We start from the raw sequence: 72,089 nt of genomic DNA, 5'->3' as shown, positions 1-72,089 counted from the left end.
GGTGAAGAAAGAATTTAGCATGGTTAATAAACATATATTTAGATGCCTCATTTTAGTTTTATGTCAAATAGAGTTAACATCAATTATTGTTTTCTAATGATGCTTAATCGTTAAGAGTTGCACTCAGGAAAATACTTTCAAAAAATAGGGCTAAATTTTTTACATGGTATAGTTATAGTACTTGTTTGGTCAAAAGGAGTCTCCCTTTTAAGTAACTTGTTTATAATAATTGAATTCATTTGGTCATACAATTATAATTTATTTTGTTACAAAGTTTTAAAACTTCATTTGGTTGGTTGGCAATTCAGGTATCATTCTGATTGGTGAGATAGGTGGTACTGCAGAAGAAGATGCTGCTGCCCTCATAAAGGTTAGATATTTACTTTAATATCAGAATGAGATCAATTATATATTTCTATTAAATAATATAAGTTTCTCATAATTACATTTTAAAAAAAAAAAAATTTGGAAACAGGAAAGCGGGACTGACAAGCCTATTGTTGGGTTTATTGCTGGACTTACTGCTCCACCTGGGCGACGCATGGGCCATGCTGGAGGTATTCTTTTGCCACCTGTCACGTCAGTCTAGTTTTTACTGACATGACATGACAGAACAAGTTGTACTGTGTTTGGTCATGAGAATTGGAAAAGGACTAAGACCAATGTCAGTGGGACAAAAGTTGTAGTTCTTAGTCCCATCTAATAAATTAAAAATGGAACATGGACATCTCTCATCTGTGTAAAAGACGAGAATGCCCTTGCAACAACGATAAATAAAGTTATTATTATTATTATTATTTTTGGTGTGTGGGATGATTATTGATTAACTTAATAATTAAGGTTTGGTTTGAATTTGCAGCCATAGTATCAGGTGGAAAGGGTACAGCACAAGACAAAATCAGGACCCTAAGGGAAGCGGGTGTGACAGTGGTGGAATCACCAGCAAAGATTGGAGCTGCTATGCTTGAGGTTTTTAAACAGAGGGGTCTTGTTTGAGTGGAGACCATGTATTAAGAAGAAAAAGAAGAAACCATTTTCAGTTCAAAATAACGAAAGATAAAACACCCGGGCGAGTTTATATGGTTGGATTTTAACCTTGTTGAGTATTTTTAGCAATCTTTTTCTTTTTCTTTTTCTTTATGAATCCAAAGCCAAAGCCAAGTGCCACGGCATATTTTCTTAGTTTTGCAAATTTGGATAAACGTACAGGGATTTGGAATTGAGATAACTCAATTGTGGTTGATTGAGTTGAATGGAATTGGAATGGAACCTTTTTGTGCCTACTCAATACTCATGCGTGTTTTTACATTTTACCTATGTTTCAAAAAATTCCAAAAACTTGACAAGAAATGCCATCAAGTATGGTGACCTATTCTTAAAAAAGTTCTGACTTGAGATTGATTTTAAATAAGCTCGAGCTTAATATAGGCTTCTTTATTAAACAAGTTCAAGCTTGTGTTTGGCGTGTCAGAGCTAGCTGATAAGCTAACTTATTTTTCGAGTTTTTTTATGTTGTCGTGTTTGGTAAGCTAAAAAGTAGACTAGCTTTTTAAGAGGGTTTTTTTTTTTTTTTTTTTTTTTTTTTTTTTTTTTTTTTAATAATAATTACACCCTTTAATTAATTATAAAAATACATACTCTTACATATCCTTTTATGTAATTTCATATATTTCAGCTAGTTTTATCAAACGTTATTTTTTATCAGTCAGTTTTCAACTATCAGCTAGTTTTTTATTTAATAGCTAGCTTTTTAACTAACAACTAGCTTTTCAACTAATACGCCAAATATAGTCTAAGTTATTAGGCTTGTGAGCCTAAACGACCCTACATATATATAATAAAAAACTTATTTCTATTTTTATATCTTAAAATAAGTAATTATTTAGTAAAATACCATTAAATAAAAAGCTAGCATTTAGCTAACAACTAGCTTTTCCACTAATACGCCAAATATAGTCTAAGCTATTAGGCTTCGGAGCCTAAACGACCCTACATATATATAATAAAAAGCTTATTTCTATTTTTATATATTAAAATAAGTAATTATTTAGTAAAATACCATTTTAAAGAATTGTATATTGTATACGAGCTGAGAGTCTGTATAAATCTGTACAAGTTGATCTCCAGCTCTATGGCATAAGACTCAAAAGGAGCCGAACTCGAGCCCCAAACATTTTAAACGAGCCGAGCTCGAGCCTAGTCATGCTCGGGCTTGGCTCGGCTCTTTTGCACCTTTACCCTGAGAATTAGTAGTCATAAGAATCATATATGAAGGTACCCGTGTTTAATCTATTTGGGCAGTTTTGTAAAATCATAACCTGAATACATATCCGATATCCGGAAATTGTGAATAATTTTGTATTTTGGATTTAAATATTTTTTAGTACACCTAGAGACCTAGCTATTAGTGTACATATAACTTTGAAGTCGTTTTGTACATTTAAGGTAAAGAAGTAAAACAAAAAGAAATTTACAGCAGTCATATATTCTAGAAAATATAATTAAAGAAAAAGATGCAAGATCACAATTGCCGTAAGTTAATTAAAGATTGGTATTTTAAATAACTATTAGATATATCCTCAAATATTAGGGGTTTTATTTTTATGGGCGTTTCTGCAATAGTCAATACTGGATGTTTGTGGCAGTCGCGTTCAAACCGGCAAATATAGTCTTACAAGTTACAAACATTCAGCATACGTGGTCAACTTTTGTACTAATAACCTGACCAGTCACATTAGAAAGCTACGGTTACCCATTAGATTACGGCCTTAAGGCTTGGGCTTTTATTGAACTATTTGGATACAAAAATAAACACGAAACATATAACAAGTTGAACTTTAGCTTATAATTATTTGACCTAAAATCTTATCAAGCTTTCCAGTATGATCTATGATGTATGTTTTATTTTTTTTTGTGCCGAACTTGAATCAAACTTGCTTTATCGAACATATCCCTCGAATATTTTTGAGCTATATCAGCCAAGCTTGATTTATGATTTATCAAATACATTTGATAAATATTTTCAAGTAATTTAAAAGCTTTTGAATCGAGCTTATATCTTTATTGAATAGAGTTCAAGCCGTTCCTTGAGCACTTGAAACGAGTTTGAACTTAGCCTAATATTGTTAAGTCATGCTTGAGCTTTTGTCAGGTTCATTGCAACTCTAATTGTAGTTTACACTTTACATATATTATATATGTATTTCATATAAGTATTTTTGATATGTAAGTATAATTTATATATTTAATATTTGTGTTTAGTAATTTAAATTAGGTTAAGTGGTGGGGTTTATTCGGTTAAATTTTAAGAAAAGGCCTTAGTAGTCATTTTTGTAAGTCGAGGGGTTGATTTGTGATGGGAATACAAGGAAGAGAAATGTTGAAAATTATGTAAAAGATGTTTATTTATTTATTTTGTGAAATCAGTGAAATCTGATATTGTGCAACACCTATCAACTCAAGTAAGTACACTATTTATTTGAGTATTAACTTCTCAAATATTATGCATATTGACTTTAAAATAGGCTGTATGTATGGCTGTAGATTATAGAGTGCAATGACAATAACGTGAAGTTGTAAATAATATGTTATGCTGTACAATTTAAACTAGACTGTTCTTTAATTATTGGATTGGACCAATATTGTGAGAAGTGAGTCTAATTGGAATTTTCAAGGCATTATCGGTCTTTCAAAGGCCAAGGTGCAATTGTGGGTTATTAGTATTATGAGTTAATAATTACTAAAATTGGGAAATTAAATATGTATACAAATGTTATGAATAAACAAGAAAAAGTCACACACATACATAACGTTTAATGCGTTTCTTCAATATGACTCACATCACATGACATAAGAGAATATTTATATTCATGAGCTTGAAAATATTAGTATCAATTGAAACCTTAGCTATCAGTTATATTATATAAGTAAGATACAATATGTAACCTTAACTAGAAGACTATGATCTGAGCTGACTTTAGAAAACGGGTTTAAGATCAGAACAACAATAACATCTGCTTAACAATACCAAAAACCATCTTGATGAACTCATGTTTATAGGAATGTAAATGAATTACTTCAACTCTTGTATGGATAAAGAAATATTGTAATAGCCCGGAATCTCAGGTATTGTTAAAATTATGTTTTTGGGGTATTTTAAGAGGGGACTCGGCGAGTTGGAGCCTAGACTCGCCGAGTAGGACCGCAGACCTGGTCGCGGGTTCGCGACTGGACTCGACGAGTCCAGATATGGACTCGGCGAGTCGGCGCTGTTTAGCGAAAACCCTAACCGTTCAGGTTTGGGACGTATAAAAGGGACTTATTGGCCGTCATTGTTCATTTTAGCCTTCTGAGAAGAACCCTAAATCGATTGTGTGCATCTGGAGCAAGGTTAGAGGCCATTGTTGATTATAGAAGAGTTGTTGTGCAAGGAAGAGAAGGGCTTGGCTAAAGGAACAACAAGGGAGTCACGTTCTGAGGATTGGGGACACAGAGAGTATATCATCCAGGTAAGAATTCGAGTATACTCTGCTATGTTGATGTGTTTATGGAATTAGGGTTTATGAAACCCTTTTGTGATTAGATTGAATGTTACCCTAGTCCCCTAAACGATTGTAGCCCTGTATTGGGACCTTTGGAGGTCCAGAATGTCCCATGCCTGTGCATTTCGGGAATTGATGAAGGTTTTGGATTGGAATCCTTATGCCTTAGGTCAAAATGTGAATTATGAATCATGGGGTGTATCATGAGCACTGAAATGAGGACCTTACGTGATGGATCAGCCTAGGAAGGCCAGACCTAGGAGTGGTCGGAGCAGTTCTGACCTTAGGATGCAGTTTGAGCAGTTGCATGGCATGGACTCGCCGAGTTCGACGAACAGACTCGGCGAGTAGCTTGAAGATTAACTGGGACTCGTCGAGTTGTTCTTCAGACTCGGCGAGTTGAGTCGGGGTGGCCCCGCGATTCTTCCAGGAGTAACTCGTCGGGTCAAGGAGGATACTCGACGAGTAGAAAGGGAATCTTAGAGAATTGGAGGACGTCGAGACTCGCCGAGTCGCCATGGCACTCGCCGAGTCTGGTCGAGTTGACCGTTGACCGTTGACCAGAGTTGACCTAAGTCTGACTTCTTAGGGATAGTCAAACTTAGAAGATAAAAGTGTTAATAAGAGGTATATGATGTTATAGGGAGATTGTAGCTCGGCGGATTGTGCACGAGTGATTTCAGGATTTGCTAGCTTTCAGCATTCACGAGGTGAGTCTTCTCACTATACTGTACCCGGAAGGGTTTGACTGTGTGACCGGAAGGTCGGATACGATATGAGACATATGTGTTTTATGTGATAAGTTAATTGCTATATGTGCTATGTATGGTATGCTTGATATGGGCCGGAAGGCGAATATGTTATGGGCCGGAAGGCGTTGTGTTGTGGACCGTAAGGTTGGCGTGGGTAGGACCGGAAGGTTTACCCAGCAGGGACGGAAGTCCCCTGAGACACATGGACCGGAAGGTCAGGGCCTAGAAAGGCGTATGTGCGTAAGTAGTATATTGGGGAACTCACTAAGCATTTATGCTTACAGTTGTTATGTATGTGTTTCAGGTACTAGCGAGGACCGTGGGAAGGCGCCGGCGTGATCGGTACACACTGAAGGATGTTTTTATGATCTTGGGATTTAGACAATTTGTATTTGACATAACACTTGAATTATTTATGCCTTGTTTTGTATGAAAATACTTTATTTTTAAAATGAAAAATTGGTTTGAAAATTTGCGTTGTTACAATTGGTATCAGAGCCTTGGTTTGAGGGATTCGGGTGCACCTTCGGGAGTAACTGAACTCAAACCGAGGATTTGAGAAAAACTTTTTTTAAATAAAGGCATAGACTCTTGTAAATGGTTTTGTGGTAAGCAAGAAAGAAGCAGTGTGTACGATCAGTCAGCGCTCGAACGGTAAAGATCCCCAAAATACCTTACAATATTATATGATATGAATTGTTATGCATGCTAGAAGACTAGGTATTCATGATAGGACTAGAGTGGCCTGATTTGTGATGCCTTAGTCTAGGGAAGTTTTCCGATATGAGATGCTTTGCTAGTGTGCGGGTAGATAGTGCATAACAGAAGTAGAGTACTCACTATCTGGGGTTTGGGGAGGAAGACTTGGGATGAATGCTGATGCGGTGTGGTCGGTAGTATTGGGCCCGTACTACCGAAGACACCGGGTCAGTGGGAGACCCAAGTAAGAATCCCTGGATATCGGAGACTGAGTAGGGTTGCGTTATCGAGTGCGATTATACTCGATGGAGTCTCTGATAGTTTTATGTTGTATTTCAGAGACATCATGGTTAGACCACGCCACAGAGCGAGTTCGAGCGGTGTGAGTGACGAGGAGATTCGTCAGATGATTCACGAGGAGGTAGCTGCGGCGATCCGGGCTGAGATCCCGGAGATGTTTGGGTCTATTAAGACCACCCTGATGGAGACGTTTGAGGAGCGGTACGCCACATTGACTGAAGCTGCAGCCGCTGCAGCTACCGCAGCTGTGGTCGCTGCCAGGCCACAGGGGGGTGACTCGTTGCTGTTCCGGGAGTTCAGCAACACGAAGCCACCTGAGTTCGATGGGACGCAGGATCCGATTGCTGCGATGAGGTGGATCGCGGATATAGAGGGGTGCTTCTACACTTGTTCATGCCCGGAGCACCTGAGGGTACGGTTCGCTTTGAACCAGCTCCGTCTGGGAACGAAGGACTGGTGGAAGTTCGTGACGGCGAACTTCACTTTGGCAGAGATTACAGCAGTGACATGGGAGGGGTTTACTACTATGTTCAGGGACGAGTACGTTCCCCCGGTGGAGAGGGAACGATTGGTTCAGGAGTTCTTAACCCTCAAGCAGGGTACTGATTCTGTTGCGGTGATCACGCGGAAGTTTCATGAGAGGGCGATGTTCTGCCCCGAGCTGGTGTCCACTGATCAGGCTCGGATGAGCCGGTACTTGGGTGTGTTGAGGAGGGATATCCGGGAGTTTGTGTCAAACTCCACCTACCATACCTTTGCTGAGCTTCAGGCGAATGCCAGGAAGCGCGAGATCGAGTTGGAGACCCAGGCCAGGGAGGAGGCCGAGTCTCAGCGGGTGGACCGGCGACCGGCTCAGTCCCATCCGACAGACAAGCGGATAAAGTCCGCCAATTCGAGGACAGGAGGTTCGAAGGGCCGCACTTGCGGAAAGTGCGGCAAGGGTCATGATGGGGCGTGTCGATCTGGTGCTTGCTACAAGTGTGGCAAGGAGGGGCACATTGCTAGGGAGTGCCCCAAGGGGTTTACAGTTTGCTTTCATTGCAACCAGACAGGCCATCGGAAGGCCGAGTGCCCTCAGCTTCTTCAAGGATCTGCACCTGCTACCAGAGCTACTGCGACTCAACCGGTGAAGGCCGAGGCCCCGAGGGCTCGGGGGAGAGCCTTTCAACTGACTGCGGAGGAGGTCCGCGCTGCGCCCGATGTTGTGGCAGGTATGCTGTAATTCATGTATTTATTTTAATGTCGAGATGTTATGCTTATGTTATTATATGCGTAGGTACTTTCCTTGTGAACTCTGTGCCTGCCCTAGTGTTATTTGACTCGGGTGCGAGTAGGTCCTTTGTATCTTTAGCCTTTAGTCAGCATATCAGCGTTAGTCGTGAGTCGTTGAGTCGACCTTTGAGAGTTTCTATAGCTGACGAGAGAGTGATTTGTGCCACGGAGGTTCTTCGGGGGTGCGTGCTAGAGATTTTCGGGGTTGAGTTCCCGATTGACCTGATTCCTATTGCGATGGGTGACGTCTGTGTCATCGTGGGCATGGACTGGTTGAGCCGATTCGGCGCTGTCATCGACTGTGAGCGTCAGCTGGTGACTATACGAGACCATAGTGGGGGAGTCCTTTCGGTGTACGACGAGGGTACCCGTTCAGGATCAGCTTTTTGTTCGGCCGCTAGGGGGAGGCAATGTCTACAGCAGGGCTGTAAGGGTTTTGTGGCGTATGTGATGGATACGCGGGAGGTTTCCGAGAGACCGAGGTCAGTTGAGGAGGTCCCAGTGGTGCGTGAGTTTCCAGATGTTTTCCCCGAGGAGCTGCCGGGAGTACCTCCTGTGAGGCAAGTAGAGTTTGGTATCGATCTGGTTCCGGGGGCCGCGCCTATTGCTAAGGTGCCTTATCGTCTTGCACCTCCAGAGATGCAAGAGTTGTCCTCGCAGCTCCAGGAGTTGCTGGGGAAGGGATTCATTCGGCCGAGCAGCTCGCCGTGGGGAGCACCTATTCTGTTCGTCAAGAAGAAGGATGGTTCACACCGGATGTGCATTGATTACCGGGAGTTGAACAAGTTGACGGTCAAGAACCGTTACCCGTTACCGAGGATCGATGATTTATTCGATCAGTTGCAGGGAGCATCTTGGTTCTCCAAGATCGATCTGAGGTCAGGATACCATCAGGTGAGAGTGCTGGATGAGGACGTCCAGAAGACAGCGTTTAGGACGCGATATGGGCATTATGAGTTTGTGGTGATGCCTTTCGGGCTCACCAATGCCCCGGCTGTGTTCATGGATCTCATGAACAGGGTATGTAGACCGATGTTGGATCGGTCAGTGATTGTATTTATCGACGACATTCTAGTGTATTCGAGATCTAGAGAGCAGCATGAGGAGCATTTGAGGGAGGTCCTTGAGGTATTGAGGTCAGAGAAGCTTTATGCAAAATTCTCCAAATGTGACTTCTGGTTGCGGGAGGTCCAATTTCTAGGACACGTTGTTAATCAGGAAGGGATATTGGTCGATCCGGCCAAGGTTGAGGCGGTGATGAGTTGGGAGGTGCCGAAGTCACCCTCTGAGATCAGGAGTTTCCTTGGGTTGGCAGGGTACTATTGGAGATTTATTAAGGATTTCTCCAAGATCGCAGTGCCGCTCACCAGATTGACCCGGAAGGGTGTTGCATTCTCATGGGGACCCGAGCAGCAGACCTCCTTTGAGACACTTCGCCAGAGGTTGTGCGAAGCCCCGGTATTAGCTCTCCCGGAAGGGATGGAAGATTTTGTAGTATATTGCGACGCGTCGATTTCGGGACTGGGTGCAGTGTTGATGCAGAGGGGTCATGTGATAGCTTATGCGTCGAGGCAGCTGAAGCCTCATGAGGCGAGATATCCCACGCATGATTTAGAGTTGGGGGCAGTAGTGTTCGCTCTCAAGATTTGGCGTCACTACCTGTATGGGGTTCGATGTACGATATACACGTACCATAAGAGCTTGAAGTACTTGATGGATCAGCCCAACCTAAATATACGTCAGAGGAGGTGGTTGGATGTGGTCAAGGATTATGATTGTGAGATCCTGTACCACCCAGGCAAGGCTAATGTGGTAGCCGATGCATTGAGCCGCAGGGCGGAGAGTACTCCATTGCGAGATGTATGTTTGAGACTAACTGTGATGACTCCAGTATTGGATGCTATTCGTGGGGCACAGGCCGAGGCGGTGCGACCAGAGATGCAGAAGAAAGAGAGGGTCGTTGGGTTAATTTCAGAGTTCGTTAAGGACGGACGAGGGCTTCTGACGTTTCAGGGTCGGATCTGGGTACCGTTCGTGGGCGGTGCGCGTATTACTTTGATGGAAGAGGCTCATAGATCGAAATTCTCGATCCATCCCGGTGCTACGAAGATGTATTTGGATTTGAGAAAAGAGTATTGGTGGCCCTGTATGAAGAGGGACGTCGCATGGTTCGTTGAGAGGTGCTTGACCTGCCGTAGGGTTAAGGCCGAGCACCAGAGGCCGCATGGCAAGTTACAGCCATTGGAGATTCCCGAGTGGAAGTGGGAACAGATCACTATGGATTTCATCACCAAATTGCCGAGGACTGCCAGGGGAGTTGATGCAATTTGGGTGATTGTGGATAGGTTGACGAAGAGTGCACACTTCCTTGCCATCAGCGAGAGTTCTTCAGCGGAGAAGTTGGCGGAGATATATGTGAGAGAAGTGGTATCTCGGCATGGGGTGCCGATCTCGATTGTTTCAGACCGTGATGTACGCTTCACTTCCAGGTTCTGGAAGAAATTCCATGAGGAGCTGGGTACTAAATTGCATTTTAGTACCGCATACCATCCCCAGACAGACGGTCAGAGCGAGCGAACGATTCAGACGCTGGAGGACATGCTTCGAGCGTGTGTGTTAGATTTCGGGGGTAGCTGGGATGCGTATTTACCCTTGGCAGAGTTTTCCTACAACAACAGCCATCATTCGAGCATTGGTATGCCACCTTTGAGCTGTTGTATGGTAGGAGGTGTCGGACCCCCATTTGCTGGGGAGAGGTGGGACAGAGAGTGATGGGTAGCACAGAGATCGTGCTTCAGACGACAGAGCAGATTCAGCAAGTTACACAAAGGTTATTGACCGCCCAGAGCCGACAGAAGAGTTATGCAGATAGGCGCCGATCCGAGCTTGAGTTTCAAGTCGGCGACTTCGTTCTACTGAAGGTCTCTACTTGGAAAGGAGTGATTCGATTCAGGAAGAGGGGCAAGTTGGGGCCCCGGTATATTGGGCCATTTCGTGTGATTGCAAGGATAGGCCGGGTAGCCTATCGGTTGGAGTTGCCCGCGGAGTTAGGACAGATCCACGACACTTTTCATGTGTCGCAATTGAGGAAGTGCATAGCCGATGAGTCGGCAGTGGTTCCATTAGAGGATATTCAGGTGGATGCGAGCCTGAATTATGCCGAGAGACCAGTGGCCATCAGGGATCGGAAGATCAAGGTTCTGAGGAACAAGGAGGTACCTCTGGTTTTGGTTCAGCGGCAACACCGGAAGGAAAAAGTAGACTAGCTTTTTAAGAGGGTTTTTTTTTTTTTTTTTTTTTTTTTTTTAATAATAATTACACCCTTTAATTAATTATAAAAATACATACTCTTACATATCCTTTTATGTAATTTCATATATTTCAGCTAGTTTTATCAAACGTTATTTTTTATCAGTCAGTTTTCAACTATCAGCTAGTTTTTTATTTAATAGCTAGCTTTTTAACTAACAACTAGCTTTTCAACTAATACGCCAAATATAGTCTAAGTTATTAGGCTTGTGAGCCTAAACGACCCTACATATATATAATAAAAAACTTATTTCTATTTTTATATCTTAAAATAAGTAATTATTTAGTAAAATACCATTAAATAAAAAGCTAGCATTTAGCTAACAACTAGCTTTTCCACTAATACGCCAAATATAGTCTAAGCTATTAGGCTTCGGAGCCTAAACGACCCTACATATATATAATAAAAAGCTTATTTCTATTTTTATATATTAAAATAAGTAATTATTTAGTAAAATACCATTTTAAAGAATTGTATATTGTATACGAGCTGAGAGTCTGTATAAATCTGTACAAGTTGATCTCCAGCTCTATGGCATAAGACTCAAAAGGAGCCGAACTCGAGCCCCAAACATTTTAAACGAGCCGAGCTCGAGCCTAGTCATGCTCGGGCTTGGCTCGGCTCTTTTGCACCTTTACCCTGAGAATTAGTAGTCATAAGAATCATATATGAAGGTACCCGTGTTTAATCTATTTGGGCAGTTTTGTAAAATCATAACCTGAATACATATCCGATATCCGGAAATTGTGAATAATTTTGTATTTTGGATTTAAATATTTTTTAGTACACCTAGAGACCTAGCTATTAGTGTACATATAACTTTGAAGTCGTTTTGTACATTTAAGGTAAAGAAGTAAAACAAAAAGAAATTTACAGCAGTCATATATTCTAGAAAATATAATTAAAGAAAAAGATGCAAGATCACAATTGCCGTAAGTTAATTAAAGATTGGTATTTTAAATAACTATTAGATATATCCTCAAATATTAGGGGTTTTATTTTTATGGGCGTTTCTGCAATAGTCAATACTGGATGTTTGTGGCAGTCGCGTTCAAACCGGCAAATATAGTCTTACAAGTTACAAACATTCAGCATACGTGGTCAACTTTTGTACTAATAACCTGACCAGTCACATTAGAAAGCTACGGTTACCCATTAGATTACGGCCTTAAGGCTTGGGCTTTTATTGAACTATTTGGATACAAAAATAAACACGAAACATATAACAAGTTGAACTTTAGCTTATAATCATTTGACCTAAAATCTTATCAAGCTTTCCAGTATGATCTATGATGTATGTTTTATTTTTTTTTTGTGCCGAACTTGAATCAAACTTGCTTTATCGAACATATCCCTCGAATATTTTTGAGCTATATCAGCCAAGCTTGATTTATGATTTATCAAATACATTTGATAAATATTTTCAAGTAATTTAAAAGCTTTTGAATCGAGCTTATATCTTTATTGAATAGAGTTCAAGCCGTTCCTTGAGCACTTGAAACGAGTTTGAACTTAGCCTAATATTGTTAAGTCATGCTTGAGCTTTTGTCAGGTTCATTGCAACTCTAATTGTAGTTTACACTTTACATATATTATATATGTATTTCATATAAGTATTTTTGATATGTAAGTATAATTTATATATTTAATATTTGTGTTTAGTAATTTAAATTAGGTTAAGTGGTGGGGTTTATTCGGTTAAATTTTAAGAAAAGGCCTTAGTAGTCATTTTTGTAAGTCGAGGGGTTGATTTGTGATGGGAATACAAGGAAGAGAAATGTTGAAAATTATGTAAAAGATGTTTATTTATTTATTTTGTGAAATCAGTGAAATCTGATATTGTGCAACACCTATCAACTCAAGTAAGTACACTATTTATTTGAGTATTAACTTCTCAAATATTATGCATATTGACTTTAAAATAGGCTGTATGTATGGCTGTAGATTATAGAGTGCAATGACAATAACGTGAAGTTGTAAATAATATGTTATGCTGTACAATTTAAACTAGACTGTTCTTTAATTATTGGATTGGACCAATATTGTGAGAAGTGAGTCTAATTGGAATTTTCAAGGCATTATCGGTCTTTCAAAGGCCAAGGTGCAATTGTGGGTTATTAGTATTATGAGTTAATAATTACTAAAATTGGGAAATTAAATATGTATACAAATGTTATGAATAAACAAGAAAAAGTCACACACATACATAACGTTTAATGCGTTTCTTCAATATGACTCACATCACATGACATAAGAGAATATTTATATTCATGAGCTTGAAAATATTAGTATCAATTGAAACCTTAGCTATCAGTTATATTATATAAGTAAGATACAATATGTAACCTTAACTAGAAGACTATGATCTGAGCTGACTTTAGAAAACGGGTTTAAGATCAGAACAACAATAACATCTGCTTAACAATACCAAAAACCATCTTGATGAACTCATGTTTATAGGAATGTAAATGAATTACTTCAACTCTTGTATGGATAAAGAAATATTGTAATAGCCCGGAATCTCAGGTATTGTTAAAATTATGTTTTTGGGGTATTTTAAGAGGGGACTCGGCGAGTTGGAGCCTAGACTCGCCGAGTAGGACCGCAGACCTGGTCGCGGGTTCGCGACTGGACTCGACGAGTCCAGATATGGACTCGGCGAGTCGGCGCTGTTTAGCGAAAACCCTAACCGTTCAGGTTTGGGACGTATAAAAGGGACTTATTGGCCGTCATTGTTCATTTTAGCCTTCTGAGAAGAACCCTAAATCGATTGTGTGCATCTGGAGCAAGGTTAGAGGCCATTGTTGATTATAGAAGAGTTGTTGTGCAAGGAAGAGAAGGGCTTGGCTAAAGGAACAACAAGGGAGTCACGTTCTGAGGATTGGGGACACAGAGAGTATATCATCCAGGTAAGAATTCGAGTATACTCTGCTATGTTGATGTGTTTATGGAATTAGGGTTTATGAAACCCTTTTGTGATTAGATTGAATGTTACCCTAGTCCCCTAAACGATTGTAGCCCTGTATTGGGACCTTTGGAGGTCCAGAATGTCCCATGCCTGTGCATTTCGGGAATTGATGAAGGTTTTGGATTGGAATCCTTATGCCTTAGGTCAAAATGTGAATTATGAATCATGGGGTGTATCATGAGCACTGAAATGAGGACCTTACGTGATGGATCAGCCTAGGAAGGCCAGACCTAGGAGTGGTCGGAGCAGTTCTGACCTTAGGATGCAGTTTGAGCAGTTGCATGGCATGGACTCGCCGAGTTCGACGAACAGACTCGGCGAGTAGCTTGAAGATTAACTGGGACTCGTTGAGTTGTTCTTCAGACTCGGCGAGTTGAGTCGGGGTGGCCCCGCGATTCTTCCAGGAGTAACTCGTCGGGTCAAGGAGGATACTCGACGAGTAGAAAGGGAATCTTAGAGAATTGGAGGACGTCGAGACTCGCCGAGTCGCCATGGCACTCGCCGAGTCTGGTCGAGTTGACCGTTGACCGTTGACCGTTGACCAGAGTTGACCTAAGTCTGACTTCTTAGGGATAGTCAAACTTAGAAGATAAAAGTGTTAATAAGAGGTATATGATGTTATAGGGAGATTGTAGCTCGGCGGATTGTGCACGAGTGATTTCAGGATTTGCTAGCTTTCAGCATTCACGAGGTGAGTCTTCTCACTATACTGTACCCGGAAGGGTTTGACTGTGTGACCGGAAGGTCGGATACGATATGAGACATATGTGTTTTATGTGATAAGTTAATTGCTATATGTGCTATGTATGGTATGCTTGATATGGGCCGGAAGGCGAATATGTTATGGGCCGGAAGGCGTTGTGTTGTGGACCGTAAGGTTGGCGTGGGTAGGACCGGAAGGTTTACCCAGCAGGGACGGAAGTCCCCTGAGACACATGGACCGGAAGGTCAGGGCCTAGAAAGGCGTATGTGCGTAAGTAGTATATTGGGGAACTCACTAAGCATTTATGCTTACAGTTGTTATGTATGTGTTTCAGGTACTAGCGAGGACCGTGGGAAGGCGCCGGCGTGATCGGTACACACTGAAGGATGTTTTTATGATCTTGGGATTTAGACAATTTGTATTTGACATAACACTTGAATTATTTATGCCTTGTTTTGTATGAAAATACTTTATTTTTAAAATGAAAAATTGGTTTGAAAATTTGCGTTGTTACAAATATTATGGTTAACGTGTTTATATAGTGTTTGAATAAAGTGGTAAGTGAAAAATAAATATTGTTAGGTCATTCTACCGGAATGTACATATTGTTAGTTTAGAATGTACAAGATGAGTTTCAACCTTGAACAATGATCTTCATTTTCAACCCAACAACCTATTTAAAAGTTATATTTGAGCACTTAAATTGAATTATTTGTGTTTCCAAAATTTTTCCAACTTGAATAATTATCCGTATTTGTAATTTTTCTAAATTTTAACTGAATAGTTATTGGGTGTTTAACGTATTTAATTAGAATCAATAAAAGTTTTTTTTTCTTTTGTAAATTTAAATAAATTAACCCGTATTGAACCTATATATTATACATATTGGATTTGGGAGAAAGTGAATTAATAAATCAAAAAACCATTTATTAAAAACATGTTGAATAATTCAAGTGAATTATACATATTGGATTTGGGAGAAAGTAAATTAATAAATCAAAAAACCATTTATTCAAAACATGTTAAATAAATCAAGTGAATTATACGTATTGGATTTGGGAGAAAGTGAATTAATAAATCAAAAAACCATTTATTCAAAACATGTTAAATAAATCAAGTGAATTATACATATTGGATTTGGGAGAAAGTGAATTAAAAAATCAAAAAACCATTTATTCAAAACATGTTAAATAAATCAAGTGAATTATACATATTGGATTTGGGAGAAAGTGAATTAAAAAAATCAGAAAACCATTTATTCAAAACATGTTAAATAAATCAACTCAAAAAACCCATCATAAAACATATGATTATTCATATAAAAAAATCGAAATGATAATTATTTTGAGAAAACCCATCCCCTGTTTTAGCATTTTTGTGAATTTCTAAAATTGGTTTCATCAGGATAAATGGGTTAGTGGCAGGGGAAAAAAAGAGAAAACAAAAAAGGAAAAAGGAATAAAATATCTCTCACGGCTCAACTACAAAATTTCTTTCATCTCTGCGTCTCCTCCTGCCCCCACCTCTACTCCCATCCGATCGGAGCTCACCATGCATTCCATGATCTTTTCACCGTACACACTAACGCCATCAAGTTCATCGATCATACCACTAACATCTCTCAAATCCAAATCATTCATCACCGCATCTCCAAATTTTTGGAGAAAGTCTCGCTCTGATTCTGCTTCGGTGATATGTAATGTTTCAGGAACTTCATCTTCTTCTTCTATCACTGATTTCGATCTGTATGATCTGCTCGGCGTCGATAGTTCCTCCGACCATTTGGCGATAAAACAGGCGTACAGGTCACTGCAAAAGAAATGTCATCCGGATATAGCCGGAGCGGCGGGACACGACATGGCAATTATTCTCAATGAAGCCTATGCTGTTCTATCTGATCCTCTTTCACGTTTCTCTTATGACAAGGTTTGTTTCAATTGCTCTCTCTTCGTTCAATTTTGGTTATGGAAGTTTAACTTGTTTACTTTTCGAATTCAAGTTGATGTTCATACCGTTTGTTCTGAAATCGATCGTTTATATGTGGATTAATAAATTAATGCTTAGATCGTTAAGTACTGAAGTTGAATTATTGCTCCAGAAAATATTAGATGCTTAATTTGATTACAACATATTCAAGATTAATTGCAATGTTTCAAACATTTAAAGCTGAAATTGACTTGCCTTTTTAATCAGATCATGATAATTTTGATTTTGTTCGAAGGTTTACTTTGGGTTTGAAAGTTGAAACCTACAAGCTATTTCAAATCATTTTCCCTCCAAGCTTCGTATGATTAAAATATAATATAAAGCTTCAAATAATAATCAAAGATTTCATATGCATAATTGAGGTTTCTGATACAGGAGCAAGCTAAGGTTGCAGATTTCAAAGGTTATACAGGGAAACCAATATACTCCGTATGGTATGGATCCGAGAGTGAGCAGAGAGCTATCTTTGTTGATGAAGTCAAATGCATTGGCTGCTTAAAATGCGCCTTATTTGCCGAAAACACATTTGCAATTGAATCTGTTTATGGTAGAGCTCGAGTCATTGCTCAATGGGCTGACTCAGAAAACAAAATTCAAGAAGCCATTGACGCATGCCCTGTTGATTGCATCTCGTAAGCTTATGCATTTTGACAAACACCTACAGATGTTATACATAAAAATCAAATATTATGTTCTGAATTTTTAAAAACTTTTCTAGAATGGTGGAGAGGTCGAAACTTGCAGCATTAGAGTTCCTGATGTCAAAGCAGCCACGTGGCAATGTTAGAATTGGTGCAGGAAATACCGTCGGCACTCGTGTATCAAATATCTTCGTTGAGGTTGATAAATTCCAAGATCAATTTCATGCAGTCATGGAGAAACAATCTTCAAAGCATTCCAAGGTGCGTATATCTTGAAATAATATGATTCTAAAATCAAATTCAGGATATGTTTTTGCTTCATGTTTACCAAATTCTGTATATATATATATATATATATATATATATATATATATATATATATATATATATATATATATATATATATATATATATATATATATCAGGAACAAGACCTACATTGGGAAGCACGGATGTCTGCAATTCAAGTCATCAGATCATTCACAAACTGGTTATACTGGAAACCACCCATTCCAGGAATGCCTGCATCTCAAACATCTAGAAAATTATTACAAATTCCAGAAAACTGCACACAATCAAACTCACCAAACATCAACAAGCTCAAAGAAGCTGTTGCTGCTCGAAAACAATCACAAACAGCTACAAAACCAAAACCAAACGATTCACCAGAATACTGGACTCCATCGGCATTCATCCTCCCAGAATCAACAAAGAACAATTCCGACCCTAAAGCTTCACCTAATACGACAACTAGTAAGAAACCTAAGGGGGAATCATACAGTGATAAGTTTGTGGGTTCAAAGATTCGAAGGAGGAGTAATGGTTATGAAATTGGTGTTCCTGTTGGGATGGCTGTTGTTGCAGCAGTTGTAGTTAGGGTAAAACTTGGAGATGCTTCTGGTGGTGGAATTGAAACACATGTTGGTGGTTCGTTGTTACTGGATGTGGTTAATAGTTCGTGGCTGCAAGTCATTCTGGCTGGTGTTACGTGGTATCTTGTTGGTATGGCTGCGGTTGAACTCTTAGCAGTCTTTAGGATAAAATCGGATGATACTCTAGAATGAATAAAAAAAATAAAATAATACAGTACTATATGTTATAGGTTAAATTGGGTTAGTCTTAGGTTATGAATACATACTCCATGAATTTACTGAAATGGAACCTAGTGCTAGTGCTTATCACTTGAGATTTAAACACTAATATTACTATTAAATAATAGACTAAATAGAGTGAGTCTATGATCAAGCTTCAATTTAAAGATGGTCTTGGTCTGCCATTCAAAAGAACCGGTGTAACCTACATGATCTTCATACTTTACAAATTTTAGTAATTATATATTAAAGGGTTAATGTCACTCTTATGCTTCCAACTTTAGGTTTTCGATCTCTTTTGATCACTATTCCTTTTTAATATTCTAAGCGATTATTTAGAAGATAAAGAGGTCATCCGGTTGCAAAGCTTAGATGGTATGTATATGGCATGACATTTTGTTAATCAAAGATTACACATGTGGCGCCGTACACACATGTTTTTTTTTCTTATTTTAGTATATATTATTATTATTACAAAACCGATTATCATGATTAAATTCAAGAGTCAAGACATCAAAAATGATTCCGAATTGCAAAGCATCATTTCTCTTCCCGATTGTTAAATCTTGACCACCACCAACCTATTGATTACTATTCTCCACCACCGACCAACATCATCCACCATTGAATAGTGATCAACATCCTCCACCATCCATCATCATCTTTCGGAACAAAATAATCGAACAAAAAATAGCTAATCGAAAGATCTCTCCTTTAAATCGTCTAGAACCAATATAATCCTCCAAAATAGTCTCATGTGCAAATTACAACCTAATACATTATTATTAGGGCCGGTCCGTTGATTTTAGGGCCTTCTACCCAACTAAAAACTTGTCCAATAAATATAATTTTTTTACTTATAATCAAAATTCATTAATACTATCATAATTGTTATAACAAACTTATAACCTAATTATATATATATATATATATATATATATATATATATATATATATATATATATATATATATAGAGAGAGAGAGAGAGAGAGAGAGAGAGAGAGAGAGAGAGACTTAGGGGTTGTTTGATACCGTGTCTAACTGGGTCCAAAGAGGGACTGGGTCCATAAAATACCAATTGGCATGTTTGATAGAAATTATAGATGTTTGGATTCGGTCCAATATGTGGACTCGGTCCATAAAAAACAGCTAACTCGGTCCTTGTTTTTTATTTGATGGACCGAGAAAATAAACACAAATATCGACGTTGCCCTACCACACTTGCAATCGAGGATTGATTTCATCCTCTCCCTCCGATAACCTCCCATTACGAAGCAGCGAGAGTTCCAGTCACGATAAAAAAAAAGAGTAGCAATCGTGATCAACAGCAACAACATCAACATGTATGGGTTATATTTTTCTGTCCTTATTTTTCTCAATTCATCAACAACATGCATGTTCAGTTTCTATGTTCTTGATTCATCAACGTGTGATCGATGTTTTACTTTTTGATTCTTAAATTCTTGGCTTCAAGATTGAGGTTTTGCTTTTTGGATTCTTAAATTCTTGGCTTTAAGCTTTCATGGGAGCATGCATGTTGTTTTTGTCATTACCCCATTATAAACTTGTAAACTGACGCAATATCTTATGTATTTATGTATATAGTATGTAATGTATGCTTGTATATACGCTTATATGTTTTATAATATTTAGTGGTTTTAATGAAAAAAAATGACAACCTTATCATTGTAATTACAGTAAAATTTCTTTTTCAAAATATGGAGGTTTAAATGAAAAAACGCAAATATAAATGCTTAAACAACAAAACTAGGAAAATATAATGATTTCCATGTATTTTACCCATTTTGGTTCTTGAAAACAAGAAGTAAAAAAAAGCTGTCATAGAGCTTGTAATGTGAAGTTTTTTAAGCTGCTTTTATGTATTATAATATTTGGTTCATGAATTCTTGAAGCTTCAACGGGAAGGTTGTAATATGAAATTAATATGTAGAAAGTGAATGTTGGAATTGCAGGAAGAAATAGTAGAAAGGAATGATATTTTTGTTATCTAATTTTTGTTCACTGTTGTTGTTACTTTTAAAAATATATAAATTTTATTTATCTTTTAATGAATTATTTATTTATTGTTTTATCATTTTGTATCTTTCATCTTAATAACATCTTTTTATCTCTTAATAATTTTGTATATTTATAAATATGACATATTTACTAATTATATATATATATATATATATATATATATATATATATATATATATATATATATATATATATGCATGTATTTGTGTTAAAGTGTGTAAATATGTGTATATATTTGTGTAACATGTTTACCATTCATTTATTCCTTAGACATGGCAGAAAAGAGAAGTAGAGCTAGTTGGTCTTCAGATTTTGTGAACAAAACTTTTCTTGATGCATGTATAGAAGAACTAACAAATAACGGTAGTGATCTCAAAGGTACCTCATGGAATACAATAGCTGAAAAACTAAAAAAAGAACATGACTTTGTTGTTGACAAAAAAACAAATGAAATATCGTTATGACTACTTGAAAAGCAAGTATGCTGTTTGGTTGAAATTAAAAAACAAAACCGGTAATGTCTATAATCCTATCACAAACACGTTTCAAATGACGGATGAAGAGTGGAAAGCGGAGGCGAAGGTAATCTTTTAATTTAAAACACATTATTATTTTTTAAAAAGTTTAATAAAAAAATCATTTATTCAAACAGTTGAACAAGATGGTTGAGAAATTAAGAAACGCACCCTTCCTTTACCCTGATCTATGCACCCAATTGTTTGACGGTGCGACCTCGACTGGTGCCGCTAGTTGGGGACCATCTTCGACACTCCCTCACCCTACAGAAGTCTTTACTACACAAGATTATGAGGATATCGAGATGGTAGATACACCACCTCAAATGGATATCCCAACCTCAGCTTCAACTGTACCCCCTACAAGTGCATCACATGCAAGTGGAGATTCGTCTGGTCGGTCCAAAAACAAAAGAGGAAAACGAAATGCACCCATAGACTCAGTTGATGATGACATAAGAGAGGTTGGCAAGGAAATTATGAAGGCAGCTCAGGCGTTCGCGCAAACTAATAATCTTGACAAGGAGATGGATGAATGTATTGAAAAATTGAAAGGCTTGTTATGGGGAAATTCTGATTCGAAATACATCACTGCTCTTATGTTGTTCGCTGAAAATGCTGGTAACAGGAAAATTTGGTTACGCCTCGAGTCTTCGACTTGTGAGTTGTGGGTGAAAAGTGCGGGAAAGAATTTTGGATTACTTGGTTGACTTTAGTATGACTTTAGGATGTTTTTGGCTTTATGCTTTATGGATTTGTATTATGGTACATGTTATGGATTTTTATGTGTAGGGTTGTTATGTGTTATGTTTAGTTTAGGTTGTTTATGTGTTATGTTTAGGATTATTATTTGGTATTGAATTTTATGTTATGAAATTTTTATGTGATGGATTTTTAGGTGATAGAGTTATATGGCATCCATTTTAATGTTATTGATTAATTTTATGGTTTATGTTATAAATTTTATATGATTTGTATTTAACATGTAACAGGTTACTTATGGATAAGGAAGGTGAGTTTTTAGGTTTCCTTATACTCTCATGCTATTGGTTGATGTTGGTTCGAAAAAGGAAAAAAATAATTGAAAGAATAAAAGCTAACGAATCGGAAGAAACCGGGCATGCATATACACAAGATTTGATATACGGATGTCCTATACAATGTTTTGATATGATGCGTCTTTCACAAGATGCATTTGTATTATTATGCAATCATTTTACTCAAAGAAATTGGTTGCAACATAGTAGGACAATAAGCGTTGAAGAAGAAATGACTATATTTTTACATGTTATAGGACATAATGAACGTTTTCGAGCTGTTAAAGAAAGGTTTCACCACTACATACAAACGATTCATCAATGTTTTCATGAAGTGCTAAAAGCAATGATGTATTTTGCAAGAGAGATTATTGTACCAACATCTTCTAATACAACAAGAAATACCTCGGAACGACATAGACGGCTAAAAACATATTTCCTGGAGCATTAGGTGCACTAGATGGAACACTTGTACATGCAGTTGTGCCCGTTGATGAACAAACCCGCTATAGGGGAAGAGGAAAAGGTGAATGTTATCAAAATGTAATAGGAATTTGTGATTTTGATATGATATTCACCTTTGTATGGGCTGGATGGGAGGGCATAACACACGATTCTAAAGTTTTGAAAGAAGTTGCATTTAATCCGACTTCTGGATTTCCATTCCCTCCACCAGGTTTGTCATTTTTCTATAAGTTTTATTATCTATATTATTTATATGATTAATTTGTCACCCATCTACAGATAAATATTACCTTTGTGACGCCGCATATACCAACACCCGTGGATTTATGGCTCCTTACCGCAATACTAGGTATTGGTTAGCCGATTTTCGAAGAAAAAGAGCTTTAACTAAGGAAGAAAAGTTCAATCATGCTCATGCACAACTTAGAAATATCATTGAACGTGCTTATGGTGTATTGAAGGCGAGATTTCCAATTTTAAAACGTATGACTCCTTATCCTTTTCCAGTGCAAAGAGACATAGTCATTGCCTGTGTCGCGGTCCATTATTTTATAAAAAAATACGATATTCAAGATGACCTATTTATGAACTTTGAACAAAACACTATGGTTACTCCTAATGTGGGAGGTGGAGGAAGTGAGGGCCAAAACATACAAGGCATAAAATGGGATTTAGAGGCGGTTGAGTATATGACTACTTTGCGTGACTAGATTGCTACTCAGTTGCTTTCAAATAGTTCACGTTAAATGATATAGTTTTTTATTATGTAGACAATGTGTATTTGGGTTGTGTATTACACTTTGTATTTGGATTTTAAATTATGTATGTTTAATTTGGATTTTATGTGATAATTTTTATTTTTATAATTATTCCATCCAGCACAAAAAGACAATATAAGGATAATATGGTCATTTTTATTATTCAGCACAATCAGCCAGATAAATAATCAAACAACATAAATTCAGTCAGATGTGGACCCAGTCAGTATTTCTAACCCAGTCAGCTTCTAACTCAGTAAGCTCCAACCCAATCAACAACTATCAAACGACCCCTTAGGGGTTGTTTGATACCGTGTCTAACTGGGTCCAAAGAGGGACTGGGTCCATAAAATACCAATTGGCGTGTTTGATAGAAATTATAGATGTTTGGATTCGGTCCAATATGTGGACTCGGTCCATAAAAAACAGCTAACTCGGTCCTTGTTTTTTATTTGATGGACCGAGAAAATAAACACAAATATCGATGTTGCCCTACCACACTTGCAATCGAGGATTGATTTCATCCTCTCCCTCCGATAACCTCCCATTACGAAGCAGCGAGAGTTCCAGTCACGATAAAAAAAAGAGTAGCAATCGTGATCAACAACAACAACATCAACATGTATGGGTTATATATTTATGTCCTTATTTTTCTCAATTCATCAACAACATGCATGTTCAGTTTCTATGTTCTTGATTCATCAACGTGTGATCGAGGTTTTACTTTTTGATTCTTAAATTCTTGGCTTCAAGATTGAGGTTTTGCTTTTTGGATTCTTAAATTCTTGGCTTTAAGCTTTCATGGGAGCATGCATGTTGTTTTTGTCATTACCCCATTATAAACTTGTAAACTGACGCAATATCCTATGTATTTATGTATATAGTATGTAATGTATGCTTGTATATATGCTTATATGTTTTATAATATTTAGTGGTTTTAATGAAAAAAAATGAAAACCTTATCATTGTAATTACAGTAAAATTTCTTTTTCAAAATATGGAGGTTTAAATGAAAAAACGCAAATATAAATGCTTAAACAACAAAACTAGGAAAATATAATGATTTCCATGTATTTTACCCATTTTGGTTCTTGAAAACAAGAAGTAAAAAAAAGCTGTCATAGAGCTTGTAATGTGAAGTTTTTTAAGCTGCTTTTATGTATTATAATATTTGGTTCATGAATTCTTGAAGCTTCAATGGGAAGGTTGTAATGTGAAATTAATATGTAGAAAGTGAATATTGGAATTGCAGGAAGAAATAGTAGAAAGGAATGATATTTTTGTTATCTAATTTTTGTTCACTCTTGTTGTTACTTTTAAAAATATATAATTTTTATTTATCTTTTAATGAATTATTTATTTATTGTTTTATCATTTTGTATCTTTCATCTTAATAACATCTTTTTATCTCTTAATAATTTTGTATATTTATAAATATGACATATTTACTAATTATATATCTATATATATATGCATGTATTTGTGTTAAAGTGTGTAAATATGTGTATATATTTGTGTAACATGTTTACCATTCATTTATTCCTTAGACATGGCAGAAAAGAGAAGTAGAGCTAGTTGGTCTTCAGATTTTGTGAACAAAACTTTTCTTGATGCATGTATAGAAGAACTAACAAATAACGGTCGGGAGGGTAGTGGTCTCAAAGGTACCTCATGGAATACAATAGCTGAAAAACTAAAAAAAGAACATCACTTTGTTGTTGACAAAAAACAAATGAAATATCGTTATGACTACTTGAAAAGCAAGTATGCTGTTTGGTTGAAATTAAAAAACAAAACCGGTAATGTCTATAATCCTATCACAAACACGTTTCAAATGACGGATGAAGAGTGGAAAGCGGAGGCGAAGGTAATCTTTTAATTTAAAACACATTATTATTTTTTAAAAAGTTTAATAATAAAATCATTTATTCAAACAGTTGAACAAGATGGTGGAGAAATTAAGAAATGCACCCTTCCTTTACCCTGATCTATGCACCCGGTTGTTTGACGGTGCGACCTCGACTGGTGCTGCTAGTTGGGGACCATGTTCGATACTCCCTTACCCTACAGAAGTCTTTACTACACAAGATTATGAGGATATCGAGATGGTAGATACACCACCTCAAATGGATATCCCAGCCTCAGCTTCAACTGTACCCCCTACAAGTGCATCACATGCAAGTGGAGATTCGTCTGGTCGGTCCAAAAACAAAAGAGGAAAACGAAATGCACCCACAAACTCAGTTGATGATGACATAAGAGAGGTTGGCAAGGAAATTATGAAGGCGGCTCAGACGTTCGCGCAAACTAATAATCTTGACAAGGAGATGGATGAATGTATTGAAAAATTGAAAGGCTTGTTATGGGGAAATTCTGATCCGAAATACATCACTGCTCTTATGTTGTTCGCTGAAAATGCTGGTAACAGGAAAATTTGGTTACGCCTCGAGTCTTCGACTTGTGAGTTGTGCGTGAAAAGTGCGGGAAAGAATTTTGGATTACTTGGTTGACTTTAGTATGACTTTAGGATGTTTTTGGCTTTATGCTTTATGGATTTGTATTATGGTACATGTTATGGATTTTTATGTGTAGGGTTGTTATGTGTTATGTTTAGTTTAGGTTGTTTATGTGTTATGTTTAGGATTATTATTTGGTATTGAATTTTATGTTATGAAATTTTTATGTGATGGATTTTTAGGTGATAGAGTTATATGGCATCCATTTTAATGTTATTGATTAATTTTATGGTTTATGTTATAAATTTTATATGATTTGTATTTAACATGTAACAGGTTACTTATGGATAAGGAAGGTGAGTTTTTAGGTTTCCTTATACTCTCATGCTATTGGTTGATGTTGGTTCGAAAAAGGAAAAAAATAATTGAAAGAATAAAAGCTAACGAATCGGAAGAAACCGGGCATGCATATACACAAGATTTGATATACGGATGTCCTATACAATGTTTTGATATGATGCGTCTTTCACAAGATGCATTTGTATTATTATGCAATCATTTTACTCAAAGAAATTGGTTGCAACATAGTAGGACAATAAGCGTTGAAGAAGAAATGACTATATTTTTACATGTTATAGGACATAATGAACGTTTTCGAGCTGTTAAAGAAAGGTTTCACCACTACATACAAACGATTCATCAATGTTTTCATGAAGTGCTAAAAGCAATGATGTATTTTGCAAGAGAGATTATTGTACCAACATCTTCTAATACAACAAGAAATACCTCGGAACGACATAGACGGCTAAAAACATATTTCCTGGAGCATTAGGTGCACTAGATGGAACACTTGTACATGCAGTTGTGCCCGTTGATGAACAAACCCGCTATAGGGGAAGAGGAAAAGGTGAATGTTATCAAAATGTAATAGGAATTTGTGATTTTGATATGATATTCACCTTTGTATGGGCTGGATGGGAGGGCATAACACACGATTCTAAAGTTTTGAAAGAAGTTGCATTTAATCCGACTTCTGGATTTCCATTCCCTCCACCAGGTTTGTCATTTTTCTATAAGTTTTATTATCTATATTATTTATATGATTAATTTGTCACCCATCTACAGATAAATATTACCTTTGTGACGCCGCATATACCAACACCCGTGGATTTATGGCTCCTTACCGCAATACTAGGTATTGGTTAGCCGATTTTCGAAGAAAAAGAGCTTTAAATAAGGAAGAAAAGTTCAATCATGCTCATGCACAACTTAGAAATATCATTGAACGTGCTTATGGTGTATTGAAGGCGAGATTTCCAATTTTAAAACGTATGACTCCTTATCCTTTTCCAGTGCAAAGAGACATAGTCATTGCCTGTGTCGCGGTCCATTATTTTATAAAAAAATACGATATTCAAGATGACCTATTTATGAACTTTGAACAAAACACTATGGTTACTCCTAATGTGGGAGGTGGAGGAAGTGAGGGCCAAAACATACAAGGCATAAAATGGGATTTAGAGGCGGTTGAGTATATGACTACTTTGCGTGACCAGATTGCTACTCAGTTGCTTTCAAATAGTTTACGTTAAATGATATAGTTTTTTATTATGTAGACAATGTGTATTTGGGTTTTGTATTACACTTTGTATTTGGATTTTAAATTATGTATGTTTAATTTGGATTTTATGTGATAATTTTTATTTTTATATTTATTCCATCCAGCACAAAAAGACAACATAAGGATAATATTCAACACAATCAGCCAGATAAATAATCAAACAACATAAATTCAGTTAGATGTGGACCTAGTCAGTATTTCTAACCCAGTCAGCTTCTAACTCAGTCAGCTCTAACCCTATCAACAACTATCAAACGACCCATTAGGCTATTTTGTTTTCTAACTATTGTGTGTCAGAATACACAGATCTGGACCACAAGATGAAATAGAATCAAAGGTCATGATCTGAGAGTCTATGATTTTACAATAGGGTAACATGTACCATATAATCACATAAATTTCAACATAAGAGTATTTTGGACAATTAACCATATTTAAAAAAGGAAAATTTCAGATTTTAAAGGATCATTAATTATCTTAATTTTAAAAATATGAATTTTTTAAATTAATTTTAATGTTAATTTCAACTTAATTTTGAATAATATCCGAATTTATTCTGTCAGAATAGCCAAATGTCAACCATAAATTAGTAAAGATATTACTGAATTCAGTTTTACAAAATTTCATTCAACATATTTTTAAAACATGCTTAAAGATTTATACAACACATTATCAAGAATAACATTTTTATGAAGCATGTTTTATTCTTTAAGAATTGCTAATTATATTAATTCTTACAGAATAAGACTATAAACAACAATTACATTCATTCTGAAAAAAAAAATGACTATTAATGGTTACAAATTACATTTGTTCTTGAAGGTTAAAACTAAAAATGATTAAGAAGGAAAAAAAAAACTTCAAAAACACTTATGAATTCTGAAAGAATATTATTGTTAAGAAGCATCTTATACATACTAGCAGAATACATTATGTTAGAATACACTCTTGTTCTCTCCATATTTTCTTTTTTTTTCCACATCAATGACATCGTCTTAAAAAACCTAAATCCATAAAGAAAAATCATTAGTTTGAACATTAATCTTTGCAAATTTAAAATAAAAAATAAAAATAATTTGAGATCAAATCTCTTGGCAATGCACACTTATCTACTAAACATTCTTCCAACATATAAATAGTAAAATTATTTTAGAATGCAACAGTAAAATTCTGTTAGAATACATTATCAACATATAAATACTAAAATTTTATCAGAATAAAACATTAAAATTCTAACAGAATTTATTATCAACATATAAATAATTAACAAAAACCATGATCGGAAGACATGAATAAAAAAAATTAACAGATTCTTATCGTCTCAATTTATTAACAATCAAATGAATAACAAATATCTAACTATGGTTTTTATCCTCTCATGTTACTTGCAATTCCTATCACTTTATGTATTCTGACAGATTATAAAGAATATGATAGAATACATAGAATACATTATGACAAAATATATAGAATGCATAATCAAAATAAAAAAGCAATTAGATGTAAAATCTATTGTCAGGATTGAGGTAAATAATTTCTATAGTTAAGCACAAGTTGCTACATCACAGAAACATTCTTTTGTTTTCCAGTTACAAATACCTAGACAACATGAAATAAATTCATCGCTATATCATAACAATCAAATGAAATAACTAGAAGAGAGAAAAACCAGAGTCAAATTCCATGTGATATGAACTGTAGAGAAAGAAAGCATGCCTGTATTCTTGATCGGTGGCAGCGTTCGACGGTGGTGGCGGAGTCGATCGATGTTGGGTGAAAGCCGGAGAGAACGGAAAATAGGTGAAGGGATCGACGACAATTGTAATTTTCAAGCGTAGGGTTTTTTGGGTTTGACTTTGATATCCCATATTTGAAGGGATGATCAATATATTAATTATCTACCATATTTAAATATGTCAAGATTACTATAATACTCTTAAATGATTTATTTAATGACTTATTATTTCTTGAATTCTCATTGGTGCATACAAGCACACAATAGTTGTTAAAAAACATTTGAATCTCTCTCTCTCTCTCTATATATATATATATACACACACACACACACATAGAGGTTATATTAAGAATATATAAAGGTTAAGAATACGAAAATGATTGTAGACCAATCAATACATAAAGGGTATTATAGGAAAATTACATTTTCATGTAATGTAATTAATAAATAACCTATTAATAATCTTATGGGTTGTTACATCCGTTTCCATTAATTTAGCTATGTCATAACAAAAATTTATTTGATTAATTAAAGATATGACATTATCAAGAAATTGAGTTTCAATTCCTATTCACATAAATAATCGTTATTATTATAAAATAAATATGGTCATATAACGTAGAATATATTATGTTGTATATATTTGTTTATTTCTTTTTTGAATAGAATAAAATTAATAAAATATAATTTAATCTTCTCTTTTAATAAAAGACTCCTAAACATGCCACATGGCCTTCTTCTAAACCCACTAAATGCCACGTGTTGTTCCGATATTCATCTCACTTTTATTTTCCCATTTAAATTCCAATTGTCTTTTTAGTTATTCTTATATCCCAATAAATCAGGTAACATATTTCAATTTCTTGGTAAAAAATCAGTAATCTGAAAAGTTTCCTAATTTATAGAAGATTTTGTTTCTGATCACAACGCATCCCATAAAATCAGCATTGTCGATTGCAACAAAATCATTTGCAGATTTGAGTCAAGGACCTTCTTCTTCTAACAAAAAAACCCAAGCTTCTTCAACGCACCACCGTCCACCGCCATCTCCTCTCCACTATGTCTGTTATCTTCTCCATGTTGCCATACCACCGCTTTCCCAGCACACCTTTACCATATATGTCATATGGTTCCTATTCCTCTTCCTCTCAATCTATTTTCCGCTCCTTCATCTTTCTCTCTCTCTCTCTCTCTCCATCAGAAAGTTTTTCTCTCTAATTAATGTAAAAAAAATCAGTACAGAGATGACGAATCAGTGGCTCATTTTCACGGGTTAAATTGAAGCTACAAGATTAGGGTTATATGTTACGGTCAAAGTAAGCGTTTTGTAATTTTGTTGCTATATTTTTTTTAATCGGTATGCCTCTCTCTGTTGTTCTATTATCTTCCTCTTTATAATCCGATGAGCATACTTTTTGGGCCGATGTTTCCTCCCGTTTCAATTCGGTTTGTAATGGTAATAATTGACATCTTCATCAGTGGTATTCGTTTTCTATTTTGTGTATGTTGCATATTTGAGCCCTGAGATCTTGTCTTCTGTTTTCAATTTTCAAATCAAACATAGGGTATGATTTTGATAGGTTTTTCAATTTGTGCAATAGAGGTGTTTTGGAAATTGGAAATCGAGGCAAAGTTTAATTCCGGTTCTTATAGGTGTTGAGACATAACTTATTTTCTTAATTTAACTTTTTAAATGTCCTGAAATTTTTTACTTTATGATCTTTTTTCTTTCCATTTGTAAGTTTATTCAACCGATTAAGAAATTGATGGGAATTTAACTTTCTTTGTATGTTTTTAATTTTTCTCTTTTCCATTCTATGAATCTATCAGATGAAAAGTGGTGAGCCAGTTGATGGTTGTGCAATAGTTTGGCGTTCATCAAGGCATCCCTTCATTATACCTTAACTATCAAATCGGTTGTGAGATTTAGGCTTTTATACTACATTCAAGCTTCTACATGAGCAAACCATTGAGTACAATAAGCTTGGACTTCGGGATAATCTGGTTCAGACCTGTGTTATACATGTGTGTTTGTACTGTGCTTCAATAAAGTGTTAAAAACTCACACAATACATATTAATGTTCATTATTTCACTAAATGTTATTCTTACTTTGAACACTCACTAAATGGAAAAGGAAAAGAAAGAGTTTGTTAAGTATGAATATTACATCATCCGGTTGGTTTACCTCAAATTATTTGTTCTTGTGATCACATCAACACATTTTATTTTGTTAATTTGATACTAACTTTTTTTTATAATTTCAGAATGACCCATAAAAGCTTGGCTTATCTGATGTGTTTTGGATTTACTAGGGCAGTAGTTTTCCAGAAAACCTTCTGAACTAGAGGTAAGAACTTGTCCACTGACATTTTGTTTTGTTTTATTTTGTGCTACTTTTATGGTACTTGCAATTTGGTTCTCACCTACCAGTTTGTAGATCAAAACTACATTCTAATAAATCCTTGAGATGGTGAAGTTCCATGATTATTTTTCTCTAAAATTTTATATTTTAATTTTTGTTTTTGCAAATCAAACAAGCTACAATTAATTCCTAGAATCATTAATCTAATTCTATCATATTTTGAAAACTAAACACTAACTTATTACTTATAATCATTTTTTTAACAAATGTTTTTATAGCATCCTTCATTTACTTTTCCTCTTTCATTATTGTGTGTGTTGTGTAGGTCAGATTTTGCAAACCAATCACTACCTTATTGTCTATAATCATTTTTTAATTAAAATTTTTATAGTATCCTTCTTTTATTCTTCATACTGCAACAATGTGTGCGAGTGACATCCTACTTCGTATTATATCATCTGGAGATCTACTCGATAATTTCTTCCACTATCAATAACTTTTAGCATTTTCTTTCAACCTTTGATGTTTTGGTTATCATCTTCAATCACATTACTCAGTTAATTAATAATTTTTTGAAAATAATTGATTAATAATTATGATTTTTAACTATCAAAAATTATTTTATTTTGTAACCGTGGTTCCCACGGGTTATAACGTAATACACTTATATTCATTTAGTAATAATATAACAAACATCTTTTCCCTAATAAATGAAAGTTTTTTTTGACACATGTCATATTCTCATTCAATTTGTCACATGTCATTTTGTGATTATTTTAAATTAATTTCATTTCCACATGTTATTTTATGGATTTTCCTATTTTAATAAATTACACATTAATACTTTAATGTAATAATTGCAATAAATATAATAATAAATGAATATCAATTTCGTTAATGGACATACCTTCTTATTTCAAAATTCCCATATTAAAACCCATTAGTTTATTTTTTTTATAAATTTAAATTTAAAAGATAAAAAAATCAATTTTAATAATTCATTATTTTTCTTATTTTCTTATAAATCTAAAGTTCTTAAATATTTAGACCTTCATATTTAATTTTTTTTAGTTAACCCATGTAATATATGGGTCTTACACCTAGTTATATTCATAAATAAATAAGACTTTATATCTTTTATAATATTGAAGTTTTTTCATATTAGAATATATAACATAATTATAAGTAGAGTAATATTTATTCAACACAATGCAATTCATTGTTATTTATGCATGATTAAAATAACAACCTATTTTGACCGATTAATCTATGTATTTCATTCCAGATTTAATCATCAGTAAATATATACAAATGAATAAAACAAAATGTAGATAGAAAAATAAATCAATATAGTTGTAATTATATAAAAATATCTAATACAATCATATTCATAAATGTAGAATGTATTATATTGTACATATTTATTTATTTCTTTTTGAATAGAATAAAAATTAATAAAATATAAGTAATACACTTATATGCATTTAGTAATAACATAAGGGATGTTATATTCGTAATTAAATAAGGCTTTATATCTTTTCTAATATTGAAGTTTTTCACGTTGGAATATATAACATAATTATTAATAGAGTAATATTTATTCACACAATGTAATTCATTGTTATTTATGCAAGATTAAAATAACAACCTATTTTGACCAATCAATCTACATATTTCATTCCAGATTTAATCATCAATCAATATTTAAAAATGGATAAAAAAAATTGTAGGTAGAAAAAAATTCAATATAGTTGTAATTATATATAAAAAATCTAATACAGTCGTAATCATATATGTAGAATATATTATATTGTACATATTTGTTTATTTGTTTTTAATAAAATAAAAATTAATAAATTATAATTTAATATGCTTATATTCATTTAATAATAACTTAAAGGACATTATATTCTTAAATAAATAGGCTTTATATCTTTTCTAATAGAACAAATTACTGAAATAGTCCCTGTGGTTTGGCTAAAGTTGCGCGTTTGGTCCCTATGTTTTGTTTTGCACTCGGACCATCCCCATGTTTTCTTTTTATCACCCGCCTGGTCCCTGGGTCCGTTAGTCGTCAATTCCAAATGTTAAGTCCCTCACGTGCTTCGCACATGAGGGGTATTTTCGTCATTTTATACATGGCGCCTAAATGCAATGCCAATCGTTTCTTCATTCCGATCACCTCCGTCTCACACATACTCTCTCTCACTTAATCTGTAACTCATCAAAATCGAGTAGAAACCCTATCTCCTCAAATTTTTGCAAGAATCATCGAAGCAACAATGGTGGGTTGGAGAATTAGAGCAAACATGGAAGAAATAGACGTTGAAAACCATTACAGTAACCCCTTAATTTCAAAATTTAAATTTATCACTTACAAATTTCAAGCTAATAAGTTGAAGCTTTCTCTTTTATAGCTGGTCATCCAACCATCTTCTCCATCAGATTATTCTATGGTGGAGAGTTTACGAAGTTTCCTGGAAGGAGGTACGTCAAGGGCAAAGAAAGATACGTTGATCTATTGGACATTGATGAGTTTTGTGTGCACGATATTGATGAGATGATGGAGACCCTAGGCTGTGTTGAGGAGGGTAAGTTGCTTTATTACCACTTCAAAAGACCCTTTTCAGATTTGGACTTTGGGTTGTTTGCATTGGCTAGTGACAGTGACATTAACCATTTGGGTACATACGTGGGTCAACATAAACTGATTGAAGTTTATGTTGAACATGATAAAACAAAGTTGCATACATATACAATGTCATCTACCCCTAGTAAAGTTAGGATAGAAGAAATCGTTGATCAACCTTCGTGTAGTAGAAGGCTTTTTTTTGGAATGGAAGGAAACTGAAACAGGGGATTGTATTGGATCAAGTAAACCAAATGTTGTGCCAACAAAAGAAACTAAAAGTGTCCAAATTGATGCCCAATGTGAAACACAAGGTATATGTGATGAATTTGATGAATTTCTAAATGAAGAAACTGGAGGGATTACTCATGAAAGTAACAATAGAGATGATGCTGATGATAGTGGTGATAGTGGTGATAGTGATGATAGTGAGTTCTTAGTAGACTTAGATAACCTCCTAGATGAACCTGAGATAGACATGAATGAGTTTTTGTTAAATATTGATGAAGATATAGAGTGGGTGGGTGATCTTGGAGGGTCAAATGTCAAGGAAACAGAAACAAGGGAAATTGATGATATTGAGGTTGTAAACAATGAGGTATTCTTATATGAGTCATCATCTGATGAAGGTGGGAGCAACAAGAGAAGAAAGTCAATTAAGGCAATCCGAAGGGCAATGGAAACAGTGAAGCAAGAGTTAGTGATCCATTCTATGTGTACCAAAAATTCACCTCATATGAAGAATTGAAAAATGCAATAAGACAACATGCTGTGGAGACAAGGAGGGAACTAGACTTCATAAAAAATGACAAAAACAGAGTAAGAGCTATTTGTAAAGGTACTATCCCAGACCTTGGTCAACTTGACCCATGTGGGCCCAGTCAAAGCAATAAAGAAAGTGAAGAAAACAACTGTGCATGGGTACTTTATGCTAGCAAGTGGGAACAAGATGTTGACTGGGAGATCAAGACCTACGAAAAAGAGCATAGATGTCTACAAACAAGAAATGTGAAAGCTTGTACCTACAAGTTCTTGGCAAAGAAAATTGTGCAACAGATTGAAAGCAACCCTACAGTCCCTACACGAGCTTTACAAGAACAACTTCAACGTGAATACAAGGTAGATATTTCGAAGATGAAGGTATTTAGGGCTAAAACAGAAGCATTGAATCAAGTAAGGGGCGATTATGCAGGGCAATATATTACACTACGAGACTATGTTCAAGAACTTCGCACTCGAAACCCAGGGACAACAGTTAAGATAGAGGTCGAAAGTGAGCCAAACCCATCTTCTGAGACTAGAACTTTCAAACGGATCTACATCTGTCTAGGGCCATTAAAGAAAGGTTTTCTAGCTGGTAAAAGAGATTATCTTGGTTTGGATGGGACTTTTATGAAAGGGCCTTATCTTGGAATGATACTCACAGCAGTGGTAAGATGTAAACACATATCTTGTGTCATTTTATTCCATTTTATTTAAATTACTAACTCCTTCACTATGTTTAGGGTCTTGATGGAAATAACTGTACATATCCTTTGGCATATGCTGTCGTGGAGGCTGAGAATATAAACTCATGGACTTGGTTCTTAAGGTGCTTGGGTGATGACATTGATTTGCAAGCTAGTTCCAACTTTACCTTTATATCTGACAGACAGAAGGTAAGTAATTTCAATGGACTTGGTTCTTATTGTACAATGTATACATTACATCTAATGTTGTTTACTTTTTGTACAGGGCTTGTTGCAAGCAATTGGTACATTGTATCCATGTGCATAACACAGGTTTTGTCTGCGACACATTCATGAAAACATGAAGAAAATGTGGAGGGGAAAGGTGTTCCAAGACATGTTGTGGAACTGTGCAAGTACAACAACAATACAAGAATTCAACCATGCTATGGAAGAGTTAAGAAAGCTAAACAATGACTGCTACGAATGGGTCAAAGCTATTCCACCTCAACATTGGTCTAGGGCACACTTCACAGGTTTGTTTTATTTTGTTGGGCTAATTGTTACCAAATGATTCACTTTCTTACATAATTTTTTATTTATATTGTAGGGAGGGCTCATTGTGATGGGCTTATGAATAACTTGTGTGAGACCATAAATAATCAAATTAAGAAAGCACGCGACCAACCAATTATCACATGCCTTGAGTACATTAGAGAGTACCTTATGTTAAGGATTGTTAGTGTCCAAAAGGTAATTGATAAGGCTGTTGGACCATTAACTCCAACTGCAACAAGTATGCTTGAAAAAAACAAATCTGATGCAACTCAATGTGTGGGTAAGTTCTGTGGGAATGGAAAATATCAGGTGAGTGGTCCATGGATGGACCAATGTGTGGTAGACATGGCTCAGCACACATGTTCTTGTAGAAAATGGGAACTCACTGGTATACCCTGTAAACATGCCCTTGTTGCTATATGGGACATGCAAAAAAATAAGCAAAATGTTGGCATACCTGAAGAATGGGTTCATGCTACTTACTGGTTAAAAACTTGGAAGGAAATGTATTCTTTCAAGATTGAACCAATTAATGGAAGAAGAATGTGGGAAAAGTTTCCATGTCCAACCACTTTTCTTCCTCCTAATCATCATGTCCCCATTGGAAGACCAAGGAAGAAAAGAAAGAAATCAGCTGTTGAATTAGAAGATATGGTGAAGGGTGGTAGGGCATCAAGGAAGGACAAGAGTGTGACATGTTCAAAATGCAAAAAGCTTGGTCATAATAAAAGAAACTTTAAAGGTCAAAGTGCATGTGATACTAGTTCAAGCAAGAAAGGGAAAGCTGGGAATAAAGCTAAAAGTGTAGGTGATGGTAGTTCAATCAAGAAAGGGAAGGATGGGAAGAAAGGTCAAAGTGCAGGTGATGGTAGTTCAAGCAAGAAAGGGAATGTTGGGAAGAAAGCTCAAAGTGTAGGTGGTGGTAGGCAAAGTGGAACTCAAAGTGCATGTGATGGAATTTCAAGCAGGACAAGGAAGGCTGGGAAGAAAGGGAAGAGTATTGCTTAAGTTATGATTGTGTTTTTATATGTTGTGTTTGTGTTATGAACCAATTATGGTGTTATGATCTTTTGTGTTTGTTATATTTGTCATTATGTTTTGTGTCTGTGTTATGAACAATTATGGTATGACTTTTAGGACCTGTTGTCTATATATGGTATGACTTTTAATGTATCTCTATTTTCAATTATGGTATGAACAATTAGTGCTATAATCTGTTGCTATGTTTTTGTTTTAATTCAATTCCATTTAATTCTATTCAATCATTCAATTCAATTCTATTCCAATAGAAAACCAGTTAATTGCATTCCAATTCTATCCAATTCTATTCAATTATTCAATTCATTCCATTCTAATTCAATACCATTCAATTCTATTCAATCATTCAATTCAATTCCATTCCAATAGAAAACCAGTTAATTGCATTCCAATTCTATCCAATTCTATTCAATTATTCAGTTCATTCTATTCTAATTCAATACCATTCAATTCTATTCAATCATTCAATTCAATTCCATTCCAATAGAAAACCAGTTAATTGCATTCCAATTCTATCCAATTCTATTCAATTATTCAATTCATTCCATTCTAATTCAATACCATTCAATTCTATTCAATCATTCAATTCAATTCCATTCCAATAGAAAACCAGTTAATTGCATTCCATTACAAACCACTCAATTTCATTCCATTATAAAACAGTCAATTACATTCTAGTACAAACCACTCAATTCCATTCCATTACAAACCACTAAATTCCATCCCATTAGAAAACTGCCTTGATGAAACAAAAGATAAGTACATTGATAGCATAAATTAAAGCTTGTAAATTAAAATTGACATAAAAAAACCCAACTGAACACTAATAACAGCCTCAAGGCCCTATTCTCATGTTGAAGCTCATCCAATGACTTCTGCAAATCAGGGGAGATACTTTTTTCAGTTTTTTCACCATTAAAGTTGTCCTCATCAACCCAATCTATGAAACCACATTTTGCTCCCTGCATTTTGAGTAATTTGGTGTGTGTTAAAGGTATGTGATATATAGATATACTTAAGAAGAAATTGCCCTTACCTTTCCAGTACAACAATAGAAAAGTCTTCCAGGGTTTTTCTTGGTAGTCGATCTTCGTATCACACCAACTTCACCACACTTGCAGGTTTTTTCCGTTAGGGTTGATCGACACTTCAAAGAAGACGAAATGAAGGAGAAGAAGAAAGGGCGTATTCGAAAATAGAGAGAATCGGGGTTTAGGGGTGTTATAATAGATTTTTTATATAAAATGACGAAAATATCCCTGATGTGCGAAGCACGTGAGGGACTTAACGTTTGGAATTGACGACTAACGGACCCAGGGACCAGGGGTAATAAAAAGAAAACGTGGGGATGGTCCGAGTGCAAAACAAAACATAGGGACCAAACGCGCAACTTTAGCTAAACCACAGAGACTATTTCAGTAATTTGTTCTTTCTAATATTGAATTTTTTCACATTGGAATATATAACATAATTATTAATAGAGTAATATTTATTCAACACTATGCAATTCATTGTTATTTATGCATGATTAAAATAACAACCTACTTTAACCAATCAATCTGCATATTTCATTCTAGATTTAATCAACAGTGGATATATAGAAATGAATAAAACAAAATTTAGGTAGAAAAAAATTCAATATAGTTGTAACTATATAAAAAAATCTAATAAAGTCGTATTCATAAATGAATAAACTATAGTTACAATCATATATAAAAATAAGATAAGTTCTAATAATAAACGTATAGAACACTTGGAATGAATGATATTATTCTTTTTATTTCTCTCATCTCATTCTCCCATCCCATCCTCCTAGAAGATTTTAGTGTTTCAACTCCAATATTGATGATTCAAAATATTGCTTGTATCTTTAAAGACCTTATGAATCCCACGAGGTCTATCAAAATCATAAAAGAAATCATCGATGGATAAGACACCATAGACAAACTCTTCTATCCCTTCATCAATGAATAAAACACTAATTATATATAAAAATCTAATATAGCTGCAATCATAAGTGAATAAGACACAATGTAGATATAAAAAAGACTTGAAAAAAAAATCAAAGATAGTTGTCATTAGTGTTTTCATGTTTTCAAAAAGAATATTAATAAGAAGGAAACATTAAAATATTAAACTAAAAAATGATACAAACAAAAGTAATTGTATCTATGGATTTTCTGGAATTCACGGTTAGAAATTTCTACATGGCTAACCAAAAATTTAATTGAAGCATCACCGCTCGACACGTCGACCAAACAAGAGCCAATGAAAGTACAAAGATGCTCCAAATGAATTGAACCTACAGGCATTAAAAGGAAACACATATGTATATATGTAACTCATTTATGGAATACATTTTATTTTATATTCATATTAAAAGGAGAAAATAATGCTCTTCGTGAGCTTTCTAAACTATTATACTTCATTTTAGACAAAACTGTAAATTTGGTCTTTGTGGTTTTCAAAAACCTTTGGATGAGGTCCAAAAAGTTTCCGATTTGCATGGAAGGTCCAAAATCAAGGTTTTTCTGGGTTTTTGGTCAAAAAAAAAAAAACTTAAAAAGACGATTATGCCATTTTATTTTGTTTTTTGTATTTTTATAATTATTCTAATGTTGTTTTAATTAAAGATTAAAGAAAAAAGAAAAAAATATCCCCACCCCACCCACTGTTCTCTCTCTCTCTCTCTCTCATGGACTTTATCTTTGATATCCCCAAATTGATGAACAAAAGCCAAAGTCAAGCAATAGAAAGAAATTGAAACCCAAACACACAGACACACACATTCTAACGCAAAGCAACCACATCGATTGGAAACAATCTCATCAATAGGATTGAGTCCACATCGACTTATAGGTTTTCTTAAACAAAAATGGAGGTTTGCTTAAACAAAAATGGAGATTCACAATGAGTCTCTTGTCTCGATCGAACGAAGCAAATAAGAGGGGAAGGTAATCACCTTCAAATTAGAGTGGTGGCTGGACAGAGAGGGTCGACGAAAGCAGCCTTTGGAGGTGGCGATGGTTCACAACAGTGGCAGCAACAAGGAAAAGGCCAAGAGCGTTGAGAATTGAAGTCGTCTCGACAATTGTGGGAAGTATCAGGAAAGCTCAGGAAGAAGCTTTAGAGAAGAATGATCGAAAGGAAGAACGTTTGGGCAAAACGTTAGTATTCGTACAAACAACCGAGGACTGAAGGTATTCCAAGATCGAATTAGGGTACCTAAGACGGGAGGAATGAGAGATCTTCTGATAGAAGATGCACACGAGACCATGTACTCGATTCATCCCGGTAGCACTAAAATGTATAGGGACCTAAAACCCTACTACTGGTGGCCAACGATGAAGCTCGATGTTGCGAAGTACGTGGCCGAGTGTGTAACATGTGCGAGAGTTAAGGCACAACATCAGAAACTGTATGGGAGTTTAGAAACTTTACCTGTACCCATGGGTAAATGGGAAGACATCACCATGGATTTTGTGACTAAACTACCCAGGACGAAGAACGGACACGACATGATTTGGGTAGTCGTGGATCGTTTCACCAAGAGTGCACACTTCATAGCAGCCAACGAGAAATGGTCTGTGGATAAGCTCGCAAATGCTTACGTGAAGGAAATTGTAAGACTTCACGGTGTACCTCTTACGATCGTATCAGATCGTGATAGTCGTTTCACGTCAAGATTTTGGAGGAGTCTACAAGAGGGGTTGGGAACGAAGTTGTGTTTGAGTACTGCTTACCATCCACAAACCGATGGCCAGAGCGGAAGAACGATTCAGACACTGGAAGATATGCTGAGAGCATATACCCTCGAGTTCCAAGGGAACTGGGATGAGCACTTACCTCTGGTAGAATTTTCGTACAACAACAATTTTCACTCGAGCATCAAGATGGCACCTTATCAAGCCTTGTATGGACAGAAGTGTCGTACGCCGTCTTTTTGGCTTGAAGCCGGAGAAAAGCAGTTTATGGGCCCCGAGATAGTCTATAAGACTGCTGAGAAACTAAAGGTGATTAGGGAAAGGATGTTAGCAGCTCAGGATCGTCAAAAGAGCTATGCTGACAAGAAAAGACGATCGATGACCTTCGAAGTTGGGGATTCGGTTTTGCTAAAAGTCTCACCGTGGAAGGGACTTATAGGATTCGGGAAACGAGGAAAGTTGAAACCAAGGTTTATTGGACCGTTCAAAGTTCTTCAAAAAATTAGGAACCAAGCTTACAAGCTGGAATTGCCTGAAGAACTCAATGGTATTCATAACACCTTCCATGTGTGTTATCTGAGGAAATTCGCGGGAGAAGTTCCCGACATAATTCCAATCTCAGAGTTAAGGATGGATGAGAATAAGAGGTTGATCGAAGAGCCTGAGGCAATTATTGACCATAAGAATAAGAAGCTACGACGCAAGATGGTCGACTTAGTGCTAGTCCGATGGAAACATTCGAATGGGCCGAATCTCACTTGGGAAACAGAGGATGACATGATGAGTCGCTATCCACATCTGTTTGCTGATGCATGATTCCGGGACGGAATCATCCTAAGGGGGAGAGAATTGTGATGTCCGGGTTTTAGGGCTAAGCATTTTTAGATGATGTAATAGTCTAGGTCAACTATTGCAACTCATTTTGAAATAATAAAGATGAAATATTTGAGTATTATGTGAATTATAAGTGTATTTATGTGCTTATTATTTAATTATAAATGTATAATTAATAAAGAATAAAAATAAGTTTCAAAATTAAAGTATGAGATAAGTCCGATATCTTTACATAAAGTTGTAGTGGTAGAAACAAGGATTCCGTGGATATAAAGAATGCCAAAATCCGAGTTATAACGAAGAAGTTATGGCTCGCCGAAGTTTTACGGCAAAACCGGCACGGCACCGGGAGACGTAAATAGTGAATTTACGATGGATGACTTTTTAGCCTTAGTGATCTAAATGAAAGTCGTAAAATATGTTAAACCGAGAAAATCCATAAAAAGAACGCCCAAATCTGACTTCGTATGAAGAAGTTATGATTTTTCTAAGATTCGGCTTAGCAGTGCACGACCCGAAACTCGAATTTTAGTTCGAGCGGTTTTTGGCTTACGCGACCTAAATGAGAGTCGAAGATCTCATTAATAGGAACTCAACGGTAAAAAGATGGACGAAAACGGAGTCCGTATGAAGGAGCTACGAATTCTTCGCGGTCATTTAGCAGTCTAAACGCCTCCTACTGTTAAATTTGATATCGGTCGAGAATTAGCCGACGGAGTCTAAATGAAAGTTGTAGATCTTGTTTTTACCTACGTGTGGAAAAAAAGAACGTCAAAAACGGAGCTCGTATGCGAAAGTTACGGGGTTTAGAAGTCGGCAGGGTGCTGCTGCAAAAGGGGTGACGTGGCTGAATATGGGCCAAGGCTTTCTCCCCAAGGAAAGCCATCAGGTGATGACACGTGGCACCGACTCGCCGAGTCCGTCAGGATTTCACCCTATATATAGAAGTGTCGGGTTCTCTCCTTTCTCACACCTTTCCCCACTTCTTTCTCTCTCTATACTCTCTCTCTAGCCTATCCTAACCCCCCTAAGGTCTAGGTAAACCCTCTAGCACCCGAAGGAAGCCCCGAGGCTCCCGAAGTCCCGAGAAAAGAGCCTTTCGGCTCGGGAACGTTGCTCCAGCGAAGCCCGGTTTTCGAGAAAACCCGCTGTAAGTGAGCTACGCCTAACCTATCTTTAGTTTAGCTTATGTTTTAATATAGTAATGTTATTAGGACCTTATAATAAGTACTTGGGCTATTATTATGGGTTATATAAGTATCGTTTAACGCTTATATAATAGTAATAATAACTAGACTATTAATTAGTCGCGGTGAATATTAGACTAAACCCTAGTGGCAATGATACTAGGTTTTGCCGAAGGAAAAGTGTGTTAAGAGTAACAAAGTGCTGTCCAAGCGCCGAGTCACCACCTACTCAGGTGAGTGCATAGTTACTTTCAGCTTACACATATATATGAAGTATTTTACATAAAGTACGTGCTATGTGTGCATATTATCTGAATACTTGCTATCTATGCTGGATGAACATTGTTATACATGTTTTCAATGATTTGAACTGTATATGTATTTTATATCTACAAAAATATTGGGGTAAAACATGGGTAGATGTAATAGGTGATGTGTGATAAAAATGATGAGAGGCCTCGATGTTGATGTTATTGATTCTGTCATCTAGCGGAGTATGGATGACGACCACGGACTATTCTAGACAGTCTAGTGGGACACTAGCAGGCTCGCAACCTGTAGGTGTTTGTGAACGATGTGTTCACCGGTGTACTCCATCCCCCACATGGTTGCCTTTAGGACATTTATTGCTAAGGAATCCCCTTAGCAGTAGTGTGCATCCCGATGATGATCCTTAGGCTAGGTCCCTTATGATAGGTGTTTAGGGACGTAAAGTGAGGATAACGGGAACGGGTAATCGGGTTATCGTTGATTGATGAAAATAATTAACTTATTTATTGTGGGTTGAAAACCCTATGTGCTCACCAGGCTCTCCAGCCTGACCCACTCAGTTTTATGTATTATAGGTAGTGGCGCTTGAGCATAGATATGATGTTTGAACGAGGGATTACGGATATAGGCCTGTAGATATGAAATAATGTAGTAAGGCTTATAGTGTACTGTTTATGCTTTTGATCTGTACGAACATGACATCCCAAGTCTTTTAATGAAATACATTTATATGGAAATGCTTTTGATAAATCTTTATCATATTTTGTTTTGGGACAAATTCCGCAACACTTTTATTTAAAATGTTACTCTGATTTTCAAACAAAGCATAAACAAAATCGGTCTTTTATGGCCGTGATTTTGGAGATGTCACAGTTAACCCTTGTTCTGATCTCCGATCTCGCCACCTCTGTCTAGATCTGTAAACGTTAACGTCTTCACAATATCTCTGATCTATGGTTTTGATTTTTCAAGGGTGGGTTTGAGACCGATCTGAAAAATCGGACGACCACCATAGCTGTCAGCCTAAAAAACCTTAGTTCAGGTAACGTGTAGATGACGTGAAGATTTGGAAACTCTTGGTTTTGTTCTTTAAACATCAGATAAATTAAAGATGATGTTGCTCCAGCATGATGTTGGTGCTCCGGCGAGTGTTGTGTGTTGAATTAGGTTTGTGTGTTGGGTCTTGTATATCAGATTTTTGATTTTGTATACCAGATCTTGAACATATGTATGTGTTTAGTCTCATCTGTATTTAATCAAGTCTAGGTTCATCAGAGTATGTGTGTATTATGAGTCATGTTCATATGTTTGTGTTCTTGTACATACGATTTTTGGGTTTTTTATGTTTTCTTGTATGTTAGATTTCCTGGTTTTTTTCTGTGTTCATCTGGAGAGACAAAGATTTATGTATGTGTGTGGTGTTGGTCGGAGCTAGGTAAACTTTCTGACGGCTAAAGTTTCCGACGATTAAGGTTATTAAGGAATCATCAATGTCGGCAACAACGGTGACGTTGACCGGTGGTGGTGGTCTTTTGCATAGTACGAGAGAGATCATATTTTCTTTTAATCACAAAAGTAGTTAAATAAATAAAAAATTGAAAAAATAAAAAGTAAGGACAAAATCGTCATTATGAAAAAGTTTAAAGCAAATTGGTTCAAATTCGAAAGAAAATGAAAAGTTTAGATATTTGGTGTTATTCTAAACATTTTTGGACAAAAGTGACAATTTTTAATTAACTATAGGGATTATTTGTGCAGATTTGTCCACTTTTATAATAACCATAATAAAAACATATAGCAATTACATATTGAATGATTAAAATCAATATAGCTTGACGAAAGACATTATATAGATAAATATATTGATAAATAATTCATGAAATGTGAAAATTTCATTAGAGTTTCATGGATTAAAAAAATATTGATAATTAAGAAGAAAAATATAAATTGGCAATATAAAATCAACCAAAACAAATCCCTAACCCCTAAAATCAAACTAACAAACCAAGTCTTGCTAAAATATGCGACATAAAATATCTTGTATTGCGGTAAGTAATTTTTATCTTAATTGGTATTAGGGATGACAAAAATCCCCATACTCAATGGGGAACCCGAAATCCGCACCTGTTTTGATTGGGGAATCCTCAAGTTGACCAGGGATGGGGACGGGGATGGGGAATCCCCGAAAAAAAAAGTGGGGATGGGGATAACCCTAATCCCCGACCCTGGACCCGCCCCGGTACATATTAATATACAAAAATAATACAAAACATATATTTATAGTAAAATTTACAATACATAAATTTTGATCCAAGTAACCTAACTCATTAGTAATTACTTGGTTGAAATTATATTTTTTTTTATTTTATTTAACTTAAACTCGTGTATAATTTTTCTTTTCTATTTGGTTTATTTGTTTTACCTCAAATATCACTGTGATAAGTTTTTCTACGTGATTTTCATGTATATATTTAAATTTGGTAGAAAAATTGTTTATATTTTTTATGCAATCTAAGGATATTTTTATATTTTGGAAAATATCTTTAAACTTCTGTTAGAAAAATTGAAATTTAGAGTTTTCTTTATGAAAAAATATTCATATTAAAAGAGGAAAAAAATCCCCGATTCCCCGTTGGGGATCCCCAGTCCCCGGTGGGGATGGGGATGGAAGTTTATTTATATTCTCCGTTGGGGATGGGGATGGAGATGAGGATTGGAATGATAATTCGGGGAAGGGGATGGGGATTGGGGTCCCCTGTATATCCCGCCCCCGTTGCCATCTCTAATTGGTATAATGGTATTAAGAGCATCCATAATGTATAGTTCAATATGAGAGTTGAATGAACTGACATACCTAATTAACATTTAATGGATTAAACTCTACCATTATGAGATACAATGTTGACATTTAATAGATATGAAGTTCATTGACCATTGAACTCTTCAATGGAAAAAAACATTTTAACTATTAAATACTCCCTCCGTCTAAAAATTATTGTCCACAGACAAAAAACATATAGATTAAGAAAAGCAATCATTAGTTTTGTCTTTTTGAGTAAAATGACCCTCTTGCCCTTTTCTAAAACAATGGAAAATGTGTATTTGTAATTTTTGATGTTTACTTTATTAAATGTTAAGGGTAATATGGTAAAAATGTATATCTACTTTTGGTAGTGAACAATAATTTTGGGACAAACTAAAATAGTAAGATGGACAATAAAATTGGGACGGAGGGAGTATATATTATATTGAACTCTATTGAGTTCAATGCATTGTAAAAAAATTAATTTATAGTTGTATATTAAGTAAAATGATAATGTTTTAATAAGCTAATAATAATAGAAAAATAAAATAATTATTATGTACAAATTATTTTCTAACAATTTTTTGGCATGGTTTTAACAAAAGAAAGAAGTTGATGTTTAGAGTTTAAAAATCAAAGCTTAAATTATGGATAACGAGCTTTCTTACCGACAATCACATGAAGGCTCGTAATGACTAAAAAACAACCATATATTTTAAGACTTTGTCTATATAAATCAACGTCTTTCGTGTTTTTTTTTTTATTTGTTGTATCGCATATGTGAAATTAAATTAATATTTAAGCTGATAATAATTAATTAAATTAAAATAATATAATACAATGTATTTTTCTAGAAGCCTTTCTAGTTTCTATGATAGGTTAGATTCATGGGTACCCACGTGTCCATATGCTACGCCATTTTATTCGTTTCATCACGGAAGCAGTCGGCCCTTGAAAATAATAATTATGTCCTATTATCAATATTTTATTATTTCTATGTTAGATTTTTTTTTTATTTTTTTATTTTATTTTTATTTTTATAAATAGTATAATAAAAGTATGGTCCCTGGACTTCATGTTTAGTCGATGAAAGATTCGTTTTACGGTTGGTTCATTCAAAAAATTATAATTTCATCTCATTTGGTTACTTATGTTATTGATATGACTGTAAAAGTGTAAATGTATGATCATGTAACATTATTTATTTATTATAATAAGCATTGTTTAGGGGAGAGTATTGAAAAACAACCGCAACATATGAAGTATAATTTATAACAACTCAAACACTACACGGACTTGATTGATAATTTTTCGTCGACAAATACAGTCCTTTCAGTCATATCACAACACTCAAAAGTCAAAATCATCCCCAATTTCTCTTTGACTTACCTGTTATACAACTTGAATCTTTAAACAGAGTGTGCATCTATCCTCATAGATAGGGAAAAGAAAACCACCCTACATCCTCTAATGATGGAGCTAAATTTTAGTATGATGAACACAGTGGTATGTGTTGTTGGAGTGATAGTGATGATATACGGATGGAGATTTTTCAACTGGATCTGGTTGAAGCCGAAGAAGATGGACAAGTTTCTCAGAGAACAAGGTCTGAACGGAAATCCCTACAAATTTCTATACGGAGACATAAAAGAGATGGTGCAGATGACCGCTGTTGCCAAATCGAAACCCATAAATCTCAACGACAACATCGTCCCACGTGTCATGCCATTTCTGTACTACTCCGCGAAGACTTATGGTAAGAAAGTTATTGGATATTATGATCAAAGTATTCTTGATTGTTGAATGAAAGAGTAATGATTTGTACTTGTATGATATATAGGTGAAGGAAATAATTTCTTTACATGGATGGGTCCACGACCTTTGGTCCACGTCACAGAACCTGCACTAATAAGAGAGATTTTAGCCAACTATTCTCAGTTTCAAAAGCAAAGGGGAGGAAATCCATTAACAAAGATGCTAGCAAGAGGGCTGGCAGATGTTGAGGCTGATCAATGGGCAAAACATAGAAAGATAATCAATCCTGCTTTCCATGTCGAAAAGCTCAAGGTTCATTCCTGTTTCTTTCTAAGTTACCAAAAATACCAACAAACCCTATGTTGTAAATCACCGATTCCATTAATGTTTCGTATTTGTAGCATATGTTACCTGCTTTTTACGTAAGCTGTAGTGAGATGATCAACAAATGGGAAGAATTAACAAAAGAAAGATCGAGTGAAGTTGATGTGTACCCTCATCTCCAAACATTTACTAGTGATGTAATTTCACGTACAGCATTTGGTAGCAGCTATGAAGAAGGAAGAAAGATATTTGAACTTCAAAAAGAACAAGCAGTGTTAGTTATTAAGGCTGCACAATCAATGTATATTCCAGGATCAAGGTGAGCATGCTTTCCATTTATAATACCTTTGAGATTTTGTCCAGAAATACTGTTTGATTCTACAATTAATTATCATTTCTTAGATTTTTGCCCACAAAGAGCAACACAAGGATGAAAAAGATTGACAGAGAAATAAAGGGATCGATAAAGAAAATTATAAATAAACGAGTAACAGCAATGAAAGCTGGGGAAAGTAGTAGCGATGATTTATTGGGCATATTATTGGATTCGAACTACAAAGAGATCAAACAACAAGGGGATAAAAATTTTGGGCTGAGTATTGATGAAGTCATCGAAGAGTGCAAACTCTTTTATTTTGCAGGGCAAGAAACTACTGCAAACTTGCTTGTTTGGACAATGATTTTGTTAGGCCAACATACAGATTGGCAAGATCGAGCTAGAGATGAAGTTTTAAAGGTGTTTGGAGAAAGAAAACCAGATATTGACGGATTAAGTCATTTAAAAGTTGTAAGTAATTTCTCTAGTGCCTGGATTTTATAAAACTGTATATCAACTAAATAAAATCATAATTTATCAAGTACTACATTTTTTATACCATGGGGTAAAAAAATGTGTAGGCCAATCACAATATCTTATAGAGCAAGAATCAAGAAGGTAATGCCCATTTTTGAACTCAGACCTCACTAATAGGTTCTTGAGGTTTAATCAAAAGCAATTCACAATAAATGAAGATAAACATGATCATATTTTTTATTATTGCTGTTGACAAAAATCATATTTTTTTGGTGTATTCTAATAATTTTTTTGCAGATTAATATGATATTGCACGAGGTCCTTAGGTTATACCCGGCGGGTATAGTGTTGGGGCGGATGATTCACGAAGACACTACAATAGGAAACATAACCTTACCTGCTGGTTCACTCCTCTACTTGCACATGATGCTTTTACATCATGATAGTGATATATGGGGTGATGATGTGCACGAGTTCAAGCCTGAGAGATTTGCAGAAGGTGTGTCAAAGGCAACAAAGGGACAGGCATCATACTTCCCTTTTGGAGGGGGTCCACGTATATGTATCGGCCAAAACTTTGCTATGTTGGAAGCAAAATTGGCACTTGTTATGATTTTAAGAGGTTTCTCGTTTGAGCTTTCCCCATCATATGTGCATGCTCCACATACTATCATCACTTTGCAACCTCAGATTGGTGCTCAATTGACTTTGCACAAACTTTAGTGGTTATTCTAAAAAAAAGGAGATACATATATAATGTTGGTTTATATCTATTCTAATAAATAAATGTTCTTTTTGCCATTTGTGATACTCTCATTCAATTTGTTAAATTTCATTTTATGGTTATTTTGATTTTTTCAACAAGTAATTTTATGAGTTTTTTTTATTTTATTAAATTTAACATAATATTTTAATGTAATAATTGCAATAAATGAATATCAATTTTATTAATGAACCTTAAATTTTAATTTCAAAATTCCCAAAATTAAAGTTTATTAGTTTCTTTTGTTTATTTATTTAAATTTAAAGATAAAAAACATTTCCATTATAATAATTCATTATTTTTCTTATTTTCTTATAAATTCAAAGTTCTCAAATATTTAGACTTTTATATTTAACTTTTTTTTTTAAAATTAACACATGTAATACATGGGTCTCACAACTAGTGTCTACTATATTTAATGCGCAATAGATGCATTATTCATAGGAGCATCTAGACGCAGATGAATTGGTTATCAAAAATTTCTATGATTGTCATCTAGATTTTGTCCGAGGAAAATATTGATGCGTTCAATAATATATAGCACGATCAAAATCATAAAAATAAAGAGTTGTGGGTAGAAACATTGTAGCATGACATGGAATTACCAATAAATATTGTTTATAGGTTCATAATAACGATAATAAACTTAAACATAAGTTACACTTAAAGCATAATAAATTAGCTTAACTTAAAGAGTTTCTAGTGAAAAACGAGAACTCAAAGGTAGAATCTCGACCCGAAATCTACTTTTTGTTAGCTCCTAAATACCTCGGAGTCTTGCTTAAGTGGTCAGAAGCTCGAAAAAAGTTGGAATCAAAGGGAGGAAAAGGTTTAAGAAAGAGAGAGGGATTGAAAGATGTGAAAAATAAAGAATTTTCGCCATCTATTTATAGGAGATTATAAGGTACGCTCCACACACTATCCATAGGCATGCCGCGTCTTCAGCTGATGCATCTGGATTGGGTTGGTGCCACATGTCGTATTGGGCCATGTCACCACATGGTGCCATGTCATCATGTCAGTGGAAGGGTCCGACCTTCTCTTTGCCACATGGAGCACTCTGGTGCTGCCACATCACTCCCAACAATTATTTTTCGCGAATCTTCGAATAGTCATAACTTTTGCATACAAGCTCCGTTTTCAATGTTCTTTATATTTACACGTCCGTATTGACGAGTACTACAATTTTCCTTTAGGTCTCAACATCTAATTGACACTCCATTTTAAATTCATATTTGGACCGTTTTAGACTGTTAGAATTCTTGCGAAATTCAAAACTTCTTCATACGAACTCTTTTCTCGGCATTCTTAATATCAATGAGTTCGTATTTAGGATATCTTTAACTGTTGTTTATATTGCATTGTCTAAAAAGCAACCGATCTCTGATTCACTTTTTATTACACACATGGTTGTGTCGGGCTGAGAGAAAAATCATAACTTTCTTATACGAAATCATATGTCGGTGTTTTTTATACACACGAAATCTTCATCACGGCTACTACAACTTTCATCAATACTATTTATCCTCAATAATCTTCTATAAAAATGTGTATTTAATGTAATTCGTTAATTTTATGATACAGTTTTATACAAATACTATAATCCCATAATATTTGCCCATAAAACATGTATGAAGTATATAAATATCATATAAATCATTTAGCTCTAACTTACAGGCGTTATAAAAAATCAAATTAATCTTTCTTCCTAAATGTTGAGAGCATCTCACTTAATACAAATAACTCAAAAATTATGAAATCTATGAAACAAACAACTAATTAAAAAAAAAATCACCATAAAGAAAATATAAAACACAAACTCTATGTAATAAAGGAAATCTTAATTTCTACTACAGTGGTGGTATTGTCAATGCAACATAAATTGCAATTTGCAAGCTAAATCCAATTTGCAAAAACAAAATTAAAATATTTCGAATCGCATAGGAACAAACAATACAAAATCTATCTGACCTAATTTAATACCAACAATAAAAGACGTTGAGATGAGATTGAAGAAACCGAATGCAATTCCAAACTTAATCCAAATCTAGTAGCCTCATTCCACAATTTTAGTTTAAATTCCCCAAAATCAATAAACTAAAATGTTGTATAATCCATAAGGAAACAAATAAGCTTCTTATTATGTATCAACTTCTCATTATGTATCAACCAACATGCAAGAAGAGAGTACCTCATGATCTTTTTCCATGCTTAGATAGTTGGGGTAGATTGGTCAATCATATGCTTCAGTAGTGTACCTTGGTCTCTTTTCTCCTCAAAATGACATAGATTTTATCAGTCTTCATCTGAAAGAATGTGATTATATTCTTTCTTAACAACTGATGAAGTACAACAACAACAAAAAAATTAATATTGATTCCTATATGTTTTTCTCGAGAAAAACAAAAATCAAAACTCAATACAACCATACCTATAACTCTAACTAGGGATAATTTTCCAAAGATGGCAACTTGTGATGCGTGAAGATGATTAATGACGGGCAGGTGATGCTCGCCGACATAATTCATGTATTTTATCTTCGATTTATCTAAAACGAACCAACGGTGAAGAGGGACTTTGTCGTTTTTTGCCGTCAATTGAATTGGGTAATTATATGGCCGACGATGTTAAGATGAAGAAGGGAGAAAGTGATGTCGATGGCTTCGTGTCTTCTAGTGGCTTAGGGTTTTATATAATGATAATTAACATATTCATAAGTATTTGCCTAGTATAAAGAGATTTGATTAGGATAAGAATCAAATTAATTAAATTAAAAATATTAATTAACATGTAAGATTACAAAATTAATCATTTGAAATGATTGTCCTACATTGATTTCTATATCCATGCAATAAATATCTACAACAAATGAACACACACACACATACACACACACACACACACATATATATATATATATATATATATATAGGCAAATGTTCAACAAGGAACTATTTTAAACCATAGAACCAAAGAAACATTATTTTTTCAAGTTTTAAATCTTATTATTTATCGAAAAAAAATTCTAAAAATATAGAAATTCATAACTTTTTATTTTCTTTCCATTGATATCAAATTTGATATATATATATATATATATATATATATATATATATATATATATATATAGGGTTAGGTTATTTTGTTTTCACTATCTATTGTGTGCATGTATGACTGATTCTGGACCAATCATTTTAGTTATTTTAAGAAAGTAATTAATGCATATTACATGTTGAAGATATAATAGGTATTAATTACATCTTCAACATTTAATAAGCATTAATTACTTTTTTAAAATAACTAAAATGATTGGTCCAGAATCAATCATACAGGCACACAATAGATAGTGAAAACATTTGAACCTAACTCTATATATATATATATATATATATATATATATATATATATATATATATACAGATTCACATTGTGATTTTGTACTATAAATCATTGATTTTGTATAAATTCATTGTATGAATCTACACAAATTCATAGTGTTAATTTGCATACATTCACAGTGTGAATATACACAGATTCACATTGTGAATCCGCACAGGATTTTACAGTGTGAATTTGTATAGATTTCACAGGATGAATCTGTATAGATTCACAATACGAATCTAAACAAATTCACAATGTGAATCTAAACAAATCATTTTTTTTATATCAAATTTGATATCAATGGAACATCTAAGCCATATTTAAGCAATTTAAATCAAAATCACAAATATAAACGAAATGCAACATCTAAGCTATATTTAAGCTAAAAAAAGATTTGATGAATTTTTTTAACTGTTGATTCATATATATGTATGCATGTATATTTATGAATCAACAGTCATATAAATTGCTAATGCATGCTTATTCGCAGTTATATGCGTACAAACGCATAATTAACAACTACATATTTGGAGTTCCCAAGCTCTCACAAATTTATAGTTCGGACATGTTGGTTTAATCTACAATATTCGTTAGTTTAATCAATATATGAATTTCCAAAACTAAGGGGTTGTTTATTAAAAAAAACATTTTGGGCTCTGGCAAGAAGAACACGCGCAACACTTGACAATTCACAATTGTTTGTCTTCTAAAAGACTTTCGACTTAAAAAAACTGATGTGCATGTGTTGCGTGATACATCACTGAACCTTTCTCTTCGAACAATTTATCACCTTACTTTAAGTTATATTATCAACTAGGGGTGGAATTGGTACGGTACCGACTTTTTTTTCTTCAAACCGCGTACCGTACCAACTATAGTTGGTAGGAGAATTTAACTGCCAGTACCGTACCAACTATACTTGGTACCAGTTTATTTGGCTACCAAAAAATTTGGTTGGTACATATTGGTATTGGTATATACCAAATGCTTTAACTAATTTTTATATTTGAAGAGTTTGACACATGATTAACTATATTAGGCTTCACATTGTAATCATCATCCAACTCAACGGTTAGAAAAATTTCCATAATCGAAAACAAATTATACAAAAAAAATTGTCATTGATGTTTAGCACCTTTTATATGCATATAAAATAAAATAACTATCATGCACAATACAAAGTAAATGTATTCAACTATGACGTTGTTATATAGTAACTATACCGCTGTCTCACCGTCTTAATTATAAATATTATATATAAAGAATTAACAAAAAAATATATACTATTGTAAGAAGTGATTAGTTAATTGTTTTTGGTTTTCTTGTTTTGAGTAATATACAAGTAATCGAGTAATGTATACATAATGCCAAACTTGCTACTCTTAACTGAAACATAAAAATATGATAATTAATATTTCTTCATATATATATATATATATATATATATATATATGAGTTGGTTGGTATGGTACAACCGTGGTATTCAAAATTTTATACCGTTACCGTACCAAATTTACTTAATTGGTATGGTAATACCGACCAAACGTATTGGCTACCGAACATGTTGGCTACCAATTCAATTGGTTCGGTTGGTAACATGTTGGTTGATTCTCTGTAATACATATTTGTCAACCCTATTATCAACATAGAATTTTTCAACATGTTTATTATTTTTATAAGAGTAAATTACACAAATGGTCCCTATGGTTTGGGGTAATTTACGCGTTTGGTCAGTAACTTATTTTTTTAACTCGAAAGGTCCCTACTATTTTCTTTTGTTACACGCTAGGTCCCTACAATTTGTTTTTGTTACGCGTTTGATCACTGTCTTACCTAAAAAGACAATTATTCAAATAGGAAAAATTGGTGGAGTAGGTAAGGTAAGGTGAGGGGGGTGGGGTTAGGGGTGTGTTTATTTAAATAAATTAAAAAATCAAAGACAAAATAGTCTTTCTAGTTAAGATAGGGACCAAACACGTAACAAAAACAAACAATATGGACCTTCTGAATTAAAAAAATAAGTTAGGGACCAAACGCGTAAATTACACTAAACCATAGGGGCCATTCGCGTAATTTACTCATTTTATAATATTATTTTATAATATTATGAAGGATATGATAACAATTCAAATATAATTTATATAAGACATTATATAATTTAAAAACCCTTTGGTTAGTTTCATATAAATACTTTTTTTGTTACATTTTTATAACCAAATATTATTAAATTATAGATTTAATCACTAAAATTACCAAGTCTATCGAAGCTAACCGAAGAAATAACAACCGCCCTGAAAATTTTAATAAAATGAACATGTTGCTCGATAAATTAATAATTGACAAAACTACAAAAATGGTCCTTATAGTATGCATTTTTTTCCGATGTTTAGTGTAAACCTCGACTTTTTCAGCTTCATGGTCCTTTAGAGGTAGTTTGTTTGTGGTCTTGGTCCCTCGGTAAACTAAAATGACTTTAATTCCCTTATGATATATATATATATATATATATATATATATATATATATATATATATATATATATATATATATATATATAATTTAAATGAAAAAGAAAACAAGTAATTAATTTGGACCCACTATACACACACTCTCTCTCTCTCTCTCTCTCTCGTACCTACCCGAAGGAACTTGTTTGAAGACACATAAATTCTTTTAGGGAACATGATGAACACATTTAACATACATGATGAACACAAATTAATTTCTTCTGACAATCGATTGAAAAAAATCATGTTTTCAAGACACAAGATCATCTCTGTAAACACATACACACACAACACACACAAATATATTTGATTTCGTTAATAGGTTTCTGGAAACATGCAATATATGGGTCCATAGATAAACACGGTGAACACAAACCTATAAATCGATTTCTGGTTTTTGTTAGGGTCGAAAAAGGTTGATCTCGGGAGCTTCTCCATGGATGAACGAGGTGAGCACTCACACACACGCGCATACACACGGAGATTAACACACACACCTACAAAAATCATTTTTTAGAATTAGGGCTTGAATGTTTTTCAGAAATCATTTTAGAGACGAGGGCTTTAGCATTTTCCAGAAACGATTTCAGAGATGAGGTAGGTCTTGAGCTTATTTCATTCTCTCAAAAATCAAATCCCCAAAATGATTCCCATGTTTCAGGTCGGATTTTCACCACGGGTTCGTGTTGTGAAATTACCTAAGCCATTGAAATCCTTTTGTAGAAGACGATGAACAATACTCAATTTTGATTTCTAGATTTTTGGATTTTAAGGGGAAGATGAAGTTCATCAAAGCCAATGATCACCACCAGAGCAAGGAAAGAACGAGTAAGACCACAAATTCGCACTAGGATTTAGATGCAGTGGAGCATGACAACAAAAAAAATTGGATAAAGTATTTAGAACAATTTGGGGCTGCAATCAGGTGGTTTGGGTTGGAGAGAGAGAGAGAGAGAGAGAGAGAGAGAGAGAGAGAGAGAGAGAGAGAGAGAGAGAGAGAGAGAGAGAGAGAGAGAGAGGACCCATATTATTTTTAATTATTAAAATAAATAAAGAAATAATATATTTTCAAATAGCGAAAGAAAACTAGAAAATAAATACCCCAAAGATATTACAGTGATTTCAATATTTGCAGAAACCATTTCCACATAGAAACATGGCTTAAAAGACCATGAAACAAAAAAAAAATCAAGGTTTGAACTAAACGTTGGAAAAAATGCATACCATAAGGACAATTTTTGTATTTTTTTTCTTAATAATTTTATTTATTGTTATTTTGCAATTATTATGTTTACTTATTTTGTATAAACGTTTTTAAAAATCATATCATCAAGATGCTCTTTATATTCGAGTTGTATATAATTAAAACGAAATAAAATTTTGATTTAAAATATAGTTTATTTCAGCAGTCTACCGTACTTAATAAACAAGAGTAAATTACACGAATGGGCCCTATGGTTTAGGGTAATTTGTGTATTTGGTCCCTAACTTATTTTTTTAATTCGAAAGGTCCCTACTGTTTGTTTTTGTTACGCGTTTGGTCACTGCCTTAGCTAAAAAGACTATTTTGCCATTGATTTTTTAATTTATTTAGATAAACACACCCCACCCCTCACCTTACCTTACCTACCCCGTCATTTTTTCTTATTTAAATAATAGTATTTTTTGGTAAGACAGAGATCAAGCGCGTAACAAAAATAAACAGTATGGACCAAACACGTAATAAAAGCAAACAATAGGACTTTCCGAGTTAAAAAAATAAGTTACGGACCAAACGTACAAATTACTCCAAACCATAGGGACGATTCGTGTAATTTACTCAATAAACAAACAAACTTGGAGACATTTGATACACATTTTCTACTGGAATTATAAATGTGGTTCGAAGACAATATACGTTTTAGTTCTCAAAAAAAGAAATAAGAAAAGAAAATATAAACGTATAAACTAGTTGTGGACCGCTAGGAAAAGACTTGTGCAACAAGTTGGACGTCAATCTCAAACCAACAGGTAGGGACAAATTTCCATTTTTAGTTTTTTTTTTTTAGAAAAAACAAATATCATTAAAATGGAGCACTCTCATTGCAAGAAGCTACAAAGAGACCAAGTACAAACATGAAAAGGAAACATAAACAAAAGAACAAACATGAAAATTAAGATGAAAAATGAGTGAAAGGCGAAACGCTCCATTCAACCCAATTTCCATTTTTAGTTTACACTAAAAAATAAAATACAACATTGGTACCTCGACTTGCATTAACTTACATATCTGGCTTAAAAGACTTGTTTTCTGTACTTTCTCTCCAAAATTAACACTTGCACTTAATTTGAGTCATTATGTCCCATAAAATACATGAAAGTGGCGGCACAACTTGAAAATCACGAAGATGATGAAATATACAAACTGATTATGAGTTTTACTTTGATGAGAATTTTTTTTATTAATTTATAATTTTAATCAAAAACATACATCTTTGTTATGTCATTCTGGAGTTTATTATTAAATTGTTTTATTCATAAAAACATCCATAATGATGAGTTCAATGGAAGGGTTGAATAAGATGACAAGTTTAGTTATAGTGAGATGCCACCTTGACATTCAATGAATTTGAAGTTTTATGACCATTGAACTCTTTAATAGGAAAAATGAAAGTTTTCTAATCTTAAATACATACTATAAATTAGCTTTTGTAACTTTTTATTGAATTTTGTAGAGTTGAATGCATTGTAAAAAATTGATTGAATTGCATGGAATGTAGAAAAATGATGTAGCAATCCATTGAATTCTATGGAGTTCAATGCATTGTGGATGATCTAAGTTAACAATCCATGTTAGTGAGTTTGATCACACTACAAATGAATGATGTTATTGAGTTATTTGTAAAAATAATTTCACTTTCTTTGTGTAGAGGAGACTATTGAAAAACAATAACACATGGATTATAACTATAATAACTCGAACACAAGCGACTTGATTGAACATTATCCATCGATAAATACAGTCCCTTCATTCATCATCAACAAGACTCGTAAGTCAAAATACAAAATCAATTACAATTTCTCTTTGACTCAGCTGCTATCACTTGGTATCATAACTTGAACCTATAAATAGAGTGTGTATCTATCTTCATGTTAGGGAAAAGAAAAGCGCCCTACCACCTCTAGAAACGGAGCTAAATTTTAGTATGATCAACACAGTGCTATGTGTTGTTGGAGTGATAGTGATGATATACGGATGGAGATTTTTCAACTGGATCTGGTTGAAGCCGAAGAAGATGGACAAGTTCCTTAGAAAACAAGGTTTGAACGGAACTCCCTACAAATTTCTATACGGAGACATAAAAGAGATGGTGCAGATGACCGCTGTTGCCAAATCGAAACCCATAAATCTCAACGATGATATCGTCCCACGTGTCATGCCATTTCTGTACAACTCCGCAAAGACTTATGGTAAGAAAGCTGTTGGATATTATGTTCAATGTATTCTTGATTCTTAATTCTTATTGAATGAAAGAGTGAAAATTTACACTTGTATGATATATAGGTGAAGGAAAGAATTTCTTTACATGGATGGGTCCACGACCTTTGGTCCACGTCACAGAACCGGCACTAATACGAGAGATTTTGGCCAATTATTCTCAGTTTCTAAAGAAAAGAGGAGGAAACCCATTAAGAAACATTCTAGCAAGAGGGCTAGCAAATGTTGAGGTTGATCAATGGTCAAAACATAGAAAGATAATCAATCCTGCTTTCCATGTCGAAAAGCTCAAGGTTCATTCATGTTTCTTTCTAACTTACCAAAAATACCAACAAACTCTATGTTGTAAATTACTGATTCCATTAATGTTTCATATTTTTAGGATATGTTACCTGCTTTTTACGTAAGCTGTAGTGAGATGATCAACAAATGGGAAGAATTAACAAAAGAAAGATCGAGTGAAGTTGATGTTTACCCTCATTTCCAAACATTTACTAGTGATGTAATTTCACGTACAGCATTTGGTAGCAGCTATCAGGAAGGAAGAAAAATATTTGAACTTCAAAAAGAACAAGCAGTGTTAGTTATTAAGGCTACACAATCAGTGTATATTCCAGGATCAAGGTGAGCATGCTTCAATTTATAATACCTTTGAGATTTTGTCCACAAATACTGTTTGATTCTACAATTAAATGATTAATTATCATTTCTTAGATTTTTGCCTACAAAGAGCAATAGAAGGATGAAGGAGATTGACCGAGAAATAAAGGGATCAATAAAGAAAATTATAAATAAAAGAGTAACAGCAATGAAAGCTGGGGAAACTAGTAGCGATGATTTATTGGGCATATTATTGGATTCGAACTACAAAGAGATCAAACAACAAGGGGATAAAAATTTTGGGCTGAGTATTGATGAAGTCATCGAAGAGTGCAAACTCTTTTATTTTGCAGGGCAAGAAACTACTGCAAACTTGCTTATTTGGACAATGATTTTGTTAGGCCAACATACAAATTGGCAAGATCGTGCTAGAGATGAAGTTTTAAAGGTGTTTGGGGAAAGAAAACCACATTTTGATGGATTATGTCACCTAAAAGTTGTAAGTAATTTCTCTTGTGCTTGGCTTGGATTTATCAAACTGTGTATTAACTAAATAGAGTCATAATGTATTAATTACTAGTATTTATTTTACCATGGCGTTAAAAAAATGTGTAGGCCAATCACACTATCTTATAGAACAAGATTCAAGAAGGTGATGCCCTTTTTGAACTCGAGACCTCACTTATGGGTTCTTGAGGTTTTATCAGAAGCCATTCACAACAAATGAAGAAAAACATGATCCCATTTTTTATTCTTGTTGTTGAGAAGAATCATATTTTTGGTGTATACTAATTATTTATTTTTCAGATCAATATGATTTTGCATGAGGTACTTAGGTTATACCCAGCGGGTATAGTATTGGAGCGGATGATTCATGAAGAAACTACATTAGGAAACACAACCTTACCAACCGGTTCACTCCTCTACTTGCACATGATGCTTTTACATCATGATAGTGATACATGGGGTGATGATGTGCACGAGTTCAAGCCTGAGAGATTTGCAGAAGGTGTGTCAAAGGCAACAAAGGGACAAGCATCATACTTCCCTTTTGGAGGGGGTCCACGTATATGCATCGCGCAAAACTTTGCTATGTTGGAAGCAAAATTGGCACTTGCTATGATTCTAAGAGGTTTCTCGTTCGAGCTTTCCCCATCATATGTGCATGCTCCACATACTATCATCACTTTGCAACCTCAGTTTGGTGCTCAACTGACTTTGCACAAACTTTAGTGGTTATTGTAGAAAAAAAAAACGAGATACATACATACTGTTGGTTTATATGTCTACTATATTGAATGCACAAATGATGCATTATTCATAGGAGCTAGCGTATAGACGCAGGTGAATAACTTATCAATAATTTCTATGATTGTTGCTTTATTTTGTCCGAGGAAAATATTCATGCATACAATAACATATAGTACGACCAAAATCATAAAAATAAAGAGTTTGAGGGTAGAGACATGGTATCATGATTTCAAAATGGCTCAAACCACTTATTCTGCATTGTCGAGCATTATTAACTATGAGACAATATCTATTCAAACACTTTCTATATTAGCAACTATATATAGAATTGATAAATGTCAACTTAAGTGATGTATTTCCCCTATACACAAGAAAATCAAGTTTTTGTTCATGGCTTACACATAATTGTGTATTTACTGATATAATATCATATAAGGTTCTAAATGGTGCGAGGCGTGACGTGACTGCAAAGTCAAGCCTCAGGTCATGACGAGCCACAAAATTTTATCTATGAGCATCATAACAGGTTTACAATCTATCATTCCAAAATCCGGCCATCTTATGATGTAGAACTATATCTTCACTTTCATACTTCACTTGCAAACCCAAAAAATGATTGTCTTCCAAAATCCTTCATGTTGAAATGAGTGCATAGATTTTATTTTGGCTAACTAATTATTTCATTAATGTCACTGTGATGATCAATGATCTAAATAGACTAGAATAACTGCTAGCTATTTGGGTTATGATGATTATAACAAAAAAAATTCTAGACAAAAACAATTCGAGCAAAACAAACATCATAAATAGAACATGGATCTATGTTGATTAAACTTTATGCAACTTAATTAACCCGAAAGAAGGATATACAATTTACATTTTGTGATGTCAAGAAGAAATACCAAAGCCTCAAAGTAGATGTTTTGTATCAAGTCACACCCACAACAACAATCAACAAGCAAGACAGAGACTTCAAGCTCGTAGCTTGAAAATTGTGACCTGAACCATACAAGGTTCATGGTTAGCGCCGTTGGTCAGTGCCGCTGTTTCCAAACATCAGAGGAAGGAGGAGATACAATTTTCTTGTCTTTTAGTGCTATTTAGGATTAATGGAGGTCCCTATGTATAGTTGTTGGTCCTTATCTATATAATCAATCAACAAGTAATGTAAAGAACATAGTGTAACACCCAAGTTCCAGGCATAATTATCTTTATGAATACAGACATTTAAAGTTTAAACCTAATAATTTGTGGTGGCCATGACGTGGTGATGATCGCTGTAACGCCCGTAGATCAGGGCTAGTCAATTTAGAGACGTTAAGCGTCAAAAAAGACTTTTTTATGGAAGATTATTTTGAAAGAATAATATTAACTAGGTTGTAGTATATGTTACAAGGATTCCGTACATATAAAGAACGTCCAAATCTGACTTCGTATGAGGAAGTTATGATTTTTCTAAGTTTCAACTTAGCGGCTTGCAGCCCGAAATACTCGATTTGAGATCGAGCGGTTTTTAGCCGAAGCAATCTAAACGAGAATCGAAGATCTCGTTGTTGGTATCGAAGCGATAAAAAGTTAGGCGAGAACGGACGTTAAACGAAGAAGTTATGAGTTTATAACGAAATTTTCTGTCCCGGCCTGTAACAACCCGATATTTCAACTCTTTGTAATGATCTAAAAAGTCAAGTATTGTAACCACCTTGGAGTTTATAAAATTAACTTTGATAATAAAATGCCCAAAAAGTATCTATTTAAATTCCGACTATGTTTAATATCAATAAACCGGGATCGTACGTAAAATGGATGCCCAAATCCGACTTCGTTTATTGAAATTAAGATTTTTCCAAGTTCGGCTTAGCAGCAGACAACTAAAAACTCGAATCGGAGATCGAGAGACTTTTGGCCGGAATGACCTAAACGAGAATCGAAGGTCTCGACAATGGTATTTCAGCGGTAAAAAGTCTGGCAAAAACCGACGTCAGATAAAGAAGTTATGAATTTTTAAAGAAATTCCTTAATCACGTCATTTTAATAAATAAATAATAAAAATAATTTCATAATTTGCCAACGGAGTCTAAACGAAAGTTGTAGATCTTAGTCTCACCTACGCGTGGATATAAAGACCATCGAAAACGGAGTTCGTATGAAGAAGATATGATTTTTTGAAGTTTATTAAATTTATTATATATAAATTTAATTCAAAAATGCTAGTAATATCCGAAGAGGAGTCAGCGTCCTCATCCGAGGTACGCGCCGCGTAACCCAGTACGCCCCGCGTACCCGAGGGCCTTGGTCTCGGTCCGTCCACGTCGCCCCTATGCGAGCTACCCACCTTTCCGTCCCATCCGAATCCGAGGCAGTCGAGGACTCGGTCACGGGTGACGCACGGGTACGCGCTGCGTACGCCTGTACGCCCCGCGTACCGAGGCCTCTCAGCCCCTATAAAAGGGGTGCGAGGGTTTCCGAAAAACTTGCTCATTTCTTCTCATTTCCCTTGCATTTTGCCTCGTTTTCCGTGCCCGTTCAAACCCAATGCCCTGGTCATTTTTACTCAAGTCCCGAGAGTCGATTTTACTCCCGAGATTCCCGAGAATCCCGAGAAAATTCCGTTTCCCAAGACGAAACTCTGCCCGGTTTTCCATCTCGCTATCTTCAAACTTCCAAGTGAGTTCATACCCCTTTCAAACACACTTTAAATATATTTTAAATGCTTTTATACTCTTTTAGGGGGGAATACAAGTAAACATACGGTTATTATCGTGTATTTCATAATATTTCACTTACTCGTTTTTATCAAATGAATCACTTGTGATTTAGTACTACTATGTGAAAACTCGTGTCATACTTTGCATTGAACTAGATTTATACAAAGTATTTAGTAATTCCAAGTATCCTTCGTTGCTAAACCGTTTTATACATTCTAAAAACTTATGATTTATACTTTGTCAAATATTGTGAAAAGGATAAACTTTGCACACAAACTATTACTTTAATACAGACTTAGTTGAGAATCCATGAGACGTGTACATCTTCAAATACTGCCTTTTTATTAGAAGGTATCGCTACAAGTCCTATCTATAACCAGAGTCTCCCGTTCGGAGAACGTGTCAAATGTGTATAGATCTATACGGGAAGTCATGATCCCGCGCCCTGATTGTTAGCTACAGTCCGTCCTTTGGGGTGACAGTTTGTCATAACGCTACGACGCCTGAAGAACGTCGCTACAGGCATATTATGTTTAGTATGGTTATAAAACTCATCGGATACACCACTATTATAGTACTTCTGATTGATGAACGAGCAGCTATTAAAACTATTCTTTATCTAACGAACTGAAATCTTCTGATAGGTTTATTATATAAATCTATGTTTAAAATCTTCTAAAGCATGTGGATTGCTTCCAATTTTTAGTCTTGGACATTAAACAAACTATTACTTTAGGAAAATATGGGATTTTCCTGTATACAAATGTCACACCCCGAAAACCAAAGGCGGAAACGTTCCCGGGGTTGACTCCACGTTGAGTATCAAATCCAATGTACATAGTAATCACAGTAAACAACCATTACATTACATATATATGAAAGTTTACATTTGGTTCAAAAGTAAATTGTACAAAAGTTATACATATATCATATTAACAAAAGAGACGAGTCTTCAGAGCACTCCGTCTTCACCAAAAGATATCGCCGGGTACCTGTCTAACTTGGACCTGAGAATACAAGCAGTTTGAAAATCAGCATAAAGCTGGTGAGTTCATAAGCGGTTTAGTTTTGTGAAAATGCATCGGTTTCCTTTAGTTTTCTGAAAAGGGTTTGATATCCAAGAAAATCCCATATTTTCTTATGTAAAGTAGTTAAGTTATCTTTCGTTACAGTTCTGTTACAAGTTATAAGTTAACCCCAGGAAAATCCCATATTTTCCTAAATGCAAGATTGATTGAATAACACAGAGTATAGTTTAATATACAAAACTATAATTTAGACGAACTGTAGATAGAAAGTATTTTGAAAACCTTGGGACTAACATCCCGAACCAGTTGTAAGATAATTCGATAAAGACCATGGGATCACTATCCCGAATATAGATATAAGATAGCTTGATAAACCATGGGATCACTATCCCGAAACTAGATATATGATAGATTGATAAAATCATGGGATTATCATCCCGTATAAGATTTAGCTTCAAAACCATGGGATTACCATCCCGAACGAGATATAGACATAAAACGATGGGATTACCATCCCGAACGAGATATAGATACAAGACCATGGGATTATCATCCCGAACAAGATATAGATTCTAAACAAAATCCTAGCTGTGAATAAGTTTATATTAATACGTATTGTGAGTCGGGTAACCATGCTGATATGACAACGAGACCTCCTTGACGTTAGTCAGACGTCGGACGATAAACAGAATTTGTCACCCCAGGCGTGCCCGCCTAACTGTAGCTAACAGTTAAGGTGTGGGATTGTCAGTCCCGAATAGATCTATTCACAAATTCCTCGCTCTCCCTCCAGGAGACTCTGGTTACACTTCCGGAGAGGATTTACTTGATCATCCATAAAGGGTAGTGACTATCTCACAAGCTAGTATTAAACTATTCACAGGATTCTCATACGATAATAGACATACAAAGATTTTAAGACATGATACAGTGAAAATGGTTACATACTATGAAATTATCTGGCAAAACATTCAATGATACGGAGATAAACTGAATCAGACATAGTTTATCTAATAACTTAATACAAATATCAGTACATGATATAAAGAGAAACATAGAACCCCAAATTATTCCCATAATAATTTGATTAGTTTGATTATTTTCTTAACTAAAATCCATTTAGTTGTAATCGATAAATCATTCCTTATGCTCAACATAATATATAAGGAGTAAAAGAGTTTATAAGTTGCCAGATATTATTTGAAACACATAAATGTTATGATTTGAAAACAGTTATGGTTTGCTTGTATTCCCCCCTGAAAACAGTTAAAAACAGTGAAAAAGGCGTAGGGGTATGAACTCACCGGACGAGAAACGTGACGATTTGGATGCTAAGAGTTGATCCGGGGCTTGTAAATACACGAGGTTCCTAATTATAATGTAAAGATACACATTTGTATCTAATTAGGACTTAGTTTATTTATATGTTAGGGACACTTGCTTCAAGTCGCGAAAACACTCCGATACAAGTGTTTGGAAGGACCCGGGTGGCGTTTAGGGACACATATAGTTAGGATAATGAATTGGGACATCAAAGGAACACTCCATAAGGAGTTTACGGCCTCATAACCCTCTACCCATGAGTTTACGGCTGTAAACTCATGGTGGGGTGAGTTAAGGTCAAAAATGGCTTGAAACACTTAAGGGAATGTTTCTAGGTTTGGTTCTAAATGCTTGGAATGGATTTAAATCACCAAAATGATTAATTTATGGGAGTTTACGGCCTAGCATAGGCTCCTGGCCGTAAACTCCTTAATCCTCATGAAAATGGTGTTAAATGTTGTTAAAACAAATCACATGTGATTGCTAAAATTGTACTAAAGCCTTATATGCATTTGTTTGAAATTTTGAAGGGATTTTTGGAGTTTACGGCCAATGAGACCCTTCTCATGGCCGTAAACTCTCATAGAGAGTAAATCCTTGTGTTTTAATGCCAAGAACTTGTTTGCATGGACTTCTAAAATTCATTCCAAGGCTTTAGGGGTGGTTTAATGACATTTTGACATGGTTTTATGAGTTTACGGCCAAAGGCTATGTGCTTAGGCCGTAAACTCCTAAATGTGATGCATTTGATGTGTTTAAGGCCTCCAAACCATTTTTAGATGATTCTAGGATTTACCACAAGGTCATTGGTTGAGTTTCAGGGCATTTGGACATGTTTAAAGACACTTAATCCCCCATTTAGAGGAGTTTACGGCCCAAGCACATGTCTTGGCCGTAAAATCTTATTTGTCCCCCAAAAATGATGTTTCAAGTGTCCAAGTGCAAAGATCTATGCTCTATAATTCATAACTAAGGCATATGAGTGATTTGGAAGGGTTTAAGGGCATGAAAACCCTAGTTTAATGAGTTTACGGCCCAAGAATGATCCTTGGCCGTAAACTCCTTCAAACTTCACAAAGTTCATGATTTAATTGTTTAGAGTCCATATCTTGAAGCCATTTAGCCATATCTAAGTCCCAAACTTGTCAAGGAGGGGTTTAAGGGCTTAAAAACCCACTTAATATGAGTTTACGGCCAATGTATGCTCCATGGCCGTAAACTCATGAATATGGTCATAAATCATATTTTGAACTTGAATTTGAAGGCTAAGGAGGTTACAATACAAGCTAAGGAGTGTACCTTAGAGATTTGAAGCCTTAAATTTGAGTTTTGGACCCTTAAACTTGGATTTAGGAGAGAGGTTAGAGAGAGAGTAGAGAGAGAAGGAAAAAGCTTCAAATGGATGCTAAAACACGTTTATATAGGTCTTAAAACTTGTACGCGGTGGAATTCTACCCGATACCGACGTTAAACGCAGCTTTTGGTCGCACCTGATTAAGTTACCGTCACCCGGCGGGGACATTTTTAAAACTTATGAAATAATTATATTCGGGCTAATTACGTGAGTTCCTGAGTGATTTAGACACTTATTAAATTAAAATCAACGTATAAGTTTATATAATTAACCCAAAGAGAAAACGGAACGAATTTGATAACGGCGACCTTTCGGGTAGAACGGGTTTTGGCGACGAACAATTTCAGGTTGTTACAACAAACTAAACAACTATTAGGAAAATAAGGGATTGTCTTGGTTCAACTAGCTACATTTTTCAACACAAATACTCTCATGCATTTCATACTTTTATAAGAAAATAAGGGATTTTCTTGGAAAATATACACTCATTTTGGAATGGCATTCAATGTTTCTAAACCACTTATGAACTCACCAACTTAATTGTTGACACTTTTTCTTTTGAAATAACTTGTATTCTCAGGGCACCGTTAAGCAGGTTGGAAATCAACTTTTGGGGATTAACGCGCTGGCGTTAATTATTTCTTTTGAAAGATGTTTATGCATTTATCTTTTGAGCATGTAATGAATACAATGATGTAAACATTTTTAAAACCTTTATATATGTATGGTGGTGTGTGCTTTCCTTTCTATGAACTGTTATGATACTGAATATGAAGTCCTCCGCCCCCGAACGTTTCCGTCGTTCTGGTTTGGGGGTGTGACACGGCCTATTAAAAATAAATAATAAGAATAAATTCAAAATTAGCCGACGAAGTCTAAACGAAAGTTGTAGAGCGTAGTCTCACCTTCGCGTGGATATAAAGAACGTCGAAAACGGATTTCGTATGAAGAAGATATGAATTTTCGAAGTTTATTAAAGAATTAATAATTAAATTTAATTATTAAATCCCTGCATTATCAGAAGGGGAGTCACCGGGCATATCCGAAGTACGCCCATCGTACTGTTGTATGCCCCGCGTACAGCGAAGCATGACGACCTTCGCACTCGAGTTCTTCGGATGACGAACGCCATGACGATTTCGGACGAGTACGCCTCGCGTACAAGCGTACGCCCCACGTACTCTGAGGCTCCAGCCTCCTATAAATAGGATGCGAGGGTTTCGGGCTTATTTGCTCATTTCTCCTCGTTTTTGTGCCGAAGCTCTGCGTGTAAACCCCCGAAGCCATCCCGACACCCCGGATCTCATATCCAAGTTAAGAAGGAAGTTTTACGCTCCTGAGATCCCGTGAAGTGCGATTCCCGAGCCGAAGCTCTGCCCGCGAGAAGTTCGATTTTTGTGCAGATCTTCCAGATCTACCGAAGAATACTACTTCTGCAAGTCGTAGTGCTGTCCGATCATCTTCTGATCAAGTGAGTGTATACTACCTTTCATAAACACGATAATAATATAAGTTTGGTTCGAGTGTATTAAGTATATTGTTGTTTATAGGTGTGAGTGTGTGGTTACTTTCTTCTAACGCATAATTATGAAGTATTTTATACGAAATACGTGTTATATGTATAATTTTGTTGTTATGTGTGTGAATGTATATTCACTTTCTTCTATCTCATAGATCGGATTTATTCTCTATGAAATACGTGTTATGTGGGTGTGCCTCATCTGTTATGTGGAATAGGTATTGAATGAGAATGTTATACAGGTTTTAAACTATGTATAAAAAATATATATTTTTATCTACTAATTTGTTGGGTAGAACATGGGTAGATAGTTGATGTGTGATAAACAGATGAGAGGCCCCGTTGTTGTTGTTGTTGTTGATCTAGTTATTCAGCAAGTATGGATTAGACCAAGAGGTTAATTTTAGATCCGGGAGTATGGATCAGGTAAAGAGATAAAAACTTGTTATTAGTCCGGGAGTATGGATTAAGACTAAGTTAATTGTCCTTAGTCCAGGAGTATGGATTGGGCACAATTATTGATCCGGGAGTATGGATCAGATCAGGATTAGGGTATAGATAATTGTCCTTATTCCGGGAGTATGGATTGGGTACAATTATTGATCCGGGAGTATGGATCAAATCAGGAGGTCAGTTTTAGATCCGTGAGTATGGATCAGGTAGTTGTAGATCCGTGAGTATGGATCGGGCGAAGAGGATAGTTTTAGATTCATGAGTAGGGATCAGGTAAAGAGGAAAATATTAGATACAAGAGTTTAGATCGTGTCATTGTGAGGATCGATGAGGTGGGATAAGAGTTGCCTTTATATGGTGAAATTGTGCAAGTTTGAATGTTCTATATTTATAAATATATGATATAACATTGTGGGATGAAAACCCTATATGCTCACCAGGCTCCCAAGCCTGACCCACTCAGTTTTCTTTGTATCATAGGTATTAATACGAAGACATAATTCACAGAGAGATTTAAAGGAGATATAAATCAATTGTGTAATTAAATGTAAGTTTTGTTTATGCTTATATGTCTGTATCGGAACATGACATCCCAAGGTTTTATTATTAAATGAAAAATACATTCCCTTTGAGAAATGTTTTGATAAGTTATTATCATGTCTTGTTTTGGGAACAAATTCCGCAACCGTTATCTTTAAAAGATTACTCTGATTTTATAAAGCAAAGCATAAACAAAATCGGTCTTTTCTGGCCGTGAAAAATGGGGATGTCACAATTGCACTACGACATGGCGACACCAGAATGAAACACGTATTCTTCTTTGGTGCCACAATGTGCAAGATATTGGCCAAAAGATGGTTGTCGTCTTCATGTAAAACCCTAATTTTTCAGGCCTTAAGCCCTATTTAAGGGATGTGATGGCTAGGATTTGCACACCCTCAACCTCCATCACCATCCTTTCGACCTAGAAGCATCCATAGCCTCTATTGTTGAGTTTTTGAAGTTTTGTGGTGATTTTTTGTAAAAAGAAGAAGACACCCATTATGAGAAAAATCCAAAAACCAAGCTCCTCCTCCACAATCTAGCACATATTTTGGACCCTTATGAGTCTTCAAGACCTAATCTTTATGTGCTTTGTTTCTAGATCTAGACTTTTATTCTTTGTTCTTCATGTTTGTGTTAGTTAGGGTGGTGGGATCTCATAAACTTGGGAACTTTATGGATCCTTGAGGTTCCCTCAGGGTCATATGTTCCAGATCTAAAGTATGGTTGAGTTTTGATTCCTTGCATGAGGTTTTGACCTTATTTTCTCCATTTTAAACTTAGTTGGATTTCAAGACATGCATGTCTATAAAGCACCGATTTTTATGACTTATTGGGTGAGAGAGAACCTTCTTGAAAATAAGAAAGTGTAGCTTGAATGATTAAGAGCTTAATGAATTAAGTTGGTCAAGACAGAACCCATAACGTGGAGATTTAGCCTCCACGATGTTGCATGGATGGTCTTCTCGACTGTTTTGTCGTGAGGTCACCACGACATGGAAAATGCTTGGCCACCATGTGGCGACCGACTAATGGACTTTTGACTTTTTGACATTTGACTAAGTTTGACATTAGGTCAATTTGAGGGTTTTGGGTTATAGTTTAAGAATTGGTCTCTGATTGGTGTATAAGTGATCTGTCTTCGTGATACGATTATGGGCTTTAACTTCAGTGGTTTTACTAATAAGGGCACCGCCCCTCAAAAGGGCCAACATTCATTGGCGAGTGCCCGTTTTAGTAAAATTGTCCAAGACATGGAAGTTCACTTCAACATGACGATTAGGCAAAAAGTAATATTTGAGTGTCTAAGGGCCCCACATGCTCAAGATTTTCTTATGACTATTCCTATTGACGGTCTTGGCCAGCATATGTCGCCAGTGGAGTATCGTGCCATCCTCAAGTATTGCCTTATGATCCCTTTATTTCTAGCTGACGAGACTTGCCCTGTTTGTCACAAGGCATGCTTGGAATCCTTTGGGGAGCATACAGTTCATTGTAAAGAGCTCCCGGGTTTCAAGTGCCGACACGATCTAGTTAGGGATGTTCTTTTTGACATATTTAGGCGTGCTGAGATTTCTGCCAAGAAAGAGGTCCCTGTGAACTTTCTGACTGACCCATTGGAAGGAAGATCAACACTTAGACCAGCTGATGTTTTATTACTTGGATGGGCTGGAGGAAAACATGAATGTGTGGATCTAACATGGGGTTTTCCTCTTATGGGCTTGGGGAGTGGAGTTTTCACCGTGGGGCAAGTTGCTTGAAAAGCTACATCAAGCAAAGTGGCAAAACATGAGAAAATGTGCATGGAAAATCAACACATGTTTATACACTTTGCATTGATACTTTTGGTTTCCTTGCGCCAGAAGCCGTGGAGCTACCCGATTGAGTCCAACGGCTCATGCATAGTAATGTTATGACTCCAAGATCTATAGATGTTGTTTTTAAAAGAATTAGTTTTGCCATCCAAAAAGGGGTTGTGGCACAACTTGTTGCTCGTTTACCCGCAACGTCTATGTAAATCTTTCTTTTGAATCTTGTTATATATAAAATTGTATTTAGTTTTTAGAACAAAAAAAAATCGAATGAAAATTTTGCGTTTTTATTTATCGTAAAACTTCGCATATATAGAATCCAAGTTAAGAAAAATCATTTATTCCAAAGTACATTGTTTAGAAATTAGAGTAATTTAGTAAACGCGGAATCTCCATTGTTGTTGAAGAATGTGTACAGTCACGCCTTCGCCTTTCCATAATCACTAATGGTACCTGAAAAACATTTATAAACAATTGGGTAAGCATGAAACTTGCTGTGTTCCCCCAAAATACCCCACACTACAATACATATACAATGCATGCATACTGGGCCCACAGTCACAAGGATTGGATTGCCCTCGGGCCCAAAGCCACAAAGATTGGATTTCCCCCGGGCCCACCACCACAAAGACTAGATTTCCCCTGGGCATGTTAGCCTACCACCTCAATCCAACCGCTTGTTTGAGCCTCCAGTCCACGACTGGTTCCCCTATTGTGCCTATAGCTTAGAGCCAGCTCGCACCTGGAATCTTGGCCTACAGCACAAAGCAGGACCG

General features: G+C 35.2%; 7 protein-coding genes across 7 annotated transcripts in view; all 7 read left to right on the top strand.

Moving 5' to 3' along the window:
* The window catches only part of LOC145092239 (succinate--CoA ligase [ADP-forming] subunit alpha-2, mitochondrial), a 3,238-nt gene extending 1,950 nt beyond the window's left edge, over positions 1-1,288 (top strand). Inside the window, exons 5-7 of the mRNA XM_079030169.1 lie at positions 309-370; positions 476-557; positions 860-1,288. Coding sequence (XP_078886295.1) covers positions 309-370; positions 476-557; positions 860-996 — 281 coding nt within the window. The 3' untranslated portion in view covers positions 997-1,288. The remainder of the gene's footprint in view (positions 1-308; positions 371-475; positions 558-859) is intronic.
* Positions 1,289-15,984: 14,696 nt separating this feature from the next.
* Positions 15,985-18,742, top strand: LOC145092238 (DNAJ heat shock N-terminal domain-containing protein). The gene is made up of 4 exons (XM_079030168.1): positions 15,985-16,471; positions 16,907-17,163; positions 17,250-17,433; positions 17,598-18,742. The coding sequence occupies exons 1-4, from the start codon at positions 16,097-16,099 to the stop codon at positions 18,234-18,236; spliced, it is 1,455 nt and encodes a 484-aa protein (XP_078886294.1). The 5' UTR covers positions 15,985-16,096; the 3' UTR covers positions 18,237-18,742.
* A 1,814-nt stretch (positions 18,743-20,556) lies between these two features.
* Positions 20,557-21,798, top strand: LOC145094415 (uncharacterized). The gene is made up of 2 exons (XM_079032623.1): positions 20,557-20,886; positions 20,957-21,798. Exons 1-2 carry the CDS (start codon positions 20,725-20,727, stop codon positions 21,527-21,529), a joined length of 735 nt encoding a protein of 244 aa, XP_078888749.1. The 5' UTR covers positions 20,557-20,724; the 3' UTR covers positions 21,530-21,798.
* Positions 21,799-24,628: 2,830 nt separating this feature from the next.
* LOC145095235 (uncharacterized) lies at positions 24,629-27,127 on the top strand. Its single transcript, XM_079033150.1, has 6 exons — positions 24,629-24,946; positions 25,017-25,516; positions 25,872-26,076; positions 26,174-26,239; positions 26,337-26,442; positions 26,661-27,127. Exons 1-6 carry the CDS (start codon positions 24,629-24,631, stop codon positions 27,125-27,127), a joined length of 1,662 nt encoding a protein of 553 aa, XP_078889276.1.
* A 6,410-nt stretch (positions 27,128-33,537) lies between these two features.
* Positions 33,538-35,660, top strand: LOC145095234 (uncharacterized). The gene is made up of 6 exons (XM_079033149.1): positions 33,538-33,595; positions 33,673-34,068; positions 34,112-34,513; positions 34,546-35,315; positions 35,390-35,542; positions 35,619-35,660. Exons 1-6 carry the CDS (start codon positions 33,538-33,540, stop codon positions 35,658-35,660), a joined length of 1,821 nt encoding a protein of 606 aa, XP_078889275.1.
* Positions 35,661-47,033: 11,373 nt separating this feature from the next.
* On the top strand, positions 47,034-49,399 carry LOC145092237 (cytochrome P450 CYP72A219-like). The gene is made up of 5 exons (XM_079030167.1): positions 47,034-47,482; positions 47,567-47,793; positions 47,883-48,124; positions 48,208-48,592; positions 48,896-49,399. The coding sequence occupies exons 1-5, from the start codon at positions 47,197-47,199 to the stop codon at positions 49,319-49,321; spliced, it is 1,566 nt and encodes a 521-aa protein (XP_078886293.1). The 5' UTR covers positions 47,034-47,196; the 3' UTR covers positions 49,322-49,399.
* An 8,884-nt stretch (positions 49,400-58,283) lies between these two features.
* On the top strand, positions 58,284-60,708 carry LOC145092235 (cytochrome P450 CYP72A219-like). Its single transcript, XM_079030166.1, has 5 exons — positions 58,284-58,698; positions 58,793-59,019; positions 59,109-59,350; positions 59,441-59,825; positions 60,134-60,708. The coding sequence occupies exons 1-5, from the start codon at positions 58,434-58,436 to the stop codon at positions 60,557-60,559; spliced, it is 1,545 nt and encodes a 514-aa protein (XP_078886292.1). The 5' UTR covers positions 58,284-58,433; the 3' UTR covers positions 60,560-60,708.
* Positions 60,709-72,089: the final 11,381 nt, after the last annotated feature.

Source organism: Lactuca serriola, chromosome 3, assembly GCF_051521515.1.
Source record: "Lactuca serriola cultivar US96UC23 chromosome 3, Lser_US96UC23_V15, whole genome shotgun sequence".
NCBI classification, from domain to species: domain Eukaryota; kingdom Viridiplantae; phylum Streptophyta; class Magnoliopsida; order Asterales; family Asteraceae; genus Lactuca; species Lactuca serriola.
This window is presented reverse-complemented; position numbering and strand designations above follow the sequence as displayed.

What these genes read in the sequence shown, in the direction of transcription:
- LOC145092238 (XM_079030168.1), top strand. Translation starts at nt 16,097, where the DNA reads ATGCATTCCATGATCTTTTCACCGTACACACTAACGCCATCAAGTTCA. An exon ending in CACGTTTCTCTTATGACAAG is followed by an intron (nt 16,472 to 16,906) that starts GTTTGTTTCAAT and finishes TTTCTGATACAG; the next exon opens with GAGCAAGCTAAGGTTGCAGA. An exon ending in AATCTTCAAAGCATTCCAAG is followed by an intron (nt 17,434 to 17,597) that starts GTGCGTATATCT and finishes TATATATATCAG; the next exon opens with GAACAAGACCTACATTGGGA.
- LOC145094415 (XM_079032623.1), top strand. Translation starts at nt 20,725, where the DNA reads ATGACTTTGTTGTTGACAAAAAAACAAATGAAATATCGTTATGACTAC. An exon ending in AGTGGAAAGCGGAGGCGAAG is followed by an intron (nt 20,887 to 20,956) that starts GTAATCTTTTAA and finishes TTATTCAAACAG; the next exon opens with TTGAACAAGATGGTTGAGAA.
- LOC145095235 (XM_079033150.1), top strand. Translation starts at nt 24,629, where the DNA reads ATGGCAGAAAAGAGAAGTAGAGCTAGTTGGTCTTCAGATTTTGTGAAC. An exon ending in GCTGGTAACAGGAAAATTTG is followed by an intron (nt 25,517 to 25,871) that starts GTTACGCCTCGA and finishes AACATGTAACAG; the next exon opens with GTTACTTATGGATAAGGAAG. An exon ending in CATACAAACGATTCATCAAT is followed by an intron (nt 26,240 to 26,336) that starts GTTTTCATGAAG and finishes GGAACGACATAG; the next exon opens with ACGGCTAAAAACATATTTCC.
- LOC145095234 (XM_079033149.1), top strand. Translation starts at nt 33,538, where the DNA reads ATGGTGGGTTGGAGAATTAGAGCAAACATGGAAGAAATAGACGTTGAA. An exon ending in AATCGTTGATCAACCTTCGT is followed by an intron (nt 34,069 to 34,111) that starts GTAGTAGAAGGC and finishes AAACTGAAACAG; the next exon opens with GGGATTGTATTGGATCAAGT. An exon ending in GAATGATACTCACAGCAGTG is followed by an intron (nt 35,316 to 35,389) that starts GTAAGATGTAAA and finishes CACTATGTTTAG; the next exon opens with GGTCTTGATGGAAATAACTG.
- LOC145092237 (XM_079030167.1), top strand. Translation starts at nt 47,197, where the DNA reads ATGATGGAGCTAAATTTTAGTATGATGAACACAGTGGTATGTGTTGTT. An exon ending in CTACTCCGCGAAGACTTATG is followed by an intron (nt 47,483 to 47,566) that starts GTAAGAAAGTTA and finishes TATGATATATAG; the next exon opens with GTGAAGGAAATAATTTCTTT. An exon ending in GATTAAGTCATTTAAAAGTT is followed by an intron (nt 48,593 to 48,895) that starts GTAAGTAATTTC and finishes ATTTTTTTGCAG; the next exon opens with ATTAATATGATATTGCACGA.
- LOC145092235 (XM_079030166.1), top strand. Translation starts at nt 58,434, where the DNA reads ATGATCAACACAGTGCTATGTGTTGTTGGAGTGATAGTGATGATATAC. An exon ending in TCCATGTCGAAAAGCTCAAG is followed by an intron (nt 59,020 to 59,108) that starts GTTCATTCATGT and finishes TCATATTTTTAG; the next exon opens with GATATGTTACCTGCTTTTTA. An exon ending in GATTATGTCACCTAAAAGTT is followed by an intron (nt 59,826 to 60,133) that starts GTAAGTAATTTC and finishes TTTATTTTTCAG; the next exon opens with ATCAATATGATTTTGCATGA.